Source organism: Phyllopteryx taeniolatus, chromosome 2, assembly GCF_024500385.1.
Source record: "Phyllopteryx taeniolatus isolate TA_2022b chromosome 2, UOR_Ptae_1.2, whole genome shotgun sequence".
NCBI lineage: Eukaryota > Metazoa > Chordata > Actinopteri > Syngnathiformes > Syngnathidae > Phyllopteryx > Phyllopteryx taeniolatus.
In genome coordinates, this window is record NC_084503.1 from 21,073,891 (window position 1) to 21,134,838 (window position 60,948).

General features: G+C 43.5%; 1 protein-coding gene across 1 annotated transcript; it reads left to right on the top strand.

The window, feature by feature from the left end:
- The first annotated feature begins 27,053 nt into the window (after positions 1-27,053).
- slc7a10a (solute carrier family 7 member 10a) lies at positions 27,054-59,303 on the top strand. Its single transcript, XM_061765217.1, has 11 exons — positions 27,054-27,244; positions 36,552-36,756; positions 40,541-40,692; positions 43,832-43,957; positions 44,894-45,047; positions 45,553-45,676; positions 48,682-48,785; positions 51,660-51,756; positions 51,852-52,001; positions 55,230-55,407; positions 55,476-59,303. The coding sequence occupies exons 1-11, from the start codon at positions 27,145-27,147 to the stop codon at positions 55,574-55,576; spliced, it is 1,491 nt and encodes a 496-aa protein (XP_061621201.1). The 5' UTR covers positions 27,054-27,144; the 3' UTR covers positions 55,577-59,303.
- The last annotated feature ends 1,645 nt before the right edge of the window (positions 59,304-60,948 follow it).

The following is a 60,948-nucleotide window of genomic DNA, read 5'->3' on the forward strand; positions in this document are numbered from 1 at the left end:
AATTTGAATTTACGAACTGAATTTGAAAAACATAATTTGAATTTGTATTAACTGAAATCCAAGAAACTTGAAAGTGAATGTAAGAATTTTTTATCCGCAATGCCATCTGTCCATTTTCTGTTCCGCTTATGCTGGAACCTATCCCAGCTATCTTTGGGCGAGAGGCAGGGTACACCCTGAGCTGGTCGCCAGCCAATCGCAGGGCACATATAGACAAACACCCATTCACATTCACACCTATGGGCAATTTAGAGTCTTCAATCAACCTACCATGCATTTTGGAGAGGAGGGGGGGACCGGAGTACCCGGACAAAAACCCACACAGACACAGGGAGAACATGCAAACTCCACACAGGCGGGGCTGGGATTTGAACCCCGGTCTCCAGAACTGTGAGGCAGATGTGCAAACCAGTCGCTCACCGTGCTGCCTTTATCTGCAATGAAAATTCAAATGATGTATTTTCACATTCAGTTTGATCCAGTTCAACAAATTCGGTTTCAAATTACTCGTGACAGACATCCTGGAACTGTAAGGAATAGCAGGAGATAAGCATCTTGAATTTTGTATCATGCCTCATGTCAAAGGTTTGCAGGTACTTAACGAATGCGAAGAGAATTTAAAGATGTTGGCCAACCGGAGTGGGTAACTTCAAGTTGGAATTGGGCAATGCCGGAGATTTAAGGAGTTTGCTAACTTCATCTCAAAAGAAGCACCTATAGTGTGGAACCCAGTGTCTTCGTTGTATGCCCTGAAGCCTAGTGAAGAAAGGCACACAAGATAAATAAAGTGTACAAAGGCAAACACCTTTGCCACCAATGTGCAGCCCTTATTTAGATCAAGTACCAAAGTCAAATCCCACACCAGTCATGAGACCAAACCCCAGAAAGAGATTACATCCACACAGAAATTAGGCCCTGTGAAATGTATGTACTGTGAAGATCATTCCATACATACAGTATATGCCAAAAGCTCATGGAAAAATTGTAGAGGGAAAGAAAAGGTTTGTAAGAGACAGTAGTCTGTGTTTTGCACGCCTGTGGAGAGGTCATCACTCAAAAGACTTTAAAAGGAAAGCCACGTGGAGCAAATGTAAAGGGAACCATCCAACTCCATTACACAAAGGCCGGCCATTTGTGGAGAAGTCACCTTCATAAAGCGCTCACAACATGGAAGGAAATACTGCTGCATTATCATGCATTGTGAATGGAGGTGCAGATAGCAGCACATTAATGATAGTCCCAGAATGGATCTCATCATCGACCACCACTACCAGAGCCTGGCGTATGCATTACTGGACTTGGTGCAGACGCTCTCTTACAATGCAGAGGCTTTTCTGCTCGCTCTGCTTGCTTTGCCTCTGTTCACAATTTTTTTGCTGATCAGCTTGTTTTTCTTCTTCCAAAGAAATGAGAAGAAGCGACTCCTGGATATTTTTAAACCTGTGGTACTGTACTTTTTTTTGTACAGTTGTTGCCAAATTCCAATATTTTTTGATACACCCTTACCATTATGTGAGCATGGCCTGCTAATTAGCACAAGGCCGTTATTAGCAGCAAGACCAGCAACAAACCAAAATGAAAGAGAAAAACCAGCAGACTTCATCAGAATTTTTTTTATGTTGACGATGGCATTATAAACCTTTAGTCTGTGGACATAGCCATCAAGCTGGCGAAAGAAGCCCAAGCTGTGTGTGCTAAAGGACAAATATGTCCCCATAAGTTCATCTCCAGTGATTGAGTGGTTCTGGAATCAAACTGTGAGAGTGAATGAGCCAAAAGAGGGAAGGAGATAGATCTCAGCCACAAAGATCTTCCAGTCCAGACAGTTCTTGGAGTGCGATGGAATGTAGAAAGGGACACCTTCTCCTTCAAGGTCTCATTGGAAGAGGAATCATGGACACGCCATGCGATTCTCTCAACGGTGGCCTCGGTGTATGACCCGTTGGGGTTCTTGGCCTCATTCCTCCTGTCAGAAAATGTGACATAGAGACGTTGGCTGGGACGAATTAATTCCAAATGAATTGAAGCCAACCTGGGAGAGATGGGTCAATGACAGATCTTGAGAAATGAGCTTCATCACTTCTCAGATGCCAGCAGTCAAGGCCATGGTCGGTGCTCATACGTCGGACTTGTGAGTGAAGACAAAGTACATTGCACCATGATCATGGGCAAGGGAAGGGTCGCACCCACAAAAATAGTCACAATACCAAGACTTGAGTTAACTGCTGCCATGCTCTCTGCTGCTGTGAGCAGTTGGTTGAAGGAGGAGTTAGAGCTCAAAGTGGACAAAGAGTACTTTTGGACAGACTCTCAAGTAGTCCTGGGTTATGTCAGCAAGTTTTCATGTCTCTGTAGTACAACCCCAATTCCAATGAAGTTGGGACGTTGTGTTAAACATAAATAGAGACAGAATACAATGATTTGCAAAGCATGTTCAAACTATATTTAATTGAATACACTACAAAGACAACATATTTACTGTTCAAATTGATAAACGTTATTGTTTTTGCAAATAATCATTAACTTAGAATTTTATGGCTGCAACCCGTTCCAAAAAAGCTGGAACAGGGTCATGTTTACCACTGTGTTACATCACCTTTTCTTTTAACACCATTCAATAAACGTTTGGGAACTGAGGACACTAATTGTTGAAGCTTTGTCGGTTGAATTCTTTCCCATTCTTGCTTGATATACAGCTTCAACTGCTCAACAGTCCGGGGTCTCCATTGTCGTATTTTACGCTTCATAATGCGCCACACATTTTCAATGGGAGAAAGGTCCGGACTGCAGGCAGGTCAGTCTAGTACCCGCTCTCTTTTACTACGAAGCCACGCTGTTGTAACACATGCAGAATGTGGTTTGGCATTGTCTTGCTGAAATAAGCAGGGGCATCCATGAAAAAGACATTGCTTGGATGGCAGCATATGTTTCTCCAAAACCTGTATGTACCTTTCAGCATTAATGGTGCCTTCACAGATATGCAAGTTACCCATGCCATTGGCACTAACACAGCCCCATACCATCACAGATGCTGGCTTTTGAACTTTGCGTCCATAGCAGTCCGGATGGTTCTCTTCCTTTTTGGCCCGGAGGACACGACGTCCACAATTTGCAAAAACAATTTGAAATGTGGACTCGTCCGACCACAGAACACTGTTCCACTTTGCATCAGTCCATCTTAGATGAGTTCGGGCCAAGAGAAGCCGGTGGCATTTCTAGGTGTTGTTGATAAATGGCTTTTCCTTGCATAGTAGAGTTTCAAGTTGCACTTACGGATGTAGCGCCGAACTGTATTTACTGACATTGGTTTTCTGAAGTGTTCCTGAGCCCATGTGGTGATATCCTTTACACATTGATGTCGGTTTTTGATGCAGTGCCGCCTGAGGGATCAAAGGTCACGAGCATTCAATGTTGGTTTTCGGCCTTGCCGCTTACATGCAGTGATTTCTCCAGATTCTCTGAACCTTTTGATGAAATAATGGACCGTAGTTGATGAAATCCCTAAATTCCTTGCAATTGTACGTTGATGAACATTGTCCTTAAACTATTCGACTATTTTCTCATGCACTTGTTCAAAAAGATGTGAACCTCGCCCCATCTTTGTTTGTGAATGACTGAGCAATTTAGGGAAGCTCCTTTTATACCAAACCATGGCACCCACCTGTTCCCAATTAGCCTGTTCACCTGTGGGATGTTCCAAACAGGTGTTTGATGAGCATTCCTCAACTTTCTCAGTGTTTTTTGCCACCTGTCCCAGCTTTTTTGGAACGTGTTGCAGCCATAGAATTCTAAGTTAATGATTATTTGCTTTAAAATGCTTTAGGTAGGCGGCACGGTGGACGACTGGTGAGAGCATCAGCCTCACAGTTCTGAGGACCCGGGTTCAATCCCCGGTCCCGCCTGTGTGGAATTTGCTTGTTCTCCCCGTGCTTGCGTGGGTTTTCTCCGGGCACTCCGGTTTCCTCCCACATTCCAAAAACATGCATTAATTAATCTAAATTGCCCGTAGGTGTGACTGTGAGTGCGACTGGTTGTTTGTTTATATGTGCCCTGCGATTGGCTGGTTTTGTGAGTCTGTCAAGGGATACTTCCTCAAAATGAGAGAGGATAGCTGGACAGGTATCCGCAATGATGCTCATATTAGTTTCAGTCATCAAAGAATTCAACTGTGGGTTGAGGCACGGTGTCCTGAATCTCATTCCTAAAGAACTCAATTTCTTTAAATAAAAAATGGCATGAAATCAACAGCACAAATGGAGGAGCTGTTGGAAGTGGGCTGCTTTTGGGTTAGCATTACGACTGTATCAAATAAGTATTTTGGGTTATTTTTCCATCCATCCATCCATTTTCTGAGCCGCTTATCCTCACAAGGGTCACGGGACTGCTGGAGCCAATCCCAGCTATCATCGGGTAGGAGGTGGGGTACACCCTGAACTGGTTGCCAGCCAATCGCAGGACACATAGAAACAAACAACCATTCGCTCTCACATTCACACCTACGGCCAATTTAGAGTCGCCAATTAACCTACCACGCATGTCTTTGGGATGTGGGAGGAAACCGGAGTGCCCGGAGAAAACCCACGCAGGAACGGGGAGAACATGCAAACTCCACACAGGCGGGGCCGGGGATTGAACCCCGGTCCTCAGAACTGTGACGCAGACGCTCTTACCAGTCGGCCAGGGTTATTTTTATTAAGACAAATTATTTCGGAAAAATAATTAGTTTTAGCTGAAATGAGAGCATGTTTGTATTTCAGTAAACTATTCCCCCATGCCTGACGAAGACCTCAATTTAGTCGCACACCATTTGCGCTCAAGCTTCAGACATGCTTGTTTTAGTTCTCTGGTTATATCTGAACCAATGAGTAAATTTCTTAGGACTTGTTTTAAGTCTTAATGGCGCTACGGTATTGAGAGCATTACACAGAGCCACATTAAAATCACTTGTGGGAATATCAATAGGGCCCACATAAGAAGGAAAAGAGGCAATTGCTGAGGGTAATAGCTCAGCGAGTGCAGTAGTAGTTGAAGAACTAACATTACGCCTGATATTGCTTTGGTTGTGGTCAGAACGATGGCAATGGGCCAAGACTTCAAATTTGATGAAGTAATGGTCAGACATAGCAGTGGTATAGGAAAGCACCTTTACTTTTGAGATTGCAATGCCTCGGGTTAAAACCAAATCTAAAGTATTACCATTATTTTGGGGCGGTTCATGTATTAATTGCACAAAAGGTCAGAGTAAGGGCCGGGGGGAGTGGTAGATAACTGCAAAATAGAACGGCAGTGGTGTTTTAGATCACATGACGAGAGCCTTGAATTTTTTCAAATCGATGATTGGGCTAGTGCTAAGGTTGAAAACGGATTCGGAGATGAGGCCGACACCACCTCCCTCCTAAATAGGACGCGCAACGTGAACTCACAAAGTTTGGGGGAGGCGCCTCGTTAAGTGGTAAAAACTCATTTGGTGGTAACCAAGTCTCACAAAGACGATACATATTAAGATTATGGTCCCTGATAAGATCATTGACTAGCAAAGCTTTTGAGGAAAGTGGTCTAATATTCATAAGACCGATTTTCATTCAAGTGGGTTGATGTGCTGATGGGATGTGCGAGGAAACCGGAGTGCCCGGAAAAAACCCACGCAGGCACGGGGAGAACATGCAAACTCCACACAGGCGAGCGTCTGCCTCACAGTTCTGAGGACCGGGGTTCAATACCTGGCCCCGTCTGTGTGGAGTTTGCATGTTCTCCCCGTGCCTGCGTGGGTTTTCTCAGGATACTCCGGTTTCCTCCCACATCCCAAAAACATGTGTGGTAGGTTAATTGACAATTCTAAATTGCCCATAGGTGTGAATGTGAGTGTGAATGGTTGTTTGTTTATATGTGCCCTGCTATTGGCTGGCAACCAGTTCAGGGTGTACCCCGCTTCCTGCCCGATGATAGCTGGGATAGGCCACCCTAGTGAGGAGAACCGGCTCAGAAAATGGATGGATGGATGTTTTCAAATCAATATCTGTCATGTGTGTGTGTTCCGGGTTTTGTCCTCCCCCCTGTTTCACACACACCTGCTCCTGTGAGCATCTTCACCACCTGTGCCTCGTTCAACCTAATTACCCCTTGTATTTAACCTCGTGTCTCATTCCCTCTCGTTGCCAGTTCGTTGTACCTTGTCGTCGCGTTCCAGTATTCCTTGTTTCCACGTCACAGACTCACAGTAAGACTTGACCCTGTTCCGATTATCGACCTTGCCTCTTTGCCTCATGTTTTTGGATACTGTTGCCTTTCTTGGATTGCCTGCCTGTGTACCGACCTATGCCCGTCTATTAAACCTCTCTTTTTGGAAACTGTCCATTTGTTTTGGAGTCGTACATTTTTGGGTCCTATCCTCTGTTCCGTTCATGACAGAAGGAACTGGGCATAACATGGCAGACTCAGACCCGGTGCGCAAAGCCCTTCGAGCGCAGGGTCAACGCCTCTGGAAGCAGGATGAGCAGATTGCTGCCCTCCACCTTCATCTAGAGGGACTGTCAAGGCATCAGGACAATATAATGAAACAGGTGGCCTTGCAGTTTGAACTTCTTATGAAAATTATTCAAGAGAAGGAACCAGTTGGCACCACACCCAATACCGCCACGGCATTTCCATGTGAAGTAGTCACCATGCAGCCACCTGCCACCTCCGCTGCTGTCTGCCCACAGCTCTCTCGACCGGAGAGGTTCTCTGGAAATTCTGGGAACATTAAGCCGTTCATCACGCAGTGCGAACTCCACTTTGAGCTGCAGGCAGCTGCCTTCCCCACCGAGCGGGCAAAAATCGCTTTCGTCATTTCCCACCTGACTGGTCGTGCGGAGGCGTGGGATACTGCTGAATGGAGCCGCAATTCCGCCGCGTGTCATTCATGGGCTTTTTTCGTAAAGACTAAGGAGCAAATTTTTCAATTTTCCACTCCAGATCGTGAGGCAGCTCGCTCCCTTGTCATCTTACAACAAGGCAAGCGCAGGGTGTCAGATTACGCGATTGAGTTTCGCATTCTAGTAGCTGAAAGTCATTGGAATAATCGGGCGCTACTCGATGCCTTTTTTCAAGGACTATCCCCCGCCGTCAAGGATCATTTAGTCCCGCTAGACCTGCCGACCGACTTGGACACTCTCATCGCTCTCGCCGTAAAGATCGACAAGAGGCTTTTGGATCGCGAGCTAGATGGAGATCGGCGGAGGGCTGCGTCACCGCGCACTTGGAGGACGAGCCACGGTGACCAGCCAAACCAAGGCAGATCTCCTGGTTCCGGTCTCAACCCACTAGCTAGCGTACCCACGGCTGAACCCATGCAACTGGGCAGGTTCCGTCTCTCCCCTGAGGAACGTCAACGCCGGCTGAGGGAAGGGCGGTGCTTCTACTTCGGTCAGTTGGGTCATTCCGTGAGCAACTGTCACGTCAAAGTTGCCGGTGCCGGTAGCAAGGGCACGGGAGAGGTGAGTCTGAATTTCATTAAGGAAGACCCTCCATCCTCGTTAGACGTATGCACCTTAGAACCTTTGAAATAAAACGCCACCGCAACACCTATGCTGCAGACGGCACTTTTATGGGCAAGATCACTCACCGCACCCAAACACTCACATTGACATTTCCTGATTCTCACTCGGAACGCATTAGTTTTCATGTTTTTGATGCCATGAATCGTGACCTTATCTTAGGGAACCCATGGTTGAAATTACATAACCCCCACATTGACTGGTCCTCTGGGCAGGTTATGTCATGGGGCAGCAATTGCGCCCGGAACTGTTTCAAACCGCCATGTGATGTTCAGGGTCATGTTTCTAAGGACAATCCACAGACCCCATCTGGAGATCCTGATTTATCTCAAGTGCCCACCTGTTACCAGGATATTAAAGACGTTTTTTCCAAGTCCAAGGCCAAATCCCTTCCACCCCACAGACCTTATGACTGTGCTGTTGACTTGCTGCCTGGAACCACACCCCCACGAGGGAGGTTGTTCTCTCTTTCAGGGCCGGAACACAAGGCCGTGGAGGAATCACTGGCAGCCGGGATCATTCGCCCATCTTCATCCCCTGGGGGAGCAGGATTTTTCTTTGTGGACAAGAAAGACAAGACCCTGCGACCCTGTATCGATTACCGGGGTCTCAACGAGATCACGGTAAAAAACAGGTACCCTCTTCCTCTCATCTCCACCGCCTTTGAGTTCCTGGGGGGAGCCAAGATTTTCACCAAACTGGACTTAAGAAATGCATATCATCTAGTCAGGATAAGGGAGGGGGATTAATGGAAAACAGCATTCAACACACCAACGGGACATAATGAATATTTGGTAATGCCTTTTGGGCTTACTAACGCTCCAGCTGTTTTCCAGAACCTTGTCAATGATGTCATGCGTGACATGTTGAATGTTTTTGTTTATTTAGATGACATTTTGATATTCTCCCCGGATGAGGAGACTCACATTATTCATGTCCGCTCTGTTTTGCAGCAGTTACTGCAGAATCAACTATGTCAAGGCTGAGAAATGTGAGTTCCACAAGGCGTCCGTTTCTTTTCTGGGTTTCGTCCTGGCTCAAGGTGAAGTCAAGATGGACCCTTGCAAAGTCGATGCAGTTATTAATTGGCCTACTCCCACGTCACGCAAAGATGTACAAAGGTTCTTAGGGTTCACAAACTTCTACAGAAAATTCATCAGAAATTTCAGTTCTATAGCCTCTCCTTTGCATGATCTTACCTCGCCAGACAAACCTTTTGTATGGAACCCGCTTTGTCAGGCAGCTTTTCAAAAACTTAAGTCGAGCTTTACCTCCGCTCCCATCCTTACTTTGCCAGATCTCAAACAGCAGTTTGTGGTAGAAGTCGATGCGTCTGATGCCGGAATAGGAGCAGTGCTCTCCCAGAAATCTCTCAAGGATGATAAATTACATCCTTGTGCTTTTCTCTCCAAAAAACTGACCCCAGCTGAGAAAAATTATGACATTGGTGACCGTGAACTGTTGGCAGTCAAGGTGGCTTTGATGGAGTGGAGGCACTGGCTAGAGGGGGCACAGACTCCGTTTTTAGTATGGACAGATCACAAGAACCTTGAGTATATTAAGACTGCTAAAAGATTAAATGCGAGGCAGGCTAGATGGGCTCTGTTCTTCATTAGATTTAATTTCACGTTATCCTACCGACCTGGTTCTAAAAATGGTAAGCCAGATGCTTTGTCACGTATTTTCTTCGAAGAGAATTATTTGTCCGACCCTAAGACTATTTTGCCTAAGTCATGTTTCATTTCCGCTTTTGTTTGGGACATTGAAACTGCGGTTAAAGGGGCTCTGAAAGACACTCTTAGCCCTGAAGATTGCCCTGAAAACAGGCTTTATGTGGTTCCGACCTTAAGGGGAAGAGTCATCCAGTATCTCACCCAGGCATTGCCAAGACGCAATCAGTGGTCGAACAGCGCTTTTGGTGGCCTAATGTTAGGAGGGATGTTATCGATTACGTCAATGCTTGCCAGGTATGTGCTGCTAACAAGCCCTCTCATCAACGTCCTCCTGGGGAGTTGCGACCCCTGCCAATACTACAACGTCCTTGGTCAGACATTTCCGTAGACTTTGTGACAGGATTACCGGCCTCTAAAGGCAATACCACCATTCTTACAGTTGTTGACAGGTTCTCTAAGACGGCACACTTCATTGCACTTCCAAAACTCCCCTCAGCTAAAGACACTGCCGAGCTAATGATTAATCACGTTTTCAAGTTCCATGTTTTCCCCAAGAATGTGGTGTCTGATAGGGGTCCCCAATTCATTTCGCAATTTTGGAAGGAGTTTTGCAATCTCATAGGTGCTACCGTCAGTCTGTCATCTGGGTTTCATCCTGAAACCAACGGCCAAACCGAGAGGCTGAACCAGGACCTGGAGACTGGGCTCCGATGTCTCGCTTCACAGGAGCCGCGATCCTGGTCTCAGAAACTGGTTTGGGTCGAATTCTCCCACAATTCCCTCCCCTCTGCATCCACTGGTCTCTCGCCTTTTCACGTTGTGCATGGTTACCAACCATCTCTGTTTCCTGCCATAGCCCCAGAGTCCACAGTTCCAGCGGCATTAACCTTGGTGAGACGCTGCAGGAGGACCTGGGAGCGAGCCCGCCAGATGCTGCTGCGCCAGGGACGGTCCTACAAAGCCGCTGCTGACTGTCGGAGGAGACCGGCCCCGAACGACAAAGTGGGTCAGCGAGTTTGGCTCTCGACCAAACATATTCCACTCCGGGTGGAGTCCAAGAAGCTCGCTCCCAGGTTCGTTGGGCCCTTCCCCATCACAAAGATCATCAACCCTGTCACCGTGAAGCTGAGGCTCCCAAGGTCGATGCGGGTCCACCCTGCTTTTCACGTCAGCCTACTCAAGCCAGCCCGGAAGTCCCCTCTGGTCCCGCCTTCCAGACCCCCTCCTCCCCCCCGGTTTGTGGATGGGGGCCCTGTCTTCTCTGTGAAGCGGCTGTTGTCGTCTCGTCGGAGGGGGAGGGGGTTTCAATATCTGGTGGACTGGGAGGGCTATGGGCCTGAGGAACGTTCATGGGTACCGTCTGCGTTTATCATGGATGATTCGCTCATTCGGGACTTCCACGTTGCGCATCCAGGGGCTCCAGGGCCGTCTGGGGCCGGCCGTTAAGGGGGGGGGGGGGGTACTGTCATGTGTGTGTGTTCCGGGTTTTGTCCTCCCCCCTGTTTCACACACACCTGCTCCTGTGAGCATCTTCACCACCTGTGCCTCATTCAACCTAATTACCCCTTGTATTTAGCCTCGTGTCTCATTCCCTCTCGTTGCCAGTTCGTTGTACCTTGTCGTCGCGTTCCAGCATTCCTTGTTTCCACGTCACTGACTCACAGTAAGACTTGACCCTGTTCCGATTATCGACCTTGCCTCTTTGCCTCATGTTTTTGGATACTGTTGCCTTTCTTGGATTGCCTGCCTGTGTACCGACCTATGCCCGTCTATTAAACCTCTCTTTTTGGAAACTGTCCATTTGTTTTGGAGTCGTGCATTTTTGGGTCTTATCCTCTGTTCCGTTCATGACAATATCACATCACAAGCTAGATATAGTAGTAGTAATCATAATAATGCATTTTAAAAACAGTGGAGAACTGATTTTACCCAGCCAATCAAAAGTAATAGTATTTTAAAAAAAACAAAAAACTGTGAATTATAATGCTATTTCTGTAATTAAATAGTAATAACATTAAAATATATTTACAGTAATGTATTCATCAAATTCTCTTAATAGACACCACCACCATCAAAAAACGAAGGGAAACAACAAATAACAGCATTAAGAAATAACACTAACACTCAATAAATGTATACAAATAAATACTAAGATGGTTCATTTTGTGTCTGTATCAGTGTTTTTCCCAGTGTTCCTTGTGCCGGAATATCATAGTGCAGGTCACCCGAGAAATATTCCTGAGTGGTCACAATGAGAACAGGGCCCATCAGTGTGTGTGTGTGTGCGCGTGTGTGTGCGGGTGTGCACGTGTGTGTGCGGGTGTGCATGTGTGTGTGTGTAGTAACAGGCTGTGTGGTTGTGTCTCCTTTTTTATGGTATGTGCGGTGATGCATTTGTCTACATTATGTTAGCATAGATGCCGCCGCAGCATTTGGTCCGTTCAACCTTTCTTCCTCCTCTTCATCCTGCCGTCTTGCCGCCACACTGAACCCCAGTGTTCTGCAGACCCCCTCTCTTTGTTAGGGGCTGCTTACTCCTTTCTGGAGAAAGGGAGGAGGGTGACCCTGCAAGTTAATTGTGCACTCGTTAGTATTCGCCATCTGCAACTTAGCCGTTTAACTTCTTGAACTGTAGCAAGTGTGTGTGTGTGTGTGTGTGTGCGTGTGCGTGTGCGTGTGCGTGTGGTAAAGTTACACACACACAGCATTCGGAAATGTTCCTCCACCTTGAAGTACTTGTGTCACTTTGGCTGAAACAACAGGAATTGGTCACTGTGTGGACAAAATGATGATGCAGCACAAATTGACAATTGTTCCGCCTCACTCTTCCCGACCTCCTTTGGCAAACAATTGTAAGAGCAAGTTTTATCACCCACACATACGTAACATCACAGGCAGCATGGTGAAATAGGGGTTAGCAAGTCTGCCTCACAGTTCTACAATCTCGGCTCTGGCCTTTCGGGGAATCCGGCTTCTATCCACATTCCAAAAACAGGCATGATTGAAAACTCTAAATTGACCATCGGTGAAAAAATTTGCACTTGCTTGTGCCCTGTGACTGGCTGGCGACCAGTCCAGGGTGTATCCCTCCTCTCACCCTAAGTCAGCTACGGTAGTATAGGATCCAGCTCACCCCCGACCCAAATGACAGGACAAGTGCTATAAAAAATAAAATGGATGGCTGGATCGACATAATATCACACACGTCAACATCAAAGAGAGAATGTTAACTCCTGAGCCTCATTGGAAGTCTGAAGTTGCTTTCCAAAACAGCAGCCACAATTGAGGCGCACAAAGTCAGTCTCTCGGAGGAAGTGTGTAGTTCTCCCGACTTCCGTGTGCAGTGTTAGATTATGTTACATTAGCGTTCCATTAGGCTCAAATGGGATTGCTCTACGTACGTTGTGTACATCTAAATACTGTCTATACAGTTGCAAGAAAAAGTATGTGAATCCTTTGGAATGACCTGGAATTCTACATAAATGTGATCTTATCTTCATCTAAATTATAACTAGTGGCGGGTGTTGAATTCGGGACCTGGGTCTTCAGTGACCTAATCCACCTCTTACTAACACCATCACGTTGCAAAAATAATGTACGAAAAAACTACACATGCATAACTCTGTGTGGCATTAAAGAAGAGACAGAGGCATATCCTATATTTGAGGATGAATGCCATTATTACTAAAGCAAGAAACACACTTACCATTATCTTCCAATACATGACCTGCAAACAACTCCAAACCTAAAATGGTCATTGTCATGTATAAACTACAACATAGCACTTCACATTCAATATTTATCTAATAACATGAAAAAAACGTCAAAACTTCTATTTATATATTTAACGTATATCAAATTTTATTTATTTATTTATTAAATTTTTAAAGTGGCCTTGAAAATGAATTTTTAATCATGTCCAAAATCACCTTTTTCAGTAAATCAATTCTCATGCACATATTCAGATCAAACAATCAGAGGACTATTTAGCTGAACCACTCAGAGGACAGGGAAAATAGTAACACGACGCAGCCTTCGTAAAGGCACAGTGGTGAATCTAAAATCTGATTAGTTAGACCATTTCAATGATGTGTGTGTTTGACTTGACTGATGACAGCACTTGGGATTCTGAAGGCCTTGGGCAGATTACATTTACATGGCACACACAAAGAATAGGAAATCTGATTGGACAAATAAAATTCTACATATACAGCACTGTACACGACTGGAAGCTGGGCAAAGCACATGCACACCTGCTATGAAATGAAGACAAAATACTGTTGTAAATACATTAATATATATATATATAAATACCACTGGTCATAACAATTGAAAAAATAATACCACACAAACAATTATAATGTGTTTACATGTTTTTATTGGACACGCCATGTAAACATTCACAGTGCAGGGTGGAAAAGGTATGTGAACACCTAGGCCACATGTCAAACTCAAAGGGCCACATAATTTTATGTAGAAAAAGCAACTCATGTGTGTCAGCTTCCATGATTCATGCGATAATCGGTACCAAAATTTCAAATCATTTTATATAACAATCATGCGATATTGAAAGTATTTTTTGGGGTTAACAAACCACTTTTTTACACTAACTTGAACAATAGTTGAACAAACTATTATCCTTGACTTCTTATTTCAACAAGAGGTATCCATCAATTTGTTTTGCACCGTATATGTAATATCATGATGAGGCAATGAAACAATTTTATGGTTTCAAGTCATAATGGCCCTCTGAGGGATACCCTACCTTCAATGTGGCCTGCGACAAAAAAATTAGTTTGACACACCTGCCCCAGGCTAATGACCGGCCGGTTTTCCGGTGGTGCTCTCGGGTGGACTCCTGGGCCGACCCCGCCTCTCAATTGGGTGGGGTGGGGTCCTCAGCCACCCCGGTACAGGCACAGCAATTGCAGGACACTACTGACGGTTATTGTGCGTGTGAAAAGGTGTCAATTCCCTTGCATGTGTCCGCAGACACAGACCCCTGGGACTTGTTCACTGGGTGTGGGGCCACTCACTCATTTGGACAAATAACTTATGACTATGCAAATTTCTTGGTTATCCCCTCACTCACACTCTGGCCCTATAGACGTTTAAAATTTACATAGCCACTCCCCCTACACTTCAGTTGTACAGCCGGGTTCACGACCCTTGTCCTGCATGGTTCCCCTCCTGTCCTTATCCTATCCAATCCTATCCTATCTTGTCCTGTCCTTCCTTCAAAGGGTGTAGCACTACTGCCCATACAACACTCATATCTAATGTCATTAATCTAGGTATATAATGATTTACTTTCATCTTGTTTACAACTAGTGCTTTGTTTTTTTTCTTCTGTTCCGATATTTTTTAGTTATCTTTTTGCTCTCCCTCCTTTTTTTCCACTCTCCTCTAAAAACCTTGTTCTGTTCGACTTTGATTCTCAATAAATATCCATCAGAATAAAAAGAAACCACAGCGGCAGCTTAAAAAGTCCACTGTGACACAGTAAAAGGGATACAGAGCCTTCTTTCTGCTTGACCTAACAGCCGAACAGGACAAAAAAAAAGCTAATTGGAGTCAGGACTTTGCCAACCTTGAGTCCAATTAATATGGTGTGAATGGAGATGTTGCTTAAAGATGCCCTGCCCTATAAAAATTATACACAAGAAAGCATTACTCTCAAAATAACTACAATTATAGCCACTATAAATACTGTACAGTGATGTGCCAGTCTTGCCTTTTGTCACTTAATAATTGTAGGAGTTACAGGGCTGTCACCACGAAGTAGACAGCATATTTGTTCAAAAATAAAGTTGTTTTAAATTGAGTTTGAAATACAACTTTAAAACAATTCAGTGCAATAAATTCAATCAATCATAATCATAGTTGTTGTTCATTTAACTTTTGTAAGGTGTGAATCCTTTTTTTAGTGTTATGATTTTTGAAACATCATTTTATCACCACTCCAATATATATGTTGCGACTGGAGCAAAATTATATGACTTAACTTGCAACCAAGTAATGATTTGACTCAACTAGCTTGAAATTTAGTGCTGACTCGACTTGACTTGCTTGATTTTTTTCCCACAGTGACTTGGGACTTGCTTGAGACTTGAAGGTTATGACTTGAGACTTGCTTGTGACTTACTCCCACCTCTGGCCCTTAATCACAAAATAGACTCAAAGGGCTTCACAAGGCCACAGTCAAAGAGATCGACGACATCCCTTGGTCTAAACCTCAAATCCGGCCAAGGAAAAATTCCCAGAAAACCTATTTGGGGAAACAGAAGAAACATTGAGAAGGGAACATAGACTGAGGGATCACCCTTCTAGGATGACCAGTGTAGTGACTATGGCCCCGTTGTCATGGCAACTCCAAGAACTGATAAACTGTTGCTTTACTGCCTCCTGCACCTCAACCAGCCAGATTGTTTTCACAAAACATAGGAAACCTGGTTTATATCATCTGACGGCATAAAACTTCCTCATGACTTGCACAGCCTGATTGGGAAAGGAAGTGATTGGTGACTGTTGAACAATGGAGCACGATCAACCCCCAGAGACACTGCTTGTGGACGTTGAAAGCCAACTTTTGTAACAAACAAACAAACCTCCAGGAATATTCTAAATGTATGCCTTGATGTCTGTGTCATTAATGTGTCAGTTTACAGGTTCGGCTAGTAGACTTTGAGGACTGTCCTCATGATTTGAAGCCAAACATTACAAATGCTGTATGTATGCTAAAGTTTAGACAATCATTCTATATGCTTGATCAATGAGTAAGAGTAAAAAGTTGGGAGTATTTTAGATTAATATGTGATTTTTAAACCCATTTTCTTTATGGGCTGAACTGTAGACTAAATTAGAGCTGAGGGGCATGGTCTTCTCCACTTCGTGTCCATTAGACACGCCTCCTGGGTATTTAACCTTTAACTTCCACCTTCTCTCGCTGTTGTTTTCTTGGCTACGCTCCTTCATGCTGAAAGTTACCTAAGCACAGCTCCGCCCTGCTGCCACCTCTACCCCCTTCCCTTTCCTTTGTTTGAACACGCGGTTCGGCCAACGCGAGCCTGTGATGGTCACTTGGCTTCCCTGCCTGCTTATTCACCACCAGGCAATTAGAGAAGCTGCTACTAAGAGTACAAGGTACACTTACAGCCAAGCGTGAGCTCTCTGAGTTGCCAGTGGACCCATAAAAAGGCAGGAAGAGAAAGTCGCTTTTTCCCACCGAACGTGTCGACAGCAACTTTCTTTTTGCACCTTTTTTGTTTTTACTTTTTGTGCATCTTCTTCAACTAAACCTGCTTCCTTTCCTCCTGAGATGCTCGGAGACAGCTCATACCCAGGGCCAACTGATCTATGGTCGTGAGTACAGCATGGCAATCGTTGCCAGAATGAACAAAATTAGTCCCTAATAATTTTGGGGTAAAATACCAGTTTCAGACAACTTCCAACTTTGTACTAGCTCAACACGCTGTAACCTATTCACGCACATTTTTAGTTCAGCCACACACAATATCCTATTTTTCTTTACGTATACCTATTTTCATTTCTATTACCATTATTATGATTTTCTTTTCATAGTCAAGCCCCTCTGCATTGTTTTCCCTGTAGTTTCCCTTTTAGATTTCATTACATTTTCTATAAAATTCCCCTTCCTGTTGTTGTTTTTGTGTGTTTGAGTGAAACAGTGAAACTCCTGTAATCTAGAACTCTTATTTCGTCCATGTATTGAACCTTCCAGAAGAGAGAGATTGATTAGAGGTTTTTCGTCACTTTTCTTAAAATTTACACATAAAAAGAGACCTGGTGCCCCTTTACGAGACAGACAGTTTGATTATAATGTTAAATGTATATCGAAGTCAATCGGAAGTGAACACAGGCGTATTCTTTTTTCAAAATTAATTAAGTTTTTATCCAAAACCAATATACGCTACACCAGGGTGCAATGTATGCCAAGTGTGCAGCATTAATCAGACAATGTGATAGATATTTTCTATTTTCTGTTAGTTTAAACAGCATTAGAGTCAATTTGATGAAATTAAGTGCCATAGGTAGACACCTCCATAGAAATAGTCCTACTCAGGTTCTGTCGCGGTCGGTCAATGCAGAGTTCTCCACAGCAACAGCTACAGCCTTACTTTGTTCGAGGATTGGAAACAGCTCTTTAAGTAGTTTACCAGGAAGAGGGTCCAGCAGGCATGCTGTCTCTTTTGACACACTAACAAGTTGTGCAATCTTTCAAGGAACACTCCCTCAAGGTGTTTAACCAAAAAACCTCCAGAACCTTAGCACCTGTATTAGTCCCATTAATCCAAAGGTTTAACCAGTTTTGAGACAGAGTGCCTTTAATCTCTTACATAATTAGTAATTTTTTTTCGTCTAAAAAAATGCATGAAATATTAGCTGAATAGGGGGAGCTGTTTGAAATAGGCTGCTCTCGGGTTATGCTTCACCCTTTACAGCTCAGCATTCTTTCTTGTGCCCGCATTTCACTTCCATCTTTCCTTCTGATTGCATTCTACACCTGAATTGAAAATGTATACACATATACAGCATACAATGTTTTTATGAAGTAAAAAATATTATACATCATCAGAGGTGGATAATTTACATTTTTATTTCAGTGACTTTTTTGATGAACTACTTGTAAGAGTAATTTCAATACAAACTACTTTTTACTTGATTAATATTGTCCTTAAGTCACAATATCTTCCTTGAAGATTTTTTGGGCTAGTCTACTGAACTCTGTACATCATTAAATCCAATGAAAATAATAATTAAAACTAGCAGAACAATCAACATTTACTTTCCAAAGGATGGGAGCAGCGTGGCTGCAAGATCTGCCTTGACCTGCAACACACAAACACCCTGCTGTTTGAATTTCACTTAATGTTGAAACTAACCTACGCTCAATGATGAGGGACTTTAAGGGTTTAGCTGGACTGCATGTCTAGTTCAAGCTAAATAAAACTGTGCTCCACATATTTCAACAACACGCGACCAACCTTTTTACTATGTAGGTAGTGGTACGTTTCTGAGCCTTCTGAAGTGAAGAGAAAGTAGCTAAAAATACAACCTATGATACCTCTTGCCACTTTTCATGTCATCCTCCCACCCTGCTACAGTAGTAGTAAGCGGGATTGTAATGTTTTCTCTTTTAAGCTGTGACAACTGGTGTTCCCACACGGTTTGTGTCTATAAACGCTCATAGAAAGTGGACTAGTGCGAACAGTTTGCAAACAAAACGCTGCTACCCCAAGTGCACAACTTTTTCACTCCTCTCAAACGTGATCAACATCTGCAAATGGAGGTAAAATGCCACACCCTATTTGTACTACATTCTATTTCATCTCATTTGGCTTGAAGGTATGCTCCCTTTACGCCGGGACGGTGAACGACTGGTTAGCACATCTGCCTCACAGTTCTGGGGACCGGGGTTCAAATCCCGGCCCCGTCTGTGTGGAGTTTGCATGTTCTCCCCGTGCCTGGGTGGGTTTCCCGCCACATCCCAAAAACATGCATGGTAGGTTAATTGAAGACTCTAAATTGCCCATAGGTCTGAATGTGAGTGCGAATGGTTGTTTGTTTATATGTGCCCTGCGATTGGCTGGCGACCAGTTCAGGATGTACCACGCCTCCCGCCCGAAGATTGCTGGGAGAGGCTCCAGCAGCCCGCGACCCTAGTGAGGATAAGCGGTAAAGAAAATGGATGGATGAATGGATAAATCATGTTTGGTTACATTAAGTTACACTGTTTTGCAAGACTACTTTACGTTACGCTACACTACATTATATTATATTCCATTCTTACGCTTTTACATTACGCTGCATTACTATGCTGTTATGTTAGACTGCGTTGCGTTACTCGACACTGTTACGCAATGTTGCGTTATGCTGTTTCGCATTATGCTATGTCGCATTATGCTAAGTCCTGGTACATTGTTTTACACTAAGTCGCGTTATGCTACATTGTGTTACGCTACATTGTGTTCCGCTATGTTGTGTTATGCTACGTTGTGTTACGCTACGTTGTTTTACGCTACGTTGTGTTACTCTACATTGTCTTACGCTGCGTTATGTTATGCCACATAATGTTATGCAATGTTATTTTACCCCATGTTATGTTATGCCATGTTATTTTACACAGTGTTGTTACACATCTTTATATTATGTTACATACCATGTAACATAGTGTAACATAGCATGATGTAATGTATTTATTCTTGTCATGGTCTGTGCCCTGCAGTTCCCTTTTTGGAACTTGGGTGGCGCTTTGTACCTCCCCTTTCTCTCTTTCTCCCCAGCTGACTCTGGGCAAGAGGCGGGGTACACCCTGAACTGGTCACCAGCCAATCGCAGGGCACATATAAACAAACAACCATTCACACTCACATTCACACCTATGGACAATTGTGAGTCTTCAATCAACCTACCATGCATGTTTTTAGGATGTGGGAGGAAACCAGAGTACCCGGAGAAAACCCACGCAGGCACAGGGAGAACATGCAAACTCCACACATGCAAGGCCGTATTTGAACCCGAGTCCTCAGAACTGTGAGGCAGATGTCCTAACCAGTCGTCCACCGTGTCTTGAATATTAATATTGCTAAAAAATATATATATTATTCAGAATTATATTAAACAAATACATATTATTAGTTAATAACGCACCCAGGACCACCGCCATTACCTTCCTAAATAAACTGGAAGTTCCTCTCCATACATGACACTTTCAGCTATTTATGGAACAATACAAACAGCTTTTTTGGAAATTAAATCAGGAAACAATCTTGTCTTTTGTGGGGTTTTATTACACAAAAAGAGGAAACCTTTGCAAAGAGAGAGAGAGTCAAGAGCGGTTACAGGTGCCCGTCTCTAAGACACATATGCAAAAGCAATGCATAATTATACTGAAAAAATGGGAGGGGAATGAGGAAAAAAAAGAAAGACCTATTCACAAAGTTATCTCATCTTGTCCTTGAGAGAAAAGGGAGGTTGGTACAGTCACAGAGACAGTATGACGACCGAGACAGTATGACGACCGAGACAGTATGACGGAAAGGACTAAGAAACAATTTAGCTACGAGACAATTTAGCCACGAGGCCACACACGAATAAAGGATTATTGAAGTCATCAAATCATTCATTCATTCATTCATCTACTGTTCCGCTTAGCCTCACTAGGGTCACGGGCATGCTGGAGCCTATCCCAGCAATCTTCGGTCACACTCAAAACTATGGGCTATATGGGATAATATAATAAAAGAGTATGTAGAGTATATTTTGTCATTTTGCCATAACAAATCCCCCCTTTTGAGAATCCATAAATCAATGAATCAAACAAAATGAAAAAATGACTAAACAATGATATGAAAGGGATAAAACAAACAACTGAAAAAAAGGGATAAAACAAAACAACTGAAAAAAAAACATCCAGAGTTTCACACCATAATGTAGGTTTAAGAAAATTTATCATAATAGGTTGTAATACTGATGATGATGTAGTGGTACACTCGCCTGACTTTGGTGCAGGCAGCGTGGGTTCAATTGCCACTCAGTGACGGTGTGAATGTGAGTGTAAATGTGCCCTGTGACTGACTGGCAACCAGTTCAGGGTGTAGTCCGCCTTTCGCCTGAAGTCAGCTGGGATAGGCTCCAGCGTCCTGCGACCCTAACCAGGATAAGCGGTGTTGAAAATGGATAGATGGAAGGTTGTAATACTACGTCCTTCGGCTGGCCTGGGAACACCTCGGGATCCCCCCGGTAAGAGCTGGATGAAGTGGCTGGGGAGAGGGAAGTCTGGGCGTCCCTGCTAAAGCTACTGCCCCCGCAACCTGACCTCGGATAAGCGGTAGAAAATGGATGGATGGACAAACACCCAAAAAAACTAGACCAAAGAAACCGAGCCCGTGTCACTCATGTCATCCAAACAGTCAGCATGAGGAAACAGGGCAGGAAAGCGCCGGTCACGAGTAGGAGACGAGAGTGTTACAGGGTCAATTGAAGACCACACACGTATACTTGTCATGGTCTGTGTTTTGGTTTGGGTTGTGTTTAGTTTTGTTCCATGTTTTCCTGTGTTCCATGTTTGTCGTGTGCTCATTAGGTTGTTGTGTCCACCTGTTCTCGTCAACCCTCTACCTTGTGTCAACCAATCAGCTACCTCCAGCCACTTGTGTCTTGTTCTAGTGTTCCTCGTTGTCTTGTCAATTTGTCAATTTGTTTGTATTTAGTTACCTGGTTTCTTTCAGTTCATTGTCATTGTCTTTGCAGTATGTCATTGTCAGGTGTCATTGTCCCGATCTGTTCTACGTCCTACTCACCAGTGATAGTTTGTTTCCAGTTTTAGGTATTTAAGTGTTTCTTTGTTACTTTGGTTTGGTTGTGTGACTTTGTTTAGTTTTGCTTTATCCATGTTCCTTGTTGGCCGTTTTTGAAGATTAAATATTATTTTTTGAGACTCCCGCACTCCTGCCTTGCCTCCCTGCTTCCCTGCACTTGGGTCCTCCATGTTCTTGCCTTACGTTCCTCGCCTTCGACCAAACCCCAACCATGACAGAATGAACCGACCAGAACAGGACCCAGCGGGAAGAACATGGCGTTACCCTGGACACCACCAAACTGCCTCCCACCGTCCTCAGACACCAACCATACCTACCGTCCTCCAGTAAGCCCTATCGTTTAGTCTTTTCTGTCCTTTTCACCATGCCCTACTATTTTACATCCATGTTTTTTTTTTATTCTGATTTTTCTGATTGTGAAGATGGCCCCGATTTAGTTAACCTCCTGTCTGATTCTGACTCTGACACAGATTTAGATTTTTCTGGTTCCTTCCCTAGTTTATCCCGTCCTCGTCAGTTTTTGTCACGTCTCCCCATTTCCAACCCCAGTGAGTCCAAATCCTTTCCCTCAGACCTTTTCTTTGGCACCCGTTTGGCCATCTACCCGGGACCGCCATGTGGTGGCCAACAGAGACGCCCAAGTAAAGGTCAAATTTTGCCCTCGTTTTTTTTTCCCCTGTTCCCAAGTCACTTAATTTTTCACCCCTTCCCACACGTTGTTCCACGGCTCCAATTAAGTCACGTCTATTCAAACTTGCCACCATTTTCAGTACCAGCCATTTTCCCTAGTTCACCTTCCCGAGTCCCTGTGCACTCTGCCCCTCCCGTACCCTCTACTCCCAAACCTCAATGGCGGCAGGGTGAGGAAGCAACTGCAGGCCCTGTTCCTGCTCCTAGCCAGCTGCGCCAGGCTCCCGTTCCTGCTCCTCGGCAGTCGCGCCAGGCTCCCCTTCCGGCTCTGGCGGCGCTCGTCCAGCGGCTGCCACTCATCCCGTCCCGGCTATGGCGGCGCCCGTCAAGCGGCCACCTCCCGGCCCGGCGGCGCTCGTCCAGCGGCCGTCTCCCGTCCCGGCAGTGCTCCTCCAGCGGCCGCCACCCAACCCTATTTCCTGGCCTCTGCATTACCATTGGGTTCGGCACTGTGGCCGTCCGCCTGAATGGCCCTGAAAAGACCCTGGTGCTTGGCATCAAGGACGACCTCCTGCACCGCTCAGCCAAGCACCTCACCTTCGGTGGCCTGGAAGGCCACCAGACTGACCTGAGGGGTGGACTCTGATGAGTGGTTGTTGCTCGGCTTTTATGGCTTTTATCTTCTGCTCATCGATAACCTATTGAAGTGCAATCAGTTACCATCACTGAATGTAGCTAAAAGTGTGTCCTAACAGTTAATCATCATTAGAGATTATTCAGCGACGTCGGACTTATGCAGCAAGCAGCTCTTTTCCAGTGGCGGTCAGTATTCAGCTTTGTCAGGCCGAGCTTTTCGACCACCCGTTGCTGAAGGTGAAGGAGGAGGAGGAGGTGGGGCCACAGGATGTGCCGGACCATCTTGCAATGTGATGCGTAAACCATGTAGCTCTTTCAGCAACATCAACTCCAGTGTGGGTCACAAGGACGACTTGAAAAGGCCCCAGCCAGTGCTGATGTCTCCACGTTTTCTGCCAGAAGTTCTTTATCAGCATGAAGTCGTCGGGTTTGATGACATGCAGGGGTCTGTCGGCCGCCCTTAGGAGTGCTAATTGGACTTGTTTCCTGAAATTGATTAGTCGATAATGTGCAATACCTGAACAATCCGTGTGTCCATCTGCAGACCTGGATTCGGTAGACCCAAATGAATCCGGTCCATTGGAGTGCCTGCAAAGACAATCTCAGAAAGGGATAGGGCGCACACGGATCCTCCAATATGCGACTTAAATTAATTGACTTCCCCTTAAAATTCTGAGAATAATTTTGGTCAATTGTGCTACTACCAATTACTTCAATTCTTACTTAAACATGTCTACCATACCGAGACAGTATTTTGTAATCCATTTCCTGAGCCGCTTCTCCTCACTAGGGTCGCGGGCGTGCTGGAGCCTAGGCGGGGTACACCCTGAACTGGTTGCCAGCCAATCGCAGGGCACATACAAACAAACTCACATTCACACCTACGGGCAATTTAGAGTCTCCAATTAATGCATGTTTTTGGGATGTGGGAGGAAACCGGAGTGCCCGGAGAAAACCCACGCAGGCATTTGGAGAACATGCAAACTCCACACAGGCGGGACCGGGGATTGAACCCTGGTCCTCAGAACTGTGAGGCTGACGCTCTAACCAGTTGTCCGCCGATTTGCAAATCATGTTCTACCTATATTTAATTGAATACACTACAAAGACAAGATACTTAATATTCAAACTGATAAACTTTATTGTTTTTAGCAAATAATCATTAACTTAGAATTTTATGGCTGCAACACGTTCCAAAAAAAGCTGGGTCAGGGTCATGTTTACCACTGTGTTACATCACCTTTTCTTTTAACAACATTCAATAAACGTTTGGGAACTGAGGACACTAATTGTTGAAGCTTTGTAGGTGGAATTCTTTCCCATTCTTGCTTGATATACAGCTTCAACTGCTCAACAGTCCGGGGTCTCCGTTGTCGTATTTTACGCTTCATAATGCGCCACACATTTTCAATGGGAGACAGGTCTGGACTGCAGGCAGGTCAGTCTAGTACTCACACTCTTTTACTATGAAGCCACGCTGTTGCAACACGTGCAGAATGTGGTTTGGCATTGTCTTGCCGAAATAAGCAGGGGGCGACAATGAAAAATACGTTGCTTGGATGGCAGCATATGTTTCTCCAAAACCTGCATGTAACTTTCAGCATTAATGGTGCCTTCACAGATGTGTAAGTTACCCATGCCATTGGCACTAACACAGCCCCATACCATCACAGATGCTGGCTTTTGAACTTTGCGGATGGTTCTTTTCCTCTTTGGTTAGGGTTAGGGAAATTGTGGACACGACATCCACAATTTCCAAAAACCATTTGAAATGTGGACTCGTCGGACCACAGAACACTTTTCTACTTTTCATCAGTCCATCCTAGATGAGCTCCGGCCAAGAGAAGCCGGCAGCGTTTCTGGGTGTTGCTGGCTTTTGCTTTGCATAGTAGAGTTTCAAGTTGCACTTACGGCTGTAGCGCCGAACTGTATTTACTGACATTGGTTTTCTGAAGTATTCCTGAGCCCATGTGGGGATATCCTTACACATTGATGTCGGTTTTTGATGCAGTGCTGCCTGAGGGATCGAAGGTCACGGGCATTCAATGTTGGTTTTCGGCCTTGCCTCTTATATGCAGTGATTTCTCCAGATTCTCTGAACCTTTTGATGATGATATAGACCGTAGATGATGAAATCCCTAAATTCCTTGCAATTGTACGTTGAGGAACATTGTCCTTAAAATGTTCGACTATTTTCTCACGCACTTGTTCACAAAGAGGTGAACCTCGCCCCATCTTTGCTTGTGAATTACTGAGCAATTCAGGGAAGCTCCTTTTATACCCAATCATGGGACTCACCTGTTCCCAATTAGCCTGCTCACCTCTGGGATGTTCCAAACAGGTGTTTGATGAGCATTCCTCAACTTTCTCAGTCTTTTTTGCCACATGTCCCAGCTTTTTTGGAACGTGTTGCAGACATAAAATTCTAAGTTAATGATTATTTCCTAAAAACAATAAAGTTGATCAGTTTGAACATTAAATATGTTGTCTTTGTGGTGTATTCAATTAAATATAGGTTGAACATGATTTGCAAATCATTGTATTCTGTTTTTATTTATGCTTAACACAACGTCCAACTTCATTGGAATTGGGGTTGTGTAATTTGTAATATGTATACGGCGTATGGAAAGCCACCATATCATACCATGTTGACCTAATGACAAATAAGCATAATTCAATCTATATTGCTTCATATATCAACCAAAATAAGTGAATGTTCCATAAATAGATCAAGATTATTGACATTAAATGTTTGTAGAACAATCATCATATGTATCACTATGATAATGCCAATATTGGTCCTGTGTTTGCAGCCTGTTGAATTGGCTCTAAGTGAATCTATAAATTCATATTTTGTGGCAAACAATTATGTGTCAAAAATAATAATAATGCAACGTGTGATGAGACTTGTGCTGCTAAGCACAACAATAAAACAATGCACTGGCTTTGTACTCCAGAGCACAAAACAAGACAAAAAATAAAACAAAACCAACAAAACAAACCAAAAAACAAAAACTAACCACTCCAAAAACAAAAAAACACTCCAGACATCACCCCTCCTTTTGATAAAGTGGCACATGGTCCCACCATGCTCACTTTAGCAAAAATACAAAAACAACCAAAAAGCGGTTAGCACTGGACGGAATTTGGCATAATCAGGTAGTGACTCAAATACTGGATGCAATGCAAAGCACGTATGCGTGTTGTGAGAAATCTGTGTTCTTTGACAGAGTTAAATAAAACGGTGCGCAATTAGTTGTGTACTGACAGATAATGTCGACATATTACAGAATGCAGATTTTCAACTCTAAACGAGATGACTTGTCAAGTCTTGTAGTTCAAGTCACTCAAGTCTCAAGTATTTGGCAAGCAAGTCGCAAGTCGACTCTGGCCTTCTCTGGAAATGACTGTATTATATCACATGTCACTACATATTACTGTACCAACATATCCATCCATCCATTTTCTGAGCCGCTTCTCCTCACTAGGGTCGCGGGCGTGCTGGAGCCTATCCCAGCTGTCATCGGGCAGGAGGCGGGGTACACCCTGAACTGGTTGCCAGCCAATCGCAGGGCACATCGAAACAAACAACCATTCGCACTCACAGTCATGCCTACGGGCAATTTAGAGTCTCCAATTAATGCATGTTTTTGGGATGTGGGAGGAAACCGGAGTGCCCGGAGAAAACCCACGCAGGCACGGGGAGAACATGCAAACTCCACACAGGCGGGGACGGGGATTGAACCCCGCACCTCAGAACTGTGAGGCTGACGCTCTAACCAGTCGGCCACCGTACCAACATATATATATATATATATATATATATATATATATATATATATATATATATATATATATATATATATATATATATATATATATATATATATATATATATATATATATATATATATATATATATATATATATATATATATATATATATATATATATATATATATATATATATATATATATATATATATATATATATATATATATATATATATATATATATATATAATATTCTAAATAATTATTAAAATAACTACTGTCAGTCAGGAGGGTCTTTTGGTCGGCAAAGCCAAGGTCACGCGACGCACCGCGGCACAGCGATCCACCTGAGGAGGAGGAGGAGGAGGTGGAGAAGGAGGTGGAGGAGGAAGGTGAGCGCTGCGCATGCGCACCCCGCTCACATTACTGTGTGCGTGGGTGTGTGTGTCATATTAATAAAGGCCGTCTTCCGCCCCCGGCCTGAGAACACTCCTCGCTGCTTTGGAAGTCGACACTCTCGAGGGCTCCGCTGAACGTGGAGGGGCACCGTGCACGATGGGGGACGAGGCGAAGAGGAAGAAGGACAAAAACAAGGACGACAGGGTGACTTTGAAGAAGGAAATTGGACTTTTGAGCGCGTGCGCCATCATCATCGGTGAGTTTCTGAAACTATGAGTTCAACTAGTTTGTGTTCAAAAGGTGACGAATGTAAAGTTACAGTTGTTTGGAGTGTTAAAGTTACGGCAGCACAACGTCTGGGACTCGAACGAGTTCCTGCCTGCTCCCTGGCCTCTTTTTAAGCAAGGCTGTTAGCCTTTTACGTGCAATTTGGGCCAACCTCAAGTGATGTGCGGCAGGATGCGTTTACTTAAATTTTTTCACCCCCTCTGGCTGGGCGGAAAGTTGCATCAGAGCCTGCCTACGTGGCTGGATCATGCTGAATTGGAAAGAGTTATTTCGGTGAGCTTCTTTACTTTGATGTATGTCAATATAAAGCAGTGTATGCCGATACAACATAAGCAACGGGACTTGTTATCCAGCCTCTGTAAACATAGATGCACTCACATGTGGATAAATATGGTGTATGAAAGGGGATATGCGCCAATGTGTCTGCAGCGTAAAAGCACAGATTGGATGTAGCGCTATTCGGATTTGAACTTTATCCACATAGGGACTTTATGGAAATACTGTAATCCAATCTACGGATAAAACATACAACTTTACAAGCCGTACAGGACAGTTTTTAAGTCGCATTTTGTGTAAAAATAAGTGAACACCACTAGTTTTCAAGCCTATAAACAATAAAATACTCAGTCTGAACTTTAATTTTCATTGAACTTTCATTCAAGTGTCGAAGTACAACACCAATTCCAATGAAGTTGGGATGTTGTGTTAACCATAAATAAAAACAGAATACAATGATTTGCAAATCATGTTCAACCTATATTTAATTGAATACACCACAAAGACAACATATTTAATGTTCAAACTGATACATTTTATTGTTTTTAGCAAATAATCATCAACTTCAGCAAATAATCATTAAACATCATTAACACTTTCCAAAAAAGCTGGGACAGGTGGCAAAAAAGACTGAGAAAGTTGAGGAATGCTCATCAAACACCTGTTTGGAACATCCCACAAGTGAACAGGCGAATTGGGAACAGGTGGGTGCCATGATTGGGTATAAAAGGAGCTGCCCTGAATTGCTCAGTCATTCACAAGCAAAGATGGGGCGAGGTTCACCTCTTTGTGAACAAGTGTGTGAGAAAATAATCGAACAGTTGAAGGACAATGTTCCTCAATGTACAATTACAAGGAATTTAGGGATTTCATCATCTACGGTCCATAATATCATCAAAAGGTTCAGAGAATCTGGAGAAATCACTGCATGTAAGCGGCAAGGCCGAAAACCAACATTGAATGCCTGTGACCTTCGATCCCTCGGGCAGCACTGCATCAAAAACCACCATCTTACATCCGTAAGTGAAAATTTAAACTCTACTATGCAAAGCAAAAGGCATTTATCAACAACACCCAGAAACGCTACCGGCTTCTCTTGGCCAGAGCTCATCTAAGATGGACTGATGAAAAGTGTTCTGTGGTCCGACGAGTCCACATTTGAAATTGTTTTTGTAAATTGTGGACGTCGTGTCCTCCGGGCCAAAGAGGAAAAGAACCATCCAGACTGTTATGGACGCAAAGTTCAAAAGCCAGCATCTGTGATGGTATGGGGCTGTGTTAGTGCCAATGGCATGGGTAACTTACACATCTTTAACTGTCATAGAAGGGTAAAAATCAGTTAACCTGTACTAATATGATATATTTAATACAGTAATTATATTATTATTTTAATTACTGAATTTTATGTTTTATGTACATCAGTTTGTTAAAGCTGTGCTTTATGAATAAAGTTGAGTTTAGTTGAGTTCAGCTTGTACTGATCATAAAAGTGTAATAATCAGTGAAGCACTGCAAATAGACAAGTTTAAAAACAATTAAATGCTCGGTCTTATCTTTATCTTTCGTACAATTGTAAAAATAAGTTGACCACCACTAATAGTAAAGCATAAAAACAATAACATTATCAGTCTTTACTGTCATACAAATGTAGAACACACACACACACACAAACACAGAAATATCACACACACACATATAGTACATCTCACACAAATGCCACACTCTGCGAACACAAGTCACAAACACATCAATACACACATCACACACGGACACACACATCACACACACATGCACATGCACGCATAGACACACACACACACTATATAGTAACACACACATGGACAAACACGAACGCACACTTATACATCACACACGACATGCACACACATGTAGAGTAACACATCGCACACACATGTAGAGTAACACAACACACACACACAAAAGACACAACAGATACACACATGCACACACAAGGACACGCTCACACAAAACACCGCAATCTGGGGACATCTCTGATCTGCTGTGATGTAGCCAAACATCAGTCGTTACGGAAAAAAACATCTGGAAAAGAAGTGACGGGATTGGGGGACAGTACAAGGAGGGTAACCTAAACATTGGGGGTCTTCACCCGTACTGCCTGTACTGCCTCTCGGGAAAACTGACAACTGTAAATATGTCGGCGTTCCAGCGCGCTCACATGACTCCATTCCACGAGTTCCTTTTTAGCTGCAACGTTAGAGGGGTAGACTGTCAGGGAGGAGGGGCCGGAGTGATATGTTATCCCGGCTGCAGGGAGCTGGAACAATCTAGTGTCAATTTTCCTATGAGGGGAGGGAAGTTACACGCAACCACTGACTAACATGCTAGCCAGGCTCATTAGCATCAGCATGGATTTGGCACTCTAGCACCCAAGGAAGGCTATTTATGAGCAGGTGCTGAAAGGAAGTATGGTTGTTTGTTGTTATAACCGGTTTAGGGTTGCTCATGAGGCACATGCTCCTGACAGATCGATTTATAATTGATCGCAGAGCAGTTTTGTTTATTAGATTATGCATTTTTTTCGTCAAAGGTGCAAAAAAGTTACAAACATACAAACTAACACTGCTTACCCTTTTCCCTAATCCTTGACCTCAGCCCCGAAACCTAAACAAAACAAAAATCTTTTGAATTTACTTAATTTGAGCAAGTACATCAGCTGCACATGATTAAAATGTGGTTAACTGACGGGATAAAAAAAATGCCCCTTGTCTACTTGAAAATTGTCAGTTTGCCACATTTTATCCATGTACATATTCAAATTAACTAAATTCCAAATACTTTTTTTTTCAGTGAAAAACTTGAACCCAACACATAACCCACCATAAACCTTAACACCTTATTCTTATCCCAAACGTTAAACCCTAACCTTGGTTGCGCTGTACTTCCACAGTTACCACTCGTCAAAGTCATGCGAAAATTGAACTAAAACCTAAGCACTAATCTCAAATCCTGTTTTCACTGTAACTCAACAATTACTACTCATTCAAAATCATGTAGGATAGACTTAAAATTAGCTCACTTTGAGTTTGTGATCCTGGTTCATGCAAATGAGCGACTGCTCATGCTGCCCCCCACCCCCCCCCAACCACTTCGACTGCGAGGCCAACGCAGCACAACCTTTGTTACCGTGAGAACCAGGGTTGAAGCTAGTTGAAATAGCGAGTGTACTGCAAATGTGAGCATGGAGAAAGACAGTAAAAGCATGGAAGGTATTTTCACTGGCAACACGTTAGCCTAGTGGTTAGCATGTTTGCTACACAGTGAATAGGTCCTGGGTTCCAATCTCAGCCCTTCTCTCTGGGTTTTGCATATTTTTCCCATGCTTGTGTGGGTTTTCTCTGTGTACTGTGGCTTCCTCCCACAATCCAACAACATCCATGTTAGTTATTTTGCAGTGTAGACCAGCCATGGCTTGAAAGTGGCTCAGAAGATTGTTTAATTCTAAAAAATAAATAAATAAGGTTTAGCTGTGTGAGTGAACATTGGTGGGATAGCCAGAAATAATGGGTGCTAACTTACTGTAATTAAATTACTTTAACAAATACTGTTATTGACATGCTTTCTCTAACTTTCTCACTGTCCCGGCTATATGGACGGGTGTTGTTCAGAGTTTGCGTCGGTTTGGATTTTCCTTTGTTTTCCCCCACGCTGCATTGCTTGAACGCAGCATGCTCCTACTCTGTCTGAGACACCGCAAAATAGTCCCACACCGATGGTGTGTTTTTTTACCGACAAGATTGAAAAAACTTTGACTGTCAGATAGTGACAGTCCTCCGCAACAAGACACGTGACAAGGCTAAATATAAACAAGTTTTTGGATTCAGAAGACGCGGAGTTAAATGTCTTCGGCGTAAAGTCTAGTAATAAGGTTTATATTTGCCCATAGCTGTGCCACAAAAAACTCTTGTGGCAATCCACGCAACACAACTGCAGGTTTGCTACAATGCATACAAAGCGTTCCCTTCTCCTGTAATTTCTCTAAATTACAGTAGATACTATTGTATACTGTAGCTGCGGATATGTTACGTGAATGAAACGTGAATTTTAAGACTTCTGACTGTCTGCAAGGCCACTAAGCTATCTGAATGTGATTGGATGAAGAAGTTAGAGGGTGGGGCCAGTGCAACCGAGGACGACGGGGAGAGTGAGTGAGCGAGATTGTGTTTGGAGGTGAAAGCGCAAACAGCGACTTCCATCCATCCATCCATTTTCTGAGCCGCTTCTCCTCACTAGGGTCACGGGCGTGCTGGAGCCTATCCCAGCTATCATCGGGCAGGAGGCGGGGTACACCCTGAACTGGTTTCCTGCCAATCACAGGGCACATACAAACAAACAACCATTCGCGCTCACATTCACACCTATGGGTAATTTAGAGTTGTCAATTAACCTACCATGCATGTTTTTTGGGATGTGGGAGGAACCCGGAGTGCCCGGAGAAAACGCATGCAGGCACGGCGAGAACATGCAAACTCCACACAGGCGGGGCCGGGGATTGAACCCCGGTCCTCAGACCTGTGAGGCAGACGCTCTAACCAGTCGAGCACCGTGCCGCCGCAAACAGCGACTTGACATCTAAAAAGAATACCATCGGCCTCATTGATTAAGTCGAGTTGACTATCATCACTTTAGTGTCGTCTCCAACAAAATCTGAAATCGTTAATCCCTATTGCAAAGCAATACTTATGTTGCTTTGGCCTGAGCACAAAAACCATGAATAGGTGAGTTTTTCATTACATAACGAAGGATTGGTTCCCCCCAAAATCTGCAAATATGTGAATTTGTCAATGCTGAACCGCAAAAGTCCTGTTCGATGCATTTTAAAAGGACACTTGCATTTTAGTGAGGCATATTCCCAAATCAGTCACTGATGGTGTAGTGGTACACTCGCCTGACTTTGGTGCGGGCAGTGTGGGTTCAGTTCCCACTCAGTGAGGGTGTGAATATGAGTGCAAATGGTTGTCCGTGTCTATATGTTTCCTGCGACTGACTGGCGACCAGTTTAGGGTGTAGTCTGCCTAAATGAGTCAGGCTTGTCCTTTTGAACGAGGAGGACTCTAGGGTTTTGCTAGTTGGGGTGTTGGGTGTTGGGGGGCAGTTTTATGACATAACAAGGACAATGCAGCTGTTACGCAACATCTCACACGGCCTCCACAAGTGAACGTGACAGCCATGAATGCTTCTCTCTGCTCACGCTGCATCATTAGCGGACCCTCGGAGATGCTGAGAATGCAATGCGGGGGTGGGGGTCTTTTCTGTGCGATGATGAGGTTGCCAAGGCATGCCTCTACATTTGAAATGCTGTGAAAATTTACATCACCGTGCATTTTTTTCGTCCGCACCGCTTCATCCTCACCAGGGTCGCGGGTGTGCTGGACCCTATCCCAGCTATCTTCAGGCGAGAGGCGTGGTACACCCTGAACTGGTCGCCAGCCAATCGCAGTGCACATATAAACAAACAACTTTTCACGCACACATTCATACCTAAGGGCAATTTAGAGCCTTCAGTCAACCTACCATGCATGTTTTTGGGATGTGGGAGGAAACCGGAGTGCCCGGAGAAAACCCACGCAGGCACGGGGAGAACATGCAAACTCCACACAGGCGGGGCTGCGATTCAAACCCCCGTCCTCAGAACTGTGAGGCAGATGTGCTCTGATATTTTTTAAATAGGATAAAGTTTAGGAAAGTTATTAACATTTTGGCGCCGTGTCTTGTGACTCTAAACCTTCGCGCATTGGCTAAGATGCGTTAGACAGACGTCCTTTCATAAGAAAGCAGGCGTGCGCTTTTGTGCAGATTGCAGCACGCGGTCATGTGCATATAGAATGAATTCTGATTCAGTAACATATGCATGGTGGTGCGAAGAAAATTGGCTAGTACGCACATGGCATGAATCCGATGGTGAGTTCACGTATACGCTCAACTTGTGTGCAGAGTGCACATTTCCACACATTTATTAGTGAATGAGGCTCATTCAAATAAAAAGTGCTTGTTGTGTTCATCGAAAAGTGTTTTGAGGTGCAATGATTATCAAATTATATATATATATGTATATATATATATATATATATATGGTGCAATGATTATCAAATTATATATATATGTGTGTATATATATATATATATATATATATATATATAATATTAAAAAAAAAATATATATATATATATAGGTGCAGTGATTATCAAATTAGATATATATATGTATATATGTATATATATGTATATATATATATATATATATTTTTTTTCTTTTTTCTATACCAAGTTTTGATAAGCGATTCATCATTTAGGGACCTTGTTTAACTTAAAATTCTCCAAATCCTCTGAATTTCAGCCTCTCCACACTAAATAATATTTATATTTATATTTTGTACATATTTTTTCTATTTATATTATTGTATTTTATATAATGATAAAGCAGATTGAATATCTTTGTGTTTCATCAAAATAAGACAATTGCAAACATCTTTTTTTTTTGTGCCTATTTTCTGACATGTTACTGACCAAAGTAGTCACTGAATTATAATCAGTCTATGTTTGTACATTTTATGCAGTGTCACTTTGAATTTATGTCCTGTTTTTTAATAAAGGGATGGAAATTTCATGTTTTTTAAATCCGATTCATCAAAAAAAATTAACGACAGATTGAGCAATTATTAAATAGTTGCAGTCCTAAAACTGTCAGCAATAGTACATGACCCTCCCTCCAAGCTGCACTACACTGGACCCCTTAGGGATGAAACGTGAATTTTAAGACTTCTGACTGTCTGCAAGGCCACTAAGCTATCTGAATGTGATTGGATGAAGAAGTTAGAGGGTGGGGCCAGTGCAACCGAGGACGACGGGGAGAGTGAGTGAGCGAGATTGTGTTTGGAGGTGAAAGCGCAAACAGCGACTTCCATCCATCCATCCATTTTCTGAGCCGCTTCTCCTCACTAGGGTCACGGGCGTGCTGGAGCCTATCCCAGCTATCATCGGGCAGGAGGCGGGGTACACCCTGAACTGGTTTCCTGCCAATCACAGGGCACATACAAACAAACAACCATTCGCGCTCACATTCACACCTATGGGTAATTTAGAGTTGTCAATTAACCTACCATGCATGTTTTTTGGGATGTGGGAGGAACCCGGAGTGCCCGGAGAAAACGCATGCAGGCACGGCGAGAACATGCAAACTCCACACAGGCGGGGCCGGGGATTGAACCCCGGTCCTCAGACCTGTGAGGCAGACGCTCTAACCAGTCGAGCACCGTGCCGCCGCAAACAGCGACTTGACATCTAAAAAGAATACCATCGGCCTCATTGATTAAGTCGAGTTGACTATCATCACTTTAGTGTCGTCTCCAACAAAATCTGAAATCGTTAATCCCTATTGCAAAGCAATACTTATGTTGCTTTGGCCTGAGCACAAAAACCATGAATAGGTGAGTTTTTCATTACATAACGAATTACATGACCCTCCCTCCAAGCTGCACTACACTGGACCCCTTAGGGATGATTACTGGTTGATGTTTCCATGGCGGCGCTTCCTCTGAGAAAGCTGTAAACATCAAGTACCTTGAGGGTGCCGCACAGGTGGCAACCAGATAAAATGTGACGATGACCTTAGAACAGGAAATAGAATTGGCGACATAGGAAAGTATATATATATATATATATAATGCGCCACACATTTTTAATGGGAGACAGGTCTGGACTTTAGGCAGGCCAGTCTAGTACCCGCACTCTTTTACTACAAAGCCACGCTGCTGAAACACATGCAGAATGTGGTTTGGCATTGTCTTGCTGAAATAAGCAGGGGCGTCCATGAAAAAGACGTTGCTTGGATGGCAGCATATGTTTCGCCAAAACCTGTATGGAACTTTCAGCCTTAATGGTGCCTTCACAGATGTGTAAGTTACCCATGCCATTGGCACTAACACAGCCCCAAATCATCACAGATGCTGGCTTTTGAACTTTGCGTCCATAACAGTCTGGATGGTTATTTTCCTCTATGGCCCGGAGGACACGACATCCACAATTTCCCAAAACAATTTGAAATGTGGACTCGTCAGACCACAGAACACTTTTCCACTTTGCATCAGTCCATTTTAGATGAGCTCTGGCCCAGAGAAGCCGGCGGGGTTTCTTGGTGTTGTTGATAAATGGCTTTTGCTTTGCATAGTAGAGTTTCAAGTTGCACTTATGGATGTAGTGCCGGACTGTATTTACTGACACTGGTTTTCTGACGTTTTCCTGAGCCCATGTGGTGATATCCTTTACACATTGATATCGATTTTTGATGCAGTGCCACCTGAGGGATCGAAGGTCACGGGCATCCAATGTGGGTTTTCGCCCTTGCCGCTTACATGCAGTGATTTCTCCAGATTCTCTGAACCTTTTGATGATGATATAGACCGTAGATGATGAAATCCCGAAATTCCTTGCAATTGTACGTTGAGGAACATTGTCCTTAAACTATTTGACTATTTTCTCTCGCACTTGTTCACAAAGAGGTGAACCTCACCCCATCTTTGCTTGTGAATGACTGCGCAATTCAGGTGAGGTCCTTTTATACCCAATCATGGCACCCACCTGTTCCCAATTAGCCTGTTCACCTGTGGGATGTTCCAAACAGGTCTTTGATGAGCATTCCTCAACTTTCTCATTGTTTTTTGCCACCTGTCCCAGCTTTTTTGGAACGTGTTGCAGCCATAAAATTCTAAGTTAATGATTATTTGGGAAAAACAAAGTTTATCAGTTTGAACATTAAATATCTTGTCTTTGTAGTGTATTCAATTAAATATAGGTTGAACATGATTTGCAAATCCTTGTATTCTGTTTTTATTTATGTTTAACACAACGTCCCAACTTCACTGAAATTGGGGTTGTATATATAACCATGGCCAATTAGTTGATACAGGAGAGCCTTGTTTACTTTCTTTGTTGTTTTCAGTTATGTCTCTTTCCTCTCCTCAGGCAACATCATCGGCTCGGGCATCTTCGTGTCCCCCAAAGGCGTCCTGGAGCATGCTGGCTCAGTGGGGCTGTCGCTGATTGTGTGGGTATGTGGAGGTGGGATCTGCGTGCTGGGTTCAATGTGCTACGCCGAGCTGGGCGTCACCATCCCAAAGTCGGGAGGAGACTACTCATACGTGACGGAGATCTTCGGCGGACTCGTCGGGTAAGAAAATCATATCAGATTACGTATATCGTATCATATCAATCATCTCATATTGTATGTACAATTTACAAGTAAGCCTTAAGTCCTTCCCTTCAACTTTCAAGCAAGTCCCATTGTCAAGTTACTGTAGAAAATATCGAGCAAATCAGGTTAAGTCTCGACTTCATTTCAAGTTGAGTCAAGTAATTACTTGGGTTAAGCAAGCCAAAAGTCAAGTCAAACAATCTGGCTCAGTCACAACATATGTCTGCAAATGAGCCACTTTGTACTCAGTATCGGTACAGTATCAGTGTTAGTTAGCTGTATCCTGAAACATCATTTTTAATGGTCTCAAATCAGTCTCCGTACTGTCTATGATTTTGTTGTCTTCTCAATTAAACACATAATTGACATGAAGCTTAGTTCATGTTTGACCAGCTATCGGCCAGCTAAACTGTGAAGTCATCATAAAACAAAAAAAGTTAACCACTGTCAATTTTAAATGTATATAAAACATTGTACTCTAACGACGAAGGCATAACCATTACAGATGCAATTTTTTGGAATATATAGTTTATATTTATATATTTGTGGTATTTAGTCATAATAATTTTGAATTATTTTTCTGCCCCTGTAGCCACAACGCCCAAAAAAACATTTTGTAGTATATCTGTTTATTATTTTGTATTATCTTCTAATATTTTTTATATTTTCGTCATCATATTTTTGGGGATTTAAGTCTGAGATGTTGGTCTTTTTGTGATATTTGTATTATATTAAGTTTTTGCTTCAGCAACCACCAAGGCTGCATTCCGCCTGGCCAGCCGGTACCCATCAGCTGCCTCAGGAGTCCCACCGGCCAAAAAAGCCCGATAGGACTCCTTCTTCAGCTTGACGGCAACCCTCACCGTTGGTGTCCACCAACGGGTTTGGGGATTGCCACCACGACAGGCACCGACCACCTTACGGCAACAGCGTCGGTCGGCCGCCTCAGCAATGGAGACGCGGAACATGGTCCACTCGGACTCGATGTCCCCCACCTCCCCCGGAACATGAGCAAAGTTCTGTCGGAGTTTAAACTCCTTCTGACAGGGGATTCTGCCAGACGTTTCCAGCAGACCCTCACAATACGTTTGGGCCTGCCACGTCGGACCGGCATCTTTCCCCACCATCGGAGCCAACTCACCACCAGGTGGTTATCAGTTGACAGCTCCGCCCCTCTCTTCACCAGAGTGTCCAAGACATGCGGCCGCAAGTCCGATGACACGACCACAAAGTTGATCATCGAACTGCGACCTAGGGTGTCCTGGTGCCAAGTGCATGTGTGGACACCCTTATGCTTGAACATGGTGTTCGTTATGGACAATCCGTGATGAGCACAGAAGTCCAATAACAGAACACCGCTCGGGTTCTGATCAGGGGGGCCGTTCCTCCCAATCACGCCCTTCCAGGTCTCACTGTCATTGCCCACGTGAGCATTGAAGTCCCCCAGCAGAACGATTGAGCCCCCAGTGGGAGCGCTCTCCAGCACCCCCTCCAAGGACTCCAAAAAGGGTGGCTACTCTGAACTGCTGTTTGGTGCATAGGCACAAACAACAGTCAGGACCCATCCCCCCACCCGAAGGCGGAGGGAGGCTACCCTCTCGTCCACCGGAGTGAACCCCAACGTACAGGTGCCAAGCTGGGGGGCAATAAGTATACCCACACCTGCTCAGCACCTCTCACCGTGGGCAACTCCAGAGTGGAAGAGAGTCCAACCCCTCTCGAGAGGACTGGTACCAGAGCTCAAGCTGTGTTTGGAGGAGAGTCCGACTATATCTAGTCGACCTCACACACCAGCTCGGGCTCCTTCCCTGCCAGAGAGGTGACATCCCACGTCCTTAGAGCCAGCTTCTGTAGCCATGGGAAGGGGGACCCACGTTACCCTTTCGAGCTTTGCCCGGCCGTGCCCCATGGGTGCAGGCCCGGCCACCAGGCGCTCGCCTTCGAGCCCCACCACCAGGCCTGGCTCCAGTGGGGGGTCCCGGTGACCTGCGTCCGGGCAAGGGAAAACCAAGTCCATCGTTTGTCATCATAAGGGGTCTTTGAGCCGTGCTTTGTCTTGTCCCTCACCTAGGACCTGTTTGTCATGGGTGACCCTGCCAGGAGCATAAAGCCCCAGCCAACTTAGCTCCTAGGGTCATTGGGACACACAAACCCCTCCACCACGATAAAGTGACGGCTCAAGGAGGGTTTTTTTTAACACAATTTAGCACTATTCTGTCGTAAATATGTCATATTTTATTTTTTCTAATAATTTAGTCATTTTTTTGTTGCAATGTATTATTTTATTATTATATTTATTCTTTTTATTTTTCTTCTTTTGTTATAAAAAGCCCCCAAAAAACTAAACACCAGCAGACTTAATGCTTTCATGTAGATTTTACGCCGATCTGATCTGTGTGATTGGTATCGGTCGATAATTAGCATTTTATGCTGATCGGCTTCAATAACAATTCGCCGATCCGATCAATGACGTCATCGATCGATCCACACAGGACATTTAACTCCCCGTCTTCGTGGCATATGAATCCAAAAGCTAGTTTATTTTTAGCCTTGTCACGTGTCTTGTGGTGCAGTACTGTAACTATCCCACGGCCAATAAAGTTTTATCAATCTTGTCGGTGAAAAAAACATGTCGTCAGTATGGGACTATTTTTCGGTGTCTCAGACAAACAACACGTAAGTTATTATGCAGTCTGTGCACAACTGAAGTACATCGTGGGGAACGTCATCTATCCATCCATCCATTTTCTTCACCGCTTCTCCTCACTAGGGTCGCGGGCGTGCTGGAGCCTATCCCAGCTGTCATTGGGCAGGAGGCGGGGTACACCCTGTACTGGTTGCCAGCCAATCGCAGGGCATATATAAACAAACAACCATTTGCACTCACAGTCACACCTAAGGGCAATTTAGAGTCTCCAATTAATGCATGTTTTTGGGATGTGGGAGGAAACCGGAGTGCCCGGAGAAAACCCACGCAGGCACGGGGAGAACATGCAAACTCCACACAGGCAGGGCCGGGGATTGAACCCGGGTCCTCAGAACTGTGAGCCTGACGCTCTAACCAGTTGTCCGCCGAACATCATCTAAATGTTTCAAAACAACAAATTTGATCGGGCACCTGAAGAATGTACACAAGGAGGAGCATGCCATGTTCCAGCAACGCAACGCGGGGGAAAAAAAACAAAAAACAAAAACAAAGGAAAAGTCAAACGGACGCTAACTCTGGACAACACCCATCCATATAGCCGGGACAGTGAGAAAGTTAGAGAAAGCATGTCATTAACAGTATTTGTTAAAGTAATTTGATTACAGTAAGTTAGCATCCATTATTTCTGTCATGTTGTAATGTTGATTTGACTTAAACTTATGTCAGTGGCCAATCCTTGTATGCCCCCTCGAGGTCATTGATGTTTTTACTTTTGTCTAAAATGCTAGAGAATATATTTGAAGATACAATACTCAGTATACAGTACACAAGTATATACAATAAATGAACAAGTCGTACAGTACACAAGTATATACATGTCAATGTGTCATGTAAATAGACACATTGCTCCATCTTGTGATCGGATCGGTGATCGGTCATTGTTTTTATAAACTTGCTGATCGGTGATCAGCCCCAAAAATCCTGATTGTGTAAAGCCTACTTGCATGTTTGCTCAACTAAGGTCTGGCATGATATAACAGTGTTTTTTTTTTTGGTTGCTTCTTTTTAACACGTGAGGGTATTTATAAATGTAGCTTGTTCTGTGTGCCTTAGCTTCCTGTTGCTATGGAGCGCCGTGCTCATCATGTATCCAACCACGCTGGCAGTCATCGCGCTCACCTTCGCCAACTACGTGCTGCAGCCCGCCTTCCAGAACTGCCTGCCGCCCTATACCGCCACCCGATTGCTGGCCACCATCTGCGTCTGTGAGTAGCTCACATTTGTACCATCAACCGCACTTTTATAAATCTTGGGCCTGGGATGAAACAGTTTACTCATTTCAGCTGGTTCGTGTTACCCTTTCAAATGTTAGCGTTACAAGTGTGTTTAGAATCTCTGAGAGTACTAGTTGGCTTCTGTGTGCTGCAACAGCAAAAAAAAAAAAAAAAAAAAAAAAAAAAAAGTCAAACACATTTTGCAGTGCTATGAAACATGATGGAAGGCAGCTCAAGTGACGGCCATATTTTCGTTGAATATTTGTGTATTTTTCAGCAAGCGTTTTCCAATTTTAATCTAATTAGGACAATATTTGTGTTTTGTATCCAAAATGTCATAATTCGCTGGCTCCGCAAAAGACATTTACTTCATGTCGCCATCGTGCACAGTATATTTGAATCCAAAAGCTAGTTTATTTTTAGCCTTGTCGCGCGTCTGACGGCCAATAAAGTTATTAGAAAAAAATAAATAAAAAAAATATGTCGGCGGTGCTGCAATTGGCTGCCGACCAGTTCAGGGTGCACCCCGGCTCTCGCCCGAAGATTGCTGAGCTAGGCTCCAGCACGCCCTCGATCGTAGTGAGGATAAGCGGAATGGAAGATGAATGAATGAATGTCTGGGGTGTGGAACAGTTAACAGACTACACGTAATCCCCGGATCAGACAACAAGATACATTTTCTCTTTCACGGTTGCACTGTCAGGCTACTGCAGTAAAATCTTGTATTCCGATACCACCACATCCCGTTTTTTATTGGGCTTTATCTTGTCAACTCAAATGCGACCAGATACACGCATTACAGAGGCGACGACAACAAGAGTGGATCGCCCCGACTATATTATAAGGACAAAATGGGGAAAAAAGTGTGTTGGTGCTCAGGACAGGAGAGGACGTTCATTTAAGGCTTGCTTGAGGTATGTTCACGTACTTTTAATACGATACGGCTCGCAAGCAGGCAAAAAAACGTTATGCAGCCTAGCGAGCGGGTGGTAGCACGAATGGTTGGACGTAAACATGCTGCCGTTCTATCGAATCATGCTCTCAAATTTCGGTGTGGGTAAAGTCATTTAATCCAAAATAAAGTAATTTAATTACAGTAAGTTAGGACCCATTATTTCTGTCATGTAATGTTGGTTTGACCTGACTGATTAGAATACACGAGCTGACGAGAGCAGTGATTTCCAACCTTTATGGAGCCAAGGAACATATTTTACAATTGAAAAATCTCACTGCACACCAACAAAAATGTCACAAAAAGTGGAAACATTAATTACTGTATTTACTTCCTGCCATCTAATAGAAGACCATTCATTTGTTCTGTTTGTCACTATGCCTCACTGGCATAAATAGAGGAACGAAGATACATTTATTGTACATATAATTTTTTTAGCAATTAAGTACACAAGTATATACAGTAAATGAACAGGTCATTTAAATAGACACATTCCTCCATCTTGTGATCGGTTATCGTTTTTTCAAACTCGCTGATCGGTGATGGGTCCCAAAAATACTGATCGTGTAAAGCCTTTTATTTATTTATATATATATATATATATATATATATATATATATAATACTGTATATATATATAAAATAGTTATTTTGTAAAGAAAATTAACTTTAATTAATTTTATGTTGTTTTTTAAAATCATTAAAACAAATTTAATTGTCATTTATTGGTTTTAATCCTTTTTTTCCCCATCATTTTAACATTGTTATTAAATTATTTTTATGAGGAATGTTTGTTTTATATTTTTGTATTGATTTAAAAAAAAAAATCATTTATTGTATTTATTCTTTATTAATCATTTCAACCCAAGATGTGCTGTGGTCCTTTTAAATAGTTGAGGACAACTGTGCATTTAAAAGAGTATGTGTTTAACCAGATAGATCAAGCTCTGGGTTGCTCATTTTTTCTAAGAATAAGAACCCTTTGGAGAGCCCCTCTTACCTTCCCCGTTTACACCTCCAACGAAAGCCCTCCTGCCCCCTCTCCAATAAACGTTAGTATTCTGTTGCTGAGCTTTCAGCTCTTACTGGCAGTCAGATTTACCTGCCCTGTCCCTTTCCAGAACGTCTGGCAGTGGCAAGTCAGCCGCTTGGCATGTTGGGTGTTCGAGGGTGAGTGGAACAATCCAGCATTACTGCAGAGGAAAAAGAGGGAGGCAACAGGGGTGTTCTTCATCAGCTTGGTCTCACAGAAAAGCTGCAGCCAAACATTCACAGCGGAAGCAGTTTGAGTGGTGGGAGGAAATGTTTTGCCCCGTGATGGATGCTCTAGAACGCCCCCCTGGGAGAAAGAGTGCTTAAAGGGCTATAAAATCAGATGCACACTTAGCATGTTGTCTAATAATCCCTGTACGCTGGAAGAAAATCTCTTCAAAGTTGCAACCATTAGGGCACTGAGAAAACTACACAAACATGACTTTGAGCTCAGCTACCTCTTTCTCAGCTACATATGTGTCATTCAAAATCCATAGGTTTCACACTGAACATCTAAACTAAACATCCCTGAAAGTTTGAAGAAAATCTCCCAAAGGTTGTAACTGTTTGGGCACTGACAAAACTACACAAGCATGACTTGGAGCTCAGCTACTTTGACCATGTTTTTTAGATTTCATAAGTCTGTTGTTTACTCATGCCTAAATAGTTGTTTTTTTTTATGTCTAATTTAGCATTAGCATATGGTGGAATATAAACTGCATTAATTGGAGACTCTAAATTGCCCGTAGGCATGACTGTGAGTGCGAATGGTTGTTTGTTCCTATGTGCCCTGCGATTGGCTGGCAACCAGTTCAGGGTGTACCCCGCCTCCTGCCCAATGACAGCTGGGATAGGCTCCAGCACGCCCGCGACCCTAGTGAGGAGAAGCGGCTCAGAAAATGGATGGATGGATGGATGGAATATAAACTACGACTGGATGTGATTTCCCTCGGGAGATAGAGTGGCTTGCTTTTAATCATGACAAATTCAAGTTGAGCAGAGCAGTGCTTTTCAATGGTGACGCTGTCTTGACTTTATGATGAATATCATGCAACACATATTAACATACAAGGATGACTTGAAATCAGCTACATTTCTAATTAAGTGTTGAACATGATTGATCATAAATAGTATTCTTGTCTTGTAGTGTTCCTGACATGGGTGAACTGCTCTAGTGTGCGCTGGGCCACGAGGATCCAGGATGTATTCACGGTGGGGAAACTGCTGGCTCTGGGCCTCATCATTCTTGTGGGACTGGTTCAAATTGGTCGAGGTAACGACGCTAACGTGCAAATTTTCAAAGCCTCATTTTCACCAAGTTCAGTACGCTTTGGTTCGGTACCTGTTTTTCTGCCGCCAGTGTGTCCGATTGACATGAAATCTGTCACATGTGTTCATTGTGATGGGACAGGAAAGAACCTATGCTGCAAAATGCAAAGGTAAATGACCATTTTGGTTCAAATATGCTATTTTTCATGGATTATGTAAATTTCCTGGGATTGTACCTAAACAAACTCTTCCCAGGGAATTCAGCCAATCGCCACTAAATTTGAGCCGGGTGTACAGTGGATCCCTCCTATTCGCATGGGATAGGGATCGAGACGGACGGGGAATAGCGAAAATTTGTGAAATATTTATGCAATTATAATTGCCAAAAAGCTATGCTTTGAATTTAAAATGCACAAGTTGGCAGCCCGGCATGGTGGGCGACTGGTTAGAGCGTCAGCCTCAGAGTTCTGAGGACCGGTGTTCAATCCCCGGCCCCACCTGTGTGGAGTTTCCATGTTCTCCCCGTGCCAGCATGGGTTTTCTCCGGGCACTCCGGTTTCCTCCCACATCCCAAAAACATGCATGAATTGGAGACTCTAAATTGCCCGTAGGTGTGAATGTGAGTGCGAATGGTTGTTTGTTTCTATGTGCCCTGCGGTTGGCTGGCAACCAGTTCAGGGTGTACCCCACCTCCTGCCCGATGATAGCTGGGATAGGCTCCAGCACGCCCGCGACCCTAGTGAGAAGAAGCGGATCAGAAAATGGATGGATGGATGGAAGTTGGCAGTCATTTTGGTTCAAAGGTGCCGTTGTTCAGGGATTTTGGACACTCGACTGAACTGAAGAACTTGGTGAAACCTTAGGTGAAGTCAGTAGACAGGAACCAAGTTGAGGGTTGAATGACAATTTGGGAGACCATGTTCTCACCTCATGTGTCCAGGCTACTACGATGCTCTAATGCCCAGTGTGGCCTTCGAGTTCAGTCAAGAACCGTCCGTGGGTCAGATCGCGCTGGCCTTTCTGCAGGCGTCCTTTGCTTACAGTGGCTGGAACTTCCTCAACTACGTCACCGAGGAGGTGGTAGAGCCACGCAAGTATGTTTTTTATGAGCCTTTAATCCCTGCTAACAACATTGCAAAAACTGTGCATAAAAACAAAAAAACAAAATGTATGACGACAGAATGTGCGAAGAATGTATTAATTCAAACAAAATTGTCTGCCAGTTGAAGAGGAAATTTTGACTTTGCAAGATTTCTTAAAACAAGTAAATGTAGCTATCCTCAAGAACCACCACTAATGTCTTAAAACTGGTGTATTTATACCACCTACATGTATAGAATTATGGTATTTATCACAAGATATATTCACACATATCCAGAAATAAAATCTCAATAAGTTATAACAATTTATGAAGATTTTTAAGGAAGAAAATGCTTGAACCAAGTGAAATGCTCTTACTTACTCTTGGGAAAGAACAAGCATATTTTACCTTGATTTGAGATACTGTATTTAATCTTGGTGAGATTTTAGTTTTTGCAGTGAACCTACTGCTAACATCATTGCTACCATTGTCACTGTGGCTTCACTGCGTTGAATTAGGAACCTGCCCCGTGCCATTTACATCTCCATCCCCTTGGTGACGCTGGTGTACACAATGACCAACATCGCCTACTTCTCCTCCATGACCCCTGAGGAGCTGCTAGCGTCCAATGCCGTGGCAGTGGTGAGCGTTACAGTGACAGTCACATGAGTTAGCTGTGCACTAATAGGAAGCACAAGCATGGGAGTCAAGGGAGTTGTCTGTGCTCTTTTTTTGTTTTGTTTAGTTGGCAAAGTCCAATTACTAATTACTCAACCTCTTTTTGATGGCGAATCCTCAAAATCTATAAATTTGCATGCGATTCCCACATTACATAGCGTAGGCAAAAAAAGCTTTGCCCTTATCTGTCTCTGTCTAGAATACATTTGTCGATCAGGGCTCATTAGGACCATTGACCAAGTACATCAAAGCCCTGGAATTTGTCCCAATGGCTTATCAAACCCTGAATAACTGACTAAATTTCCAATTACAGGCAGAAGTGGGAAGTAACGAATTCTGGAAAACCCTTCTACCTATGTAACGAAGTACTTGGATTTAAAAAAATGAGCTCGTTACTTTGAAAACCTGCCTCAGTTAGCGACGACGCAACGTAAAAAGCAGAATGCCAAAAAAGGAAACCGGAAGTGATTCAAGCTCAAAATTCTGGAAAACCGTTCTACCCATGTATACTGCATTTTTACGATGCATGGTTTTGCTTCTACCCATATGATCAAAACATGAAGTATTATCTGTATTTTTATAGGTTTTTTTCCCAAAGAATTGTTCTGAAGTTAAGCACTTTATTGAACACGTAAAACTTTTTTTTAATTTACTTGCTCTTATTTTGCTTTTATTTAGTAAATGAGAAAACACAGTTGTTTTCATATGTTTGATTATCCAGGCAGAATTTGTCAGATGGGTACAATTCTTTAAAGAAAACATGAAGGACCCGGCGAAACACATTTAATTTTATTTTAACTGGGTTCAAATTAAATGGTCAGGCATTTCAGAAAAGCATTATCATTAACCAAAACATAACCATAAAGAAATGAATGATGGTTGTTGTTCAGTCATATTAAAAAAATAAATAAAAAAAAAACAATATTTCACAAGGCGGCACGGTGGGCGACTGGTTAGAGTGTCAGCCTCACAGTTCTGAGGACCCGGGTTCAATCCCTGGCCCCGCCTGTGTGGAGTTTGCATGTTCTCCCCGTGCCTGCGTGGGTTTTCTCCAGGCACTCCGGTTTCCTCCCACGTCCCAAAAACATGCATTAATTGAAGACTCTAAATTGCCCGTAGGTGTGACTGTGCGTGCGAATGGTTGTTAGTTTGTATGTGCCCTGCGATTGGCTGGCAACCAGTTCAGGGTTTACCCCGCCTCCTACCCGATGATAGCTGGGATAGGCTCCAGCACGCCCGCGACCCTAGTGAGGAGAAGCGGCTCAGAAAATGGATGGATGGATGGAATATTTCACAAATTTTGCCAGGGTATGTAAACTTAACCCTGTCAAATTAATGATGGTTGTTGTTCAGTCATCAGTCATATTTAAACACAAATATTTTACAAATTCTGCCAGCGTATGTAAGCTTAATGAGCACGTATCCCTGTCATATTGGAATGAAAGTGTAGGCTGCACCTTTTTATAACCACTAGGTGCCGGTGGCATATTAGAATGAAAGTGTACAGCTTTTTCATAACCACGAGATGGCGGTATACATTTATAAAATGTGAAAGTTTTTTTTCCATTTGCCCCTATACCTATGTATAATGCGCACTATTGACTTTTGACAATGTTTTGGGGAAAGAAATATGCATTATACACGAGAAATTACGGTAAATGATTTTAACAAATGGCTGCAATATAAAAAAGAGTGAAAAATTTAAGGGGTTCTGAAAACTTTCCGTACCCACTATATTTGCCCACTTCCAAAACAAACCCGTAAAAATCCCAAACTGAAAATAGCTATAATTTGCTCATTTTCTCCTAGTCTCAGTCAAACTTTGTCACTGCGTGCCAGCGACATTAGATGGCGTAAGCCAGGGGTGCCAAAATCCTTTTCTTCAAGGCCCGTTTACAGAAACAATGAAGAATGCAAAGGCCACTTTGACATTCTTCGACTTTTTTAAATGCTCTAAAACCAGTCTGTCAAGCCATTATATATTGTAGTTATTTTGAGAAACCGCTACATCATAGCTTTCTGTGAAAGGTGTGAAGGTAAATAGTTTGGGATTTTTCATTATTTTGGGTTGGCCCGCAGCCCTGTATCCCACTAGAATAGCTCTATCCCTGCCCCGTTAACAGAGCTCCATATTCAAGACCAGAACAAGAGCCATCTGTAGTAAGTTGACAATCTTTAAAGCAGTGTTTACTTGAGGATCATGTGATTTGTTCAAAAATCAGACCTTGAGACACAGCAGAAAGTGGAGGAAAGCATTTTTGCTTTTGAAACTGAATTATCTTTAGTCATGTGGCATTATAAAGAGAAATGTTATAATTGTTTTAGTTGTTAATATTTGTTTGTTACATATCTTGAAAAGCTATATAAAACCAATTTATTATTATTTGTATTAATAGTTGTAGTAGTTGGAGTATCAGGAGCATCGCACCCATGGGGGATGTGGGTGTCGCACATCCCCCCAACTGACTCTTAGTCCACTGATTGTTTGGACCACTGACACAATTTAGTGGACTCACTAAAAATACCGAATAGACAGATTATTCTGTTGTTTTCTTGCCTGACTTGAGTTATCAGACTCATTGAAAATGCATTGGATGCAGATGATTTGGTTGTGATGGTTGGTAATGGCAGACTCAGATGATTCTATTATTTGGCTCATGACTCCAGTTAGCCGACCCAAAGAAAGCACAGCAGATTCAGGTGATTCAGTTGTTTTGTCTACTGACTCGAGTTAGTGAAAACCAATCCTGATGCTCAAAGCCCTTTCGGTACCCTGTCTTAAAGTTGTTGAGTACTTAAAAAGGTGGTGCTAGACATGCTCAGCTGATTGACTGAAAAAACAATGACAGATATTCAAATATATTATGAAATCTAAGAAAATTATGTCATATTTGAATTACCGTTATGTCATTTTGTCACAGGTCACACACTCAAAAACTGTTTAGTGTTGCTATCGTGTCACGTTGCAGACTTTTGGTGAAAAGCTGCTGGGCATGTTCTCTTGGGTGATGCCAATTTCCGTAGCCCTGTCCACCTTTGGAGGTATCAACGGATATCTTTTTACCTCCTCCAGGTAACATACACCCACACACACACACATACACACACTCATACACAATACAAATCTCACAGAACACCCCCACACAATACATGTGGTGCATGGACATATCATCACCGAAAACAAATACCCCGCCAAAACATCTTCAACTTTACTGAGCAATCAACTACATGCGGTTTATCAGAAGCTTTTTTTTCGTTTTATTTTGCACAAACCCCAATTCCAATGAAGTTGGGACATTGTGTAATACGTGAAAAAAGAAAACAATGATTTGTAAATCCTTTTCAACCTACCAATTGAATACACTAAGACATTTAATGTTCAAACTGACAAACATTATTGTTTTTTTGTGCCCGCAACAGTTCAAAAAAGCTACGACAGGGGCATGTTTACCACTGTGTTGTATCACATTTCCTTTTAACAATACACAATAAGCGTTTGGCAACTGAGGACACTAATTGTTGAAGCTTTGTAGGTGGAATTCTTTTCCATTCTTCCTTGATGTACAACTTGAGTTGCTCAACAGTCTGGGGTCTCCGTTGTAGTATTTTTCACTTCATAATGGGTCACAAATTTTCAATTGGAGACAGTTCTGGACTAATGACAGGCCAGTGTAGTACTCACACTCTTTTACTACGAAGCCACGGTGTTGTAACACGTGCAGAATGCGGCTTGTCCAATTTTTGGCTGCTTGTATCCGGGATCTTGTTCTTTTGGTCATGACCCACAGCTCGTGACCATAGGTGAGAGTAGGAACATAGATCGAGCGATAAATTGAGAGCTTCGCCTTTCGGCTTAGCTCCTTTACCACAACGGACCGATACAAAGTCCGTATCACTGCAGACGCTGCCCTGATCCGCCTATCGATCTCCCGTACCATTCTTCCCTTACTCGTGAACAAGACCCCAAGATACTTGAACTCCTTCACTTGGGGCAGGATCTCATCCCCGACCTGGAGAGGGCACACCCTTTTCCGACTGAGGACCATGGTCTCAGATTTGGAGGTGCTGATTTTCATCCCAGCCCCTTCACACTCGGCTGTGAACCACTCCAGTGAGAGTTGGAGATCACGGCTTGATGAAACCAACAGAACCACATCATCTGCAAAAAGCAGAGATGCAATACTGAGGCCACCAAACCGGACCCCGTCTACGCCTCGGCTGTGCCCAGAAATTTTGTCCATAAAAGTTATGAACAGAATCGGTGACAATAGGTGCCTTTGCGGAGTCCAACCCTCACCAGAAACGAGTCCGACTTACTGCCGGCAATGCGGACCAAACTCTGACACTGGTCGTACACGGACCGAACAACCCGTATCAGGGGGTTCGGTACCCCATACTCCCGAAGCACCCCCCACAGGACTCCCCAAGGGACATGGTCGAATGCCTTCTCCAAGTCCACAAAACACATGTAAACTCTACACCCTCAAGGACACGACACCCTCAAGGACCGAGCTGAGGGTGTAGAGCTGGTCCACTGTTCCACAGCCAGGACGAAAACCACACTGCTCCTCCTGAATCTGAGATTCAACTTCCCGACGGACCCTCCCCACCGTCCCCCAGAGATTGGTGTATGTAGTGCATTAAAACGTGGGGATGAGTGTGCTGAAACCCGGTCCGACACCCACACCCACCCGACCCCATACCAGTCCCCCAGGAACCCTTTGATATGTATATGTGCCCAGATGGGATTAGTGAGAAAAATATATAGTGGTGTGAGCGTGTGCTAAGTGAGTGATTAAGAGGAATGGCTCCTGCAGGGGCGGCACGGTGGACGACTGGTTAGAGCGTCTGCCTCACAGTTCTGAGGACCGGGGTTCAATCCCCCGCCCCGCCTGTGTGTATTTTGCATGTTCTCCCTGTGCCTGTGTGGGTTTTCTCCGGGTACTCTGGTTTCCTCCCACATCCCAAAAACATGCATGGTAGGTTAAATGACAACTCTAAATTGCCCGTAGGTGTGAATGTGCGTGCGAGTGGTTGTTTGTTTGTATGTGCCCTGTGGTTGGGTGGCAACCAGTTCAGGGTGTACCAGCACGCCCGCGACCCTAGTGAGGAGAAGCGGCTCAGAAAATGGATGGATGGATGGAAGGGCTCCTGCAGGTCGGGCCCTATACATAGTGTTGATGGTGCACTGCTTCCGGATGGTAGACCAGAATTTTGCTCACGTAGTTGTTCATAGTGGTGAACCTCACTCCATCCTTGCTTGAGCTGAGCCTTTCAGGGATGCTCCTTTTATACCCAACCATGACACTCACCGGTTTCCAATTAACCTGTTCACCTGTGGAATGTTCCAATCAAGTGTATTTTGAACATTCCTCAACTTTCCCAGTCTTTTGTTGCCCCTGTCATCATTAAATTCAAATTCAAAATGAGAGAATTTTTGCAAAAAAAAAAAAAATCAATTGGAACATTAAATATTCAATTGAATATAGGTTGAAAAGGACTTTCAAATCATTGTATTTTGTTTTTATTAACATTTTATGCAATGTCTCAACTTCATTGGAATTGGAGTTTGTAAATTATTTTAAGATTTGGATTTGGGTTTTTTAATTCATTTCAATTTGTTGTTGTTGTTTTTTTTGTTGTTATTATTAAAGATTATAAAAGCATCAAGACACATTGTGACCAGTGACCATTTTGGTACACTGAAGAAACAAACTGGAGGGTCAACTTGCCATACAATTGTAAAAATAAAATTAACCACTGTTAGTGTGTTTTTATCCAACTGTTGCTATTTGTGCCATCTCGGTGCAGTTTGTTTACTCAGGTCTGAATGCATTTATCCTACTCGGGCGGCAAACAAATCCTAGCTCTTAAATTTTAATTTGTTTTAAAAAAATGTTTGGGGTTGGCAGATGTCTGTATGTGTATGTAATTTCTGTGTGTGTAGGTTGTGTTTCTCAGGGGCCAGGGAGGGTCACCTGCCTTACTTGCTGGCCATGATCCACCTGAAGAACTGCACCCCCATCCCCGCCCTGCTGGTCTGCGTGAGTCACTGCACTTCCTGCCACAATAAGACACAGGACACAACATTTGGTACACTTAAATGCGAGTACGCAACATCTCTCCTGGTGTTTCACAGTGCTTCGCCACCATCGTCATCCTATGCATCGGTGAGACGCACAACCTTATCAACTATGTGTCCTTTATCAATTATCTGTCGTACGGCGTCACCATTGCCGGCCTGCTCTACCTCCGCAAAAAGAAGCCAGATCTGGTGCGACCAATCAAGGTACTACCACCATCCAAAACTCACTCTCTACTTGCTCTTTTATATTTCATATGTACAGATAAAATGAAATAAACAAATACTTTTTTCCATTAGACAAAGCAATGGACCGACTAAATGAAGCTCCTCCCCTCAGTTTACTATAGGTGCTTGGGACCAAGATGCCACCAGATTGTGCCAAAGCAACATTTTTATAGGAAACATACAGTAGCTTTGGCCTGTGTACAAACAGTGAATAGGGAAGTTTTTCAGCAAATAACCAAGGATAAGTTCCCCGTCAAAATCAACAAATTATTGTTGACATACATTTAAGATGTTTAAAAATCATTTTCACGTTTAAATGTTTAAAGCATATGGAGGAGGCGGCACGGTGGACGACTGGTTAGAGCGTCAGCCTCACAGTTCTGAGGACCAGGGTTCAATCCCCGGCCCCGCCGTGTAGAGTTTGCATGTTATCCCCGTGCCTGTGTGGGTTTTCTCCAGGCACTCCAGTTTCCTCCCACATCCCAAAAACATGCATGAATTGGAGACTCTAAATTGCCCGTAGGTGTGAATGTGAGTGCGAATGGTTGTTTGTTTGTATGTGCTGTGCGATTGCCAGTTCAGGGTGTACCCCGCCTCCTGCCCAATGATAGCTGGGATAGGCTCCAGCACGCCCGCGACCCTAGTGAGGAGAAGCGGCTCAGAAAATGGATGGATGGATATGGAGGGGTAACTAAATAATATACTGTAGGAAAAGAAGACAACAAAAGACAAAGCAATAGCTGTAAACAAGATGAAGAAAGTAACGCAGTATATAACTAGTACAATGACAGATTGGATTTGAGTGTTGTATGGGTCAGTAGTGCTACACCCTGTGAAGGAAGGACAGGACAATATAGGACAGGACAGGGACAGGGGTGAAGCTTGCAGGACAGGGGTCGTGGACCCGGCTGTACAACTGAAGTGTGGTGGGAGTGGCTATGTAAATTAAATAAAATTATCTGTAGGACCAGAGTGTAAGTGAGGGGATACCCAAGATATTCGCATAGTTATAAATTATTTGTCGCAATGAGTGAGTGGCCCCACACCCAGCCAATAAGTCCCAAGGGTGTTTGTCTGCAGACGCATGCAAATGAATTGACACCGTTTCACATGCACAATAACTGTCAGACGTGTCCTATAATTGACGTGCCTGCACCGCGGGGGCTGAGGACCACACCCCACCCGATCAAGAGGCGGTGTCGGGCCCAGGAGGCCACCTGAGAGTGGTCCGGTGGAAGGAACACCACCCACACCAAGGATTCTAAGGCGGTCTACCGGCCCCACCGAGACGCCCAAAATACCAGCTACCCGGAGGAGGCCCCAGGGACCCAACACCAACCCCAGGTCCCCGACTGGCAGTCATTGGCCCTACCCCCGTCTATAAGTGGCCCCAGAGTGGTGTGGTGCATTAAAACCTGGAGTGGCCCGTGAGGATGGGGGGGAGTGCAGGTATGTTGGGCACTGCAGCCCTGCAGCCAAACCCCCTCCACCCACAACCCGATGCCCTCCAGAGATAGATGTGTGTAATGGATTAAAAGAAAGAGGATGAGTGTGTGTAATGCATTCAAATCTTGGGGGTCATGCAGGGCAGAGGAGCAGGGCGCCTAGACCGGGAAACAGCACTGACGTACTGAAACCAGGTCCGACACCCGCACTCTCCCGACCCCACACCTGCCCCCAGGAAACCCTAAATATGTGTGTGCGCCCGGATGTGACTAGTAAAAAAAAAGTATTTACAGTGAGTGGTGTTACTGTGTGCTGTGTGAGGCATGGCCCCTGCAGGTCGGGCCTATCCGGCGGGACAACCACGGGGAGAAGGGGCCGCCTCAGCCACCCCCCCCAGTACCGACCCCGGGAGTCCCCGGAATATCCCTCAGGAAGACCCTTTGCAAAACCCCATGTATCTCATTCCAAAAAGGACTCAGTGATGTACGTGACCAGAATATATGAAAATTGTTTACCTCCTGACTCCCACATTGTCGCCATCATGGAGCAGTTTGTCCAATGTCTCTTTTGAGAACCTATAATGAAAAATCTCATGAGATTTTTCCAGCAAAACTCTCGCCATTCATCTGCGCTTGATGTTTTCCATTGTATCTGACACAATTTCTCCCATTTATCTTCTGTCACAGGTTTCCTTCACATTCCCATTTTTATTTGACATGCATTGTGTTCCCCTTGCCGGCACGGTGGCCGACTGGTTAGCACAGCTACCTCACACTTCTGGGGAGTGGGGTTCAATTCCCGGCCCCACCTGTGTGGAGTTTGCATGTTCTCCCTGTGCCTGGGTGGGTTTTCGCCGGGCATTCCGGTTTCCTCCCACATCCCAAAAACTATGCATGATAGGTTGATTGATGACTCTAAATTGCCCATAGGTGTGAATGTGAGTGTGAATTGTTGTTTGTCTCTATGTGCCCTGCGATTGGCTGGCGACCGGTTCAGGGTGTACCATGCCTCCTGCCCGAAGATAGCTGGGATAGGCTCCGGCAGCCTGCAACCCTAGTGTGGATAAGTGGTAGAGAAATTGGATGGATGGATAGACGTTCCCCTTTATTTATTGTAAAACTTTGTAAATTAATTAATCTTCCCCGGTGGGAATCCCTAAATATTTTTACCATCAAACTTTCCCATCTTTTATGTGTCTCTTCTCTTTTCATTTGATTAATATAATGGTGAACTTGAAGAAATCTATAAAAGTCATGGTTGTCCAAGTTAAACTGCCTCTGAAGAGCCTGAATATTATTCATGACCCCTTTATCGAAGAAAGTGCAGTATGCTGTTAAGGCCAGAGAGGCCCATCTCTTAAAACTTTGCATCAAGTCTTACCAAATGCACCATCTCAAAAGTTTAGCTGATCCATGGGTTACCTAATTCAATCAAGTTATTCGCCAAATCCATAGCCCCAATTATAGCTTGAATTTGAAAGGCCTGTTAATGAACTTTCAATCTCCGTCCATCTTGCATGATACTCTGGGTTACATCAGCAAATTAATGGGCCGATCTGAGCACCCAAATGGGAGGGGTAAAACTATTTAACAAATGTTTTTTATATGGTCTCTATATCACAGATTTTCACAAATTGCGAGTGCATCTGAAACGTGATAAACGAAGGTTCACTGCATGTGCTCTAAATTATCTACAGGTGTGCATGTGACCCAAAAAAAAGACAAAGAAAAAGCATCAGTGTATTTTGTGTGTGGTTTGCAGGTGAACCTGCTGATCCCCGTAGCCTACATGGTGTTCTGGGTCGTGCTGCTGTGCTTCAGCCTGTACTCTGAGCCGGTGGTGTGCGGCCTGGGCATGGTCATCATGCTCACCGGCGTGCCCGTCTACTTTGTGGGCGTCTGGTGGAAGAACAAGCCCACGTGGATTTATAGATTCACAGGTGACTAGGCCAAGTCCATACCTGTGTGTGTGTGTGTGTGTGTGCTTCATGTTGTTCATCTCCCGCAGAGAAACTGAACTACATGGGCCAGAAGACGTGTTACGTGATGTTCCCTCAGGAGGACCCGGCCGAGGCAGAACTCCTCACGTCTTCCAAAAGCAGAGACTGAGCCTTTATCGCCCCCGATGGGCTAATTCGTACTTACACCCTTTTTGAAATATGCTATTATAGACACACGGGACACACACAAACACAAGACAGATGCAGGACACCCGGAAAGTATTCCCAGTGCTTCACCTTTTCCATATTTTAAGTTAAGAGCTTTATTCCAAAATGGAATAAATTCATTTTTTTCCTGAAAAGTCTACACACGACACCCCATAATGACAACACCAAATGAGTTTTATTTTTATTTTTTTCGTTTTTGTTAAATGTCTTTGCTTGATTTGTGGCCTGACATGCACTGTCAACGTTGGGGAGCTCAGAAAGGTGTGTGCCTTTCCAAATCATGCCCAATCAGTTTAAGCTGCAGAAACATGTCAACGATGATCAATGGAAACACGATCCACCTGAGCTTATTTTTGAGCTTCATGGCAAAGGCTGTGTGTGAATATTTATGGACATATGATTTCTTTTTCTTTCTTTTTTTTTATTTATATACCTTTGCTAAAATTGGAAAAAATAAATTGACATCATTATGTGTAGAATGTTGAGAGAAAACTATGAAGTCAGTCCATTTTGGAATGAGGATGTAACATGCAGGTAAAATTTGGAAAACGTGACGTACTGTAAATGCTTTCTGCTCCACACACGCACACACGTACACACACAAACGGACGTATTTGGGGGTTTGGTGCCACCCACAGGTCAAAACGTGCATACTTTTGGTCAGGAAGTGTTTGCAACAGGACTTGAACACGCACTACCGGACCTCAAGCCTTTCCCACATCCAGCACTTTTTGTTTTTTGACGCACAAATGATTGGGGTGTTTACCGCAATTTTTAAAATATTTGTTTTCTATGCATGTTGGCCTTTTTTGTCCACACTAAAACGACTTTTAGCTGACAGAACAGGTTCAAGTTAATGTGAAGACTTTGTACGAAACTTTTCAATGCAAAAACTTTTTTGTTTTTATTTTGTTAACTTTTGAATTTTAAATGTTGTGTTATTGAGGATTAACTACACTATGCTATGTTTTCCATCCATGCATCCAATGTGCCTTTTCCGTAAAATTACTTTTATGTGGTTTCCCATTGGCAAAACTGGCCTGACGGTGTGGCGTCACACCGCCACCTGGTGCTGTTTTTTTTTTTTTTTTTATTTGGGTGGGACAGGTGGAGACACTTAAGATATTTTGGGGGGAAATCCTACAATGATGAGAAAAAATGTTTGTTTAAAGTTCATCCCCTGTTGACTTCTGAGCTCTGTATGTGCCTTAATGATGAGTATATGTTTAGTGTGCGTATTGTCGTATTTTTGTCATATTTGATGATGCCAGGGGAACAAAGATAAACTAAAACCTTGTTGCTGATTGGCTGACGCCAAGGAACTGTGAACGACTGGTTAGCACATCTGCCTCACAGTTCTGAGGACCTGGGTTAAATCCCCGGCCCCGCCTGTGTGGAGTTTGCTTGTTCTCCTGCATGGGTTTTCTCCGGGTACTCCGGTTTCCTCCGACATCCCAAAAACATGCATGGTAGGTTGATTGAAGATTTTAAACTGCCCTTAGGTGTGAATGTGAGTGAAATAGATGGATGATTGGCCGATCAACAAAAAACAAAATGGTACACGTCTATATTTATATATTAAATGCATACTTCTTCTTTTCCTATCGACTTGTCCCGTTAGGGGTCACCACGGGGTGTCATCCTTTTCCATGAGAGCCTATCTCCTGCATCCTCCTCTCTAACACCAACTGCCCTCATGTCTTCCCTCACGACATCCATCAACCTTCTCTTTGGTCTTCCTCTAGCTCTCTTGCCTGGCAGCTCCATCCTCATCATCCTTCTACCAATATACTCACTATCTCTCCTCTGGACGTGTCCAAACCATCAAAGTCTGCTCTCTCTAACTTTGTCTCCAAAACATTTAACCTTGGCTGTCTTTCTGATGAGCTCATTTCTAACGCTACCCAACCTGCTCACTCCTAGAGCGAACCTCAACATCTTCATTTCCGCCACCTCCAGTTCTGCTTCCTGTTGTCTCTTCAGTGGCACTGTCTCTAATCTGTACATCATGGCTGGCCACATGACTGTTTTATAAACTTTGCCCTTCATCCTAGCAGAGACTCTCCTGTCACATAACACACCTGACATCTTCCGCCACCCGTTCCAATCTGCTTGGACCCCGTTTCTTCACTTCCTGACCACACTCACCATTGCTCTGGACTGTTGACCCCAAGTATTTAAAGTCCTCCACCCTCGCTATCTCTTCTCCCTGTAGCCTCACTCTTCCCCCTCCACCCCTCTCATTCATGCACATATATTATCTATATCTTATTTAGACTAATCTTCATTCCTCTCCTTTCCAGTGCATGCCTCCACCTTTCTAACTGTTCCTGCTTTCACTGCAGATCACAATGTCATCCGCAAGCATCATAGTCCACGGGGATTCCAGTCTAACCTCATCAGTCAGCCTATCCATCACCACTGCAAACAGGAAGGGGCTCAGGCCTGATCCCTGATGCAGTCACACCTCCACCTTAAATTCCTCTGTCACACCTACAGCACACCTCACCATTGCTCTGCTGCCCTCATACATGTTATTCTAAAATATTTCTATGCCACTCCAGACGTCCGCATGCAGTACCACAGTTCCGCTCTTGGTACTTTGTCATACGCTTTCTTCAGATCTACAAAGACACAATGTAGCTCCTTCTGACCTTCTCTGTACTTTTCCATCAACATCCTCAAAGCAAATAATGCATCTGTGGTACTCTTTCTGGGCATGAAATCATACCGTTGCTCTGTCCTGAGTCTAGCCCCCACTACTCTTTCCCATAACTTCATTGTGTGGCTCATCAACTTTATTCCTCTATAGTTCCCACAGCTCTGGACATCACCCTTGTTCTTAAAAATGCGCACCAGCACACTTTTCCTCCATTCCTTAGGCATCTTCTCCCCCGCTAGCATTCTGTTGAACAAGCTGGTCAAAAACTCCACACCCACCTCTCCTAGATGCTTCCATAACTCCATAGGTACAGTATGTCATCAGGACCAACTGCCTTTCCATGTTTCATCCTCATTAATACCTTTCTAACTTCCCCTTTACTAACGCTAATACCAATTACTATTATATAGCCCCTACTTTCTGCACAGCTATGAGTAAATGTTACTTCCTGGTTTCTCTTATAATAATAATAATGGTAACCAAAGATACATTTTCAACTTTTTTTATATATGCAAACTGTACTGTATGTTATTATACAGACTCTTTCAATACAGTACACCTAACACACTAATCTATTCTCAACACGCTTGGATTTTTATCCCGCATCAACCTTTTGTTAGCGCTGAATGAGTAGTTGTTTTTAAAAATGTCAGAAATGTACTTTGTAGATGAACCGGAAAGACTTAAGCCCAAAGTATAGCAAAACAATTTTTATTGTCTACCCAAGATGGTTTTGAAGACACACGAGGGGTTGTGTGTCCCATACTGTAAGTGTCGCTAGTATTTGTGTTTCAAAGTGTCAAAGCAAATCAAGAATAATAAGAATACAATTTTTGGAGTCTGTAACGTCAGAATGCTAAAGTTAAAAACAAACACGAACAGTTGTGTCTTGAAAACTAAAATGTTGGTTGTGTGTTTAAATTTTTTGCCGATTGTCAAAACAAATCAATCACTGTATTATGCAATGTCGGAATGCTAATGCTAAATACAAACGCTTACAAGCTGACACGCTTCTTATATATAAATACATATATATATTTTATAAATCTCCCTTTCATAGCCAAGATTGTTGAGAAAGTTATTTTTAACCAACTCAGCAATTTCTTGAACTAAATTGACTTTTTGACAAATTTCAATCAGGCTTCCGAACTCATCACAGTACAGAATCTGCTCTTATCAAAAAGAGTTAAATGATATAAAGTTGAATACTGACTTGGGAAAGGTGTCAATTCTGGTCTTGTTGGACCTCAGTGTGGCTTTTGATACGGTAGATCATAATATACTGCTGAACAGGTTGGAAACGTGGATAGGACTAAATGGAACAGTCTTTAAATGGTTCAGGTCCTACCCGGAGGATAGGAGTTACTTTGTAACCATTGGAAGTGTTCAATCTCATCGAATGGCAAAGACCTATGGGGTCCCTCAAGGATCAGTTCTTGGACCCCTCCTGTTCAGCCTGTATGTGCTACCCTTGGGTCAAATTCATCAGAATTTTAATTTTGGCGATCATATCTATGCAGATGACACACAGTTATATCTAGCAGTGTCTCATTCATTCATAAATGGCTTTGATGTTTCCTTTTGTATATTTGGTGAAAAAGTAAATAATAATGATGTCACACACACATTTAACAACTTTCCAGGGGTCTATCCAATAAAAATTCTCGAAATGTATCTAACGATAACAATTAGCTTCCCGAGAGTGCTAACAACATTAGCTTCTAGCTGAAACGAAGCCAGCATCCCAATACGTTAACAGTGAGCTAATGTGATGAAAATGGTTCACGTCCTATCAGTGAGAAAACAGCATGGTGGCACACACAAACAGGGTATGTTTGGAAATGCACTCCAAGCGCACGCTGTATATTCCGGACCGTTCGGAAACTCGAAGTGTTGTTGGAATGTGCTTTTCGGTTATTCAGAGCGTCACATTCTGGGAGGACCGGAGTGTACTCTGGCCACTGTGACTGGGGAGACAATGCCAGGCAGGACGCTGATGTTACTAAATCCAGAAAAATATCCACCATTTTCTTTCCATTTCGTTGTGCCGTATTTTGGGCATGTGGATTGAGCAGCGGTCCACCAAAATCATGTTTTCTCATTGTTTAGTGCAAGGTAATCCTTGTTCTTTTCAAATTACATTGTTGGGATATCCGTTTACCACCATATCAATCATAAGATACGTAAACGATAGAAAACTATATGTCCGTGATTCACTATTGTTGTATTTTTGTGAGGGTTGAGTTAATGCACTTGCTCTCAGTTTGACGCAGAAAATGAGATGGCTCGAGCGCAATTGAAAAATCTGAAAATGGTCTGTTTAAACATCTAATTTTCAACTAATAAAACTAACATATGGACATTTTTCTGCCAAACAATCAAGGTCACAAATTTCCTAATGATTTAAATTGAATTCTCGTCAAGAAAATTTGGACCGATTTGCGACAAAGAAAGTGGCATAAAAGCCTAAATCCTGATCCGATTCCGAGCCGTGTATCAGTCATCTATCCAATGATATCATCAAATTTGATATAGAGGTATTTAGAAAATTTTGGTAAAGTACCTAGACCATGGAAGCTGTTCAAGAAAGGGGTTTATTCGTAAATTCTAAGAACGTGAGCACACTCTGCCTCTCAGAACACTCCACTCAC

Bases quoted from the DNA above. Each gene is read 5' to 3' on its own strand.
- slc7a10a (XM_061765217.1), top strand. From the start codon at position 27,145: ATGGGGGACGAGGCGAAGAGGAAGAAGGACAAAAACAAGGACGACAGG. The intron at 40,693-43,831 runs GTGAGTAGCTCA...CTTGTCTTGTAG, and splicing joins GCTGGCCACCATCTGCGTCT to TGTTCCTGACATGGGTGAAC. The intron at 45,048-45,552 runs GTATGTTTTTTA...GCGTTGAATTAG, and splicing joins GAGGTGGTAGAGCCACGCAA to GAACCTGCCCCGTGCCATTT.